Source organism: Lactuca virosa, chromosome 7, assembly GCF_052849685.1.
Source record: "Lactuca virosa cultivar CGN04683 chromosome 7, Lactuca_virosa_CGN04683_v6, whole genome shotgun sequence".
NCBI classification, from domain to species: domain Eukaryota; kingdom Viridiplantae; phylum Streptophyta; class Magnoliopsida; order Asterales; family Asteraceae; genus Lactuca; species Lactuca virosa.
Window position 1 is genome coordinate 167,236,460 of NC_136432.1, and position 72,089 is coordinate 167,308,548.

Here is a 72,089-nt window from a genome sequence, read left to right on the forward strand (position 1 = left end):
AATTTCAAAGAGAAATATTCACTAAATGTAGCTTACAAGATTATAAGGTCGGTTAATCTAAACATTTTAGTATCCATCCTCGCATAAATTAATAGGAGAAAAAAATAAAATCTTAAAGAGGAATTGACTATTAACAAAACCACTCAACATAGAACAATTAGAAGACAACTGTGGATCACACGACGAAGAAGAAAGCTTTAGACGACTTAAATATGTTTGGATGTAGGCCGAACCCAAACTCTATTTATACTCAAGGCCCTACAAACTCCGTTATATTTATGGGTTATTGACATAAAAGCCTCTAGTATTTAACAAAATGTTCGTTTATGCCCAAAATCGGATTTTTGTATGTTAATGTCTCAAATGCCAGAAAATATGATTAGTTTTGCCTCTTAGCCAAATTTTACCTACTAGGGACGGTCACCTAGTAGGTATATATATATATATATATATATATATATATATATATATATATATATATAACGTTTTTATACATGCAAATAAAGTTGACAAAACTGAAAAATTGGTCCTTGTGGTATTCAAAAAACTTATGATAGGGTCCAAAAAGTTTCCAACTTGCATGGATGGTCCAAAATCAAGGTTTTTCTTTAGTTTTGGTCCTGAAAATATTGAAATGTCCATTTTACCCTTATTATTTCTTTTTTCCATTTTTTTATTGTGTTATAATTTAAAAAATTATAAAAAAATAAAAAATAAAATATATCACCCTACCCCTCTGACTCCACCCACCGTACCCCCTTCTCTCTCTCTCTCTCTCTCTCTCTCTCTCTCTCTCTCTCTCTCTCTCTCTCTCTCTCTCTCTCTCTCGTCAGCAACCAATAACACTCACATTTATTGCTTTGTTCTTCAACATTCAAGAACACCATTGTATCTTCTTCGCTCACATCCTCTCTCGACTCCGGCTCAGGCAAGTATTTGTTTTGTAATTGGTTGTAAGATACCTTCCTCTCTTTCGATCCACACCTTTGCCATGTCGTCCTCGCGTTCATTTATTTCGCACTGGGAAACAAAGATGAAGCAGAAAAACCATAACTATTTCACCATCGCTGGAAACCCTAGCTCTGAAATTCCGGAGATAACCTCCATGGCAGGCGGCGCTGCGAAGTCTATATCTCAACAAAACCCTAAAAACGAAATGAAAATTGAAGGTAAGATATCGATTTCTCAACAAAACTTTGTCTCTGTCTACCTCCACCTCGATTTAGGAACATCAATGGCCAAATATACAACAGTATCATCTTCTTGAAATCTCCAATCTATTTTTTTAATCAATTTTTGATCTGGAAGGGTTGAACGTCTGAAATCGAGTTTTGAACCAAATTCTATTCGTCGGGGCAGCTCTATGGGAGAAGATGAAATCTAAAGTTGAGTTACAGAGCACAATCGGAGGCCCAATAACGCGCAGATCTAACATCGGAGGTCTAAAAAAAGGGAATTTTTTTGGAAGTTTCCCAGAGTCGACGCTGAGGAATCTCTTTGTGCAATTTCGCAAAACTCCACCGTCGCTTTGGCTGTTTATGCTCTGAACGTGAAGGTGGGTGGCGGGGGCTTTGGTGGTCCTGAATCCGAGGAGTGATTTGAAGAATTTCGAGTTCTTTCCCATTTTGAAATGTGGTCAACGGTGGTGTATTGAGAGTAGCTCCGACAAGTAGTTTGTTGAGGAATGCATCTTACTGAGAGAGAAACCGATCTGTGTTTTTGTGAGAGAGAGAGAGAGGGAGAGAGATTATTTTTTATTTTTTATTTTTAATTATTTAAATACCAAAGTAAATAAAGAAAAAAGAAAAAAGAAACGAAAAGGGCAAAATCAACTTTTCAAGTGTCTCAGGGACCAAAAACCCAGAAAAACTTTGATTTTGGACCTTCCATGCAAATTGGAAACTTTTTGGACCCTATCCAAAGTTTTTTTAATACCACAGGGACCAATCTTACAGTTTTGTCAAATAAAGATCTTATATATATATATATATATATATATATATATATATATATATATATATATATATATATATATATATATATATATATTAACATATAGAAATATTTTTATGCATATATAACGTTTATATATATATATATATATATATATATATATATATATATATATATATATATATTAACCTTTAAAAACACATATAAAAATGTTGTGCATGTATTTGTACCATTGTACGTATAAAAATGTTATATATCTATTTTTAGATATAAAAACGTATAAAAATCCTATTAATATATTTATACGTGTAAAATGTTATATACATATTTATAGATATAAATAAGTATAAAATTGCATTTATATATACATATATACATATAAATATGTATAAATACATAAAAAAGCATACAAATATTTGTACAGAATTTTAAAATAAAAAAATGCATATACCTATATTTATATACCTTTACAAACTTATTTATATGGTATAAAGTATCTTTAATTATTTTTAAAGGTATAAATATAATTTTAAATAAATAAATACGTTTTTTTACATATAAAAATACGTTTATAAATTCATGAAATAATAATAATAATAATAATAATAATAATAATAATAATAATAATAATAATAATAATAAAACATGCATGTTAGATATTAAGTATAATCTTTTAGGAAAGTTTTCAAACAAACTCTTTTAGTCTAGCAGTAAAGGTGTTGGCTTTCTGGGGTGGATATATGGGTTCGAACGCCCCTCCTCCATTTCTCGTCGATTACTTGTGTTTTTTCCCTTTAATAAAGCATATTTCCGACCTAACAACTTCATCCCATCAACTAAGGTGTGGCCTACCTTTAAAGGTAAACTCCTAATATGGGGTAAAAATGAACAAATTTGTTGAGTGTGTCAGCTAAGGTGTGACCGTCCTTTAAATGTAAAATCCGGCTACGGGGTAAAAATGAACAAATTTGTTGAGTGTAAAGGCTGAGTTGCTTATTGGAGTCATCATAAGCATGGCTACTTATTGGCAGTTCGCTTAAGCAGGTTACATTTGGTAGTTAGTTAGCAGGCAGGGGGGGGGGGGGGGGGAGGCGGGATGGACACTTTAATCGGAAGGCTCGAAACCAATAGTCATTGTTTTACCATCTAGACGCAGACTATGATTTATTAATAGTTAACAAAGTAGTAAAATATAATAACAATAATTATATTTCGGTACAACTAATTATTTTAACTTTACAAAAATTATTTTACAAAATTACTAATTATACATTGACAATTAGCCGATCAAATTATTTTCATTAATGTTAATTTTTCTTTAAACTTTATAATATTCTTTTATTTATATAAATATGAGTTTAGGACTAACAAACATTAAATAATAGACAAAATTGCAAAAATGGTCCCTGTGGTATGCTTTTTTTTTGGGGGGTTTAGTCCAAACCCTGACTTTTTTTTGGCTTCGTGGTCTTTTTGAGCTAGTTTTATTGCCTATTTTGTCCCTCGGTAAACTGAAATGACTTTAATACGCTTGAGGTATTTATTTTTCATTTTTCTTTCATTTTTTTTAAATCTAATAGTTATTATTTATTTTAATAATTTTTTTAATAATATAAAAAGAGGGGCCCACCTCTCTCTATATATATATATATATATATATATATATATATATATATATATATATATATATATATATATATATATACATACTCAAGAACATATATTTATATTCATGAACACACACTCAAGAACACATACACTCTCCACCTACCGTCCCCCACTACCACCGTGTCCTTCACCTCATTTTTTCTTTAAATTGATTTTTCTGGTAACCTCCACCATCTACTTCTTCTCCACACACGGAATCAAATCTGATGAATGGTTTTCGGATGAACACCTTCAAGAAGAAAAAATCAAATCGAGTGCATGGGTCTCCGATCTCCTCCTCAGATGACGAGCTCCTCCTCCTCCTCCTCCTCCTGTTAAAGCAAGCCCTAACGTCGCCGCCGTAGGTCTTCTCTTTTAGCGGAGACGAGCTCAAGGAGATGATAACTTTCATATCTGGGGACCTCGTTTTCAAATCCGAGTATCTTGTTTGCAGATCTGGTAACGGTGACGAGCTCAAGGTTTTTTCATTTTTTAATTACTAAAATGAATAAATATTTATTAAAACTTAAAAAAAAATGAATTTAGAAATCGAAAATAAATATCCAAGGGTATTAAAGTCATTTCAGTTTACCGAGGGACCAAATCCACAATGAAACTAGTTCAAAATGACCACGAAGCCCAAAAAGTCGGGGTTTGGATTAAAACCCCATAAAAATGCATACGACAGAACCATTTTTACAATTTTGTCTAAATAATATTAAAAATACTTAAGGCTCATAATAGACTAGCTAAATAGTTAATTCTCTATAAAAGTGGTGCAGGTTTATAACGAGTACTCTTTAAAACGTAGATATTGTAACATGCTAGTGAAAGAAATGGAAAGAAAGATAGAGATAAAAGAGCAACTTACAGATCAAGGTCAATAGAAAGCAATGTCAACGGAGGTCGTTGCCTCACTGGTCCGAGATGCAGTGTGGCATTCGGTGGAGAAAGCCCTCCGACAAAGGACTAGCAGAGGTCGATGTCGAAGTTTCAGGCTACTCAATGGCTGAGAGGAGAGACATGGACCGATAGAGGCGGACACAAGAGAGATGGTGGTGAGCACTCCGGCGGCGGCGATATATTCTAGTTGGAAGTCCGGCGGTGGTTATGTTTCCGGTGAAAAATCATTTTTTTCCGGCAGCGGTGAGTTTTAGTCTAGGGTTGTGTATCTTCTCAAATCTCAAGGTATGTGTTAATAGATTGGATGGTTTTTTTTATAGAATTCTCGTTTCCTAATTTATCAAAATCCTAAGTTTACTCATAATTCCTTTTGATGTTTTTAGTATTTAGTGGAATCTGTTAATTATTTATTTACCTTCCAAGTTTGTTAGCTTGCTATTTCTATAAGATTATCAAATATCAAATATCAAATAAGATTGTGTTTCTAGTTTACAATTAGTTATTTATGCATATATAGAATAATAGAAATGCATATATCATGAACATGGGGCCAAATGGTTAGTTAACACTCCACCTCCATGGATTGTGTTTCTATTTTACAATAAGATTGTGTTGCTATTTTACTCCTAAAATACTCCTTAATTTCATCTAAGTCCACGACGAGACTTGAACACTCAACCTCAAGGAGGAAGGACAACACTGGATACCGCTGAGATAGAAGCCTTTTAGTAATTTAATTTACAAGAATACAGGTAGCAAAATTACAATTATTTCCACAATACTTTAGAAATCATTAGGGCCAACAGCCCGTAGAATCAAGAAGACAAAAAGACATTATTATAAATAAATGCAGCATAATTTTATTACCTTTCGACTGTTGACAATGAACAACTTTAGCCTCATTGGTCTAAGGTAGTTCCCAACAAAATAAACGTCCTCATTTAGTAGTTGAGACTCGATAGATTGTTCACCTGGTTCAACCTCGCACATAGGGGGTAATCATCGCATGCACCATGTGTCCGCTTTGCAATGCTTTCATGGACTTCTATATTGAACGACTCATTTAATGCCTTCCTAGGGATAAACTCTACTTATGGTGTGAAAACAGGTCTCAATATATTTTTGAAGCGATTTCAAGGGTGCTATTATTGACCATATAGACGTACAGGCACGGTATGATTTTCAATAGCAAAGTGAAGATATTGTCTACTCTAACTTATGAGGTCAAGACTTTGAGCATTCTATGGCTTAAAAATAAAGCTAAATGGTGTAGGGATTTGATATGGAACTCATGGGCCAACAACCTTGTATATTGTACAATGTAATTCCTGCTTCTTGAAGTTCAATTTATATAAAGTCTAGCCGTTAAAACAGCCTCAATAAGATCTCATTTTATTGGCAAAGAAGTGGGAAATTACATATTCGGTTTTTTATTAATAGAATGAAGGAATCAGTAACATCAACTCTTTTGTATCAATGATAAAGACTAAAATGGTAATCAAAATGCGTCAAAAACCCAAATGTTGTAAAAAATTTCCTCATAGTTGAGTTGTTTCGCAAGCAGCCTCCCCCATGTCTAACAAATGAAGTGTTTCGACACACTCCCAAAAGTCTATTAAACTAGAAGAAGCATTGAATCCAAGTACTTCTGATCGCAACCCTGTCTTGGGATTATAAATTTGGAACCCTTCCCCATAAGTAGTGAGCAACAAATTACACTCGTTGGTCGTTTGCGGTTGTGGTTGGAATTGAAAAGCTCCATCAACTGGAAGTTTACCTGTTCCCAATTTAAAAACCACAGACCAAGAAGCATCTCTCCATACCAGAATCCAACTATCATCAATATTCATGCGATAACAAATCAAAGCTAGAGAATCTTGGATGGTTGTTAGTCTTGTCGTCAACCAGTCCGGAGCCAATCCAGGAAATGGAATCATACCAAAAACATGAGTGCTCAAATCGAATGTCAGTATACAAGAAAAGTCCAAGTCAAAATGATTTACCTCCCAATGCAATACTCCTTTAAATAAAAACGCCTCACGTCGCACATAAGTAAACTCAGGTTTAGGGGAAGCAATCTCACACCAAGTGCCCGTCTTCACCGCATAAACAAATGAAGTGTCTTTTTCATATGATATCCAAACAATTTTGTAATCATCACTGATTGGGTCAAATCCAAACCCAATACCTCCCAAAGCGAGTTCAGAACTCCGAGGACATTCAGGCACTCTTACTTTGCGTCTGATTGAAGGGTTCCATAGAGTCAAACCATTTTTAGTCTTCAAACAGAAAGTTCCATTACATGAACCAACAGTTCTGAACCTATTGCTACAAGGAAACGGAATTGTTGTTGTTATACCAATATATCCGCGTTTGGGACACAAACACAATGGCAATTCGTCTTCTCCGTGTAATGTATAAACGACTTCTGCTATTTTATTATTGTCAATATTTTCATGCGTGAAGCGGATTTTTTGTGGGGAGCGGAATGTGTGCAAGCGTATGAACTGGGGACTAGAAATACAAGTATATAACGATTTAGAGAGTGATCTAAATCGGAGGAGGGATTTGGGTGGTAGTCTTGTAAATATTTCAACAATCAACTCTTCGCATAGATAATCTGTCATCTGCATTTTTCCAACAATATAAAAGTCAGTTGTAATAGGGTGCAATTAAAATTCTTCTCTGTTTGAATAAGTTTAGAATTCTTGTCAATATATATATATATATATATATATATATATATATATATATATATATATATATATATATATATATATATTCATGTTTTTGTAAATGGATGCACCAGATGTTCATCAACTAAGATTGACGGTGTTACTAATGAGCAAGAATAACTCCAACACAAGTAATTAATATATTTACAATAAAAAAATTAATAATAATAGAGTTATGTTACATGATCTAGGTCCAATTGTCATGCATCTATATTAACAAACTAACTCAAAACTGAGAAAAAATGGAAAAAGTAATTGGTTGTGAAGGAAAGCCACATGGCAATTATATATATATATATATATATATATATATATATATATATATATATATATATATATATATATATATATATATATTGGATTTAATTTGATTTGTCGTATTTGCAACCGAGATACAATTCGATTTAATTTTGTTCGTCATATTTGCAATCGATAAATTTATTAAAATGCAATGAACCGATTGCTCATGTCCTATGTATACAAAACAGATTCAAATTACCAAAGTTTGATCGTCGTTATGATTAACTACATTATCTAATAAACTTTCAAAAGAAATATCTTCCATACGTGATTATAATGTCGGTAAATCTGAATATCTTTACAGCCATCAATACATAAACTTGAAAGCAAAAAAAAAAATAAGATCTTAATGGGGAATTAACAAAACCACTCACCAGAGAAGAGGAAGAAGAGGAACACCGGATCACGACGAAGAAGGAAAAAGATTTAGCAAGAAAAGATAGGTTTTATGTTGGGATGTAAGACCAATTCCTCAAGGGCCCTATAACTCGTATCTATTTCATATTTCCTTCGTATATATTTTTGGTTTTATGTTGGGATGTAAGACCAATTCCTCAAGGGCCCTATAACTCGTATCTATTTCATATTTACTTCGTATATATTTTTGTTTCGTTTGTTATTTAAAATTAGTTATATAACAGATGTTTTTGCTTTAAATGCAAATGATATATATATATATATATATATATATATATATATATATATATATATATATATATATATATATATATATATATATATATACTAGCAGGACACCCACACCGGCGGACGACCATTAGTTTTCTTTCATTCATTTTTTTTTTCGAAAACATGTCATATTCGGAAAATATAAACACGTAATAAAATGAAGCGAATGTGGAGATTTTAAGGCTGAACGGTATTTTTTTTTTTTTTGACATATTTGGATTGTAGACGTATATGTTGGGGTAGGTGAGTTGGTTGAAATATTTTAGCTTTTACTATTGAGATTAATTTATTTATGTTAAGATGTTATCTTTATTTTATAAGAAAAATGTTTTTATGGTATAAACGGAAAGCAAATTAGAACGACTGAATAAATTGTTAAGATCCCCACTTTTTTATATAACTTAATAAAAAATTGTTAGGTCGCATAAATACATAACTAAAGCCTAAATTTTATTGTTATGTAACTTCTTTTTCATCTTAAACGAAATGGTCACTAATTTTTTTTTCGCATATTGAGCTTCCTTTATTATAAAGATGTAAAATTGTCGTTAATTTTAAAAATTACAAAAATGTCTTTGATTTTGTTAACTATATAAAAACATCATATTGTCTAAAAATAAAGGAATAATTCAAGTATTTTAAAATTTCTAAAAAATAGTAAAAAGCAAAAAAAATAAAAAAATAAAAAATAAAAAATGGTTAGGTAACAAAGTTAAACTACCATCCATATTTACGCAATTCTACACAATTCTAATGAATCGTACGTACCTTTTTAGGTTGTGTAAAAAACATTGGTTGAATTTTCTAAAAATCATGGGTTAAATACAAGAAATGTCAAATTCCATTTGATGTCATCATTTGCCAATAATTTTTCGATTTTGTGTTATGCTAGGTTAGAAGTATCCAACCCTAACACTAACATGAAAACAAAAAATAAAAATAAAAATAAAAATCCATAATTGCAACTGCATGCATCATATATGCATATGGACATATATGGCTTAATTATATGTAAATGCTATGACCATATACATATTGTCTTAAAATTAATGGGAGTGAGAAAATTAATTTAACTATGTTCAGATGCCTAGACATAGTTACATATGCTAAACATTAGGTTGACATAAACCAGTTGAGATCTCTTGAGCCCTGTTTGCGACAATTGAGATATTATGATCAACCAAACATATGCTAAGATTCTAATATAAAAGTCTCATGAAGTAATTTTTTAAATTGTTCCATTTTGTCACATAGGATCAACATCATAAACTTAACATTTTTCAAGAAAGTTAACAAAAATCAACTGATTTTGCAGTGAAAGTGAAGGATCATGCTAACTCTACCCATCTTTACTTGACTACACATATCTTGATGAAAAATGCAACGCCAATCAAGTGAAGGGCTACCATTAAATTTGAGGATGGTTCAATGTTGTTTCCTAGCTTTAAAAGTCACTTGAACTTTTTTTTGTAGCTCGTTGATACAGTCTCTAAATCTCCTTTATTTATGTAATTTGTGGTTATGGTCATCCAATGACCTTCCTTAAGTTGAAAGGATATCTCGTCTTTTTTAAAATCAACTTTAAATATCATACCTTGAAGCCGAAAAACAATGCATTAGTTCCTCAATTAAAAGTAAAATATGTTGACCTTGAAGCCGAAAAACAATGCATTAGTTCCTCAATTAAAAGTAAAATATGTTGACTTTTGAAGCAAATAGGATACTGATAACAACATAAAATAGTTTAGTCGTTTAAATGCAAAAAGAGGCACAAAAAGCTTATTGTGCAATCTAGAGAAAATAAAGAAAATGGTAAAATAAACATTTTGAAGTTCATCCTAAAAGAATCGTTGGATCCTTTCCCAAAAAAACATTTCAACTTATAATAATGTTTTCAACAGTAAATTACAAACATTAAATATTAGTTCCTATTGGGCAAATTGTGAGAAATAAAAACATGATTTACTCCTTTTACCAATATAGACAATCTACTTTACTCTTTACTCATAATAAAAAGATCTTTATATTCATTTACTGATAATGGAAACGTACTTACACTTCAAGCAGCATGTCGTTCATTCAAAATATCACCTCTTAACAAGCTTATGTTGAAAATCAGCATATGCAGATCACCGATAGTCATTGCTAGCCCATTTTCACAAAATTCCACCTCCTACCACAGCAGTTGCAGACTGAAAAAAAAATGAGATTCAAAATGTGTGACCTTGAACCATTCTTGAAGGGTAAAACAATAATTACATCAATATTCGAATCATGTTTATTTGTCTATTTTAATTTTTTTGAAATGAAAACAAACAAAAACTAAATAAAAATAAACGAATTTTAAGAGTAACAACATAAATGATGATATACATAACCACTATTTTTTAGGATGACACTTTTTTATATAAGGCTTTTGACCTTTCAGCCCACAAATGATGTCCATAGTAAAGCAAGATGGTGGGGTTACCCTACTCCCTAAAATGTCATGCGTCAAATCCTTTTTCTTTTTTAAAATACCTAGCATATGTAACCATAGGCTTCAATAAACATGTCATGTTTCTTATGCCTGAAACACTTAAATCTAATATTAAAATGGATTAAAAGGATACTTTGATCAAAATTACAAATAGAATACACACCTTTAATTACAATGAAGATTCCACGAAAATGGATAAAAAAGAAAATTTAATCAAAATTACAAATAAATTACACCCCTTTCTTTTTATTTATATGTGACACAATCAGTTCACTGCAAAAATGGGGAATTCCAATTAGAAACTGAGAGCAATAGGGATAATAACAATAAAGCATACAATTTCATTTCATTATACACAAATTTAGATTTAACAGTCAGTTGCATGCTACTAAAACCAAAATTAACATTTTTCAAATTACAATTATGCCCTTGACTTTCAAAAACATCATATGGCCCGAATTTGAAATTTGAAAAGATTCTTGAAAAAAAATATAACGTAAGCTTACTATTTTTTGTGTCTGATTATTGAGGCGTCTCTGGGCCAAAATTACGTTGGTGTATAGATCTACAAAATCGACATACACACACAAATAAGTATAAGTTTTAAAACCATACAATGACACAAAGTTAGCAAATTGTTATAAAACTTGTAGAGGCAAACACCAACCATAAACATCAAATTGAACTGCAACAAAAGAAAACAATAAACCATAAAGCCCATAAAACCCGACCTAAGAAGAGAAATAGATAGGGAAAAGCGACTGCACAGAGAAATCTTAAGGAGACGTACAAAGATTTAATGGAAAAGGAATTAAAAATCATTTTGAAAACCGAATCGTATGCGGTACTAAACCAAGATTTAGGTTTTCAAATCGTTTCGTAAACTGAATCGATATAATTTGGTTCTATCCCATATACGATCATGAATAAGAGACATACCTGTTTACGACCCTGAAGCAGAAAATAGTTGAATTTCTCTTTCTCATTTTTATTAGTCTTTGATGTTCGAAGTTCGGTGTTGATTGGCAGCTACTTTATAGTTTCTTATCGGGGGTGGAAGAGATGGAGATAAGGAAGATGGAAAACGGTGGTGGCTAGGGTTTAGAGAGATTGAGAAGAAAGGATGATGAATTTGGAGAGAGGTTTATCTATAAGCGGAGAAAAAATCCAAAAAAACCAAATTAATCCTTTATAGGTGAAGAATTTTAGAAACCATACATACAACAAAAAACCAATTAGAAACAATATAACCAAAATTATTGTACAAAAACAAAATTAGAGGTTGTATCGATAATTGAAAATGAGAAAAACTACCAGGAACCAAGTTTGGATTTGACAGAACCCATAACTTTCCATTCTTGTTTTCAACATTTTGGAGCTTTTCTTGAATGGCGAGAAAGGAATGCAGCAAACGGTAGATGGTTCGATAGAGGTGGTGACGATGGATTGTTACAACGATGATGATGGATAGTTGTAAGGGTTACCAAGTGGTGGTTAGCAGTTTGACCGCCAGGAGTGGTGGTTGTTGGTGGCGAGAATGAGCAGGGGTGATGGTTGGTGATGACGACAATGAGCAGGATTGGGGCTAGGGTTTTTATAAGGGATATAGAAACCCTAGATCAAGAAAGCCTATGAATAGCGAAGATGATGAAGTAGAAACGTATATCTTGAATTTATCAGAGATGAAGACGAAAGGGACGAGTGAGAATCGGAGTTTTCAAATTTGGGATTCATTTCCGAAGATAAAGGCGGAGGACAAGGTAAAATAAAATAGAGAAGGTAAAATAAAATAAAATAGAGATAGTAAAGATAAAGAGCCCCATCAAAAATGAAATAACATCTTTAATGACTGGATTGGATACTTGTAATTATGTATTATTTTTTTGTACAATTTAATCTAAATAGAATTGAGTTTAAAATTTAATATTATTTTATTGATGGTTACTTGTACTTTTAGCTTAATGGTTTGAACGTCTTAAAAAAATATTATTATTATATTCAATCTATTTTTAGAAAATAGTAAGATTTCTTTTATAAGATAGTATATATATATATATATATATATATATATATATATATATATATATATTAGCTGTGAGACCCGTATATTATACGGATTGATTAAAACAAAATGTTAAGTATGAACGATTAAAAAGTTTATTTGAATTTGAAATTTGAAATAAATGAAAATTATGAGAAAAAAAATGCAAAAATTAAAATTATATATTTATTTATCAGACCTGTGTACTAAACGGATTAATTATAACAAAATGTTAAACACAAATGTTTAAACTGTAAATTTAATTTAAATTTAAAATTTAAAATTTAAAATTTAAAATTAATAGTCATTATGGTAGGTTTAATTTATGGAAACTAAATTAATGATATATTTGGAAATGAAAATTGAAGTAATTGACAAGTAGAAAATAAATATATTTCAAAATTATGAAAAAATGACATGTGGCTAATTGCATGAGAGGACATTTGGTAAAATCATTCTCATTTATTAGGGTAGAGATAGAGTTAGGTTCAAATATTTTCAACAAATATTGTGTGCATATATGAACCAATCAGAATTTAGCACAAATTAAATTTTTAAATAAATCAATAAGGGTAAATTAGTATTATTGTATGTATATTAAATAAATTCCAAAATTAAAATCAAATCAAATCCCTATAAAATTGCAATCAGGTTTTTTTACCCTACAAGATTCACCAGAACACAAAAGGAATCGACATTTTTATTTCACGTTCAATCACCGATCGCCGCCACCTACTCCTTCCCCTTCGTTGCCACCTACTCTGTCGCCGGCTGCCTTCCTCCTTGTATCCACCGCCTACCTCCGGTCCTCCTAATAGCGATCATGGGGCTTCTAGGTCTTCTCCATCCTTTCCATAGTTTTATCGGAAAATACATGATGGCCGATCTCAAGTATCCGATGAAGCCTAGCACCATCCCATTTTGATTTGTTCCAGTAAGTTAATCTTCTCCATCTTCCACATACAAACGCAATTCCAGTGTTGATTTCTCTTATTTCATGTCCCTTCAAGTAGCTATATTCAGTTTTAATGCCAATTAGTATCTTCCTGGCATTCTATCTTCGTTGAATAGATGTTTATGATCTTTACCATGTAGTGTTGGGTGATCAAATCTTTCAACTTCATTCTCATTATCCTCTATGTATTGAATTAGATTAATTTTATGTTCATGTGTTGATTAATTACCACATGGCTGTTGTTCTCTGTTTTTATCGTTGGAGTTATAACTGAAGCTTTAAAAGGTGCAATTGGTCGATTTTTGGGATATTAATCTGAGATGATTTTCACATGAGAAGCTTTAAAAGGTGCAAACGAGCATAAACAAGTAGTTAAATGTTATCAAAAGGTAAAAAAACCTTTTTTCTCTAACTGTAGATAATAACTCCAAGATGAAGTAATGATTGTATTCCGTTTTGCAGTTAAATATAGGTGTGGGTTGAGAGTTTAATCATATATTCTTTTATTCCTTTTTACAGGTTTGCACCATAATTTGAAGTTTTGAATCTTACTATTATCATTGGCTTTATTTTTTGTATCTATTAAATTTTTTCCAAGAGGTATAATTCATGCGTTTCTTTGAACAATCATGACTAATTTTCTAACATATCTGCTCAATTTATTATTGCTGATTAAGATTGGTTTAATTGGTTTTAGGTGTGAGAAGAAGTGCACGACAAATGCTTGTGGAAATGCCTGAAAGAGAGTCTGACCATGTGGCATGCATTACAACAGAATTACTAAAGTTTTTTTTATTTAGGTATCATAATTTTCGACATGCCTAACTAAAGGAATGGTCATGAAATAAATTTATGTTACTTGCTAATTTACTATGTTGTATGTATTATGTCAACATTTACTAAGTTGTATGTATTCTGCCTAATTATTCTGTCACAATTACAACTTACTAATTTAATGATTCTTTTAGAATCTTTTTTTGCCTATTAAAATGTCATATATATATATATATATATATATATATATATATATATATATATATATATAGGGAGTGGTTCAAATGAGAACCAAAAAAAGTTAAGAACCCTAAAAACCTTCATTTTATTAGTAAACATGTATAGTGAGTATCAGTAAATATGTTGAAATCCTGATTTTTGTCTTTTTCGTAAGAAAATGGCAAAATCGCGACCATCTTCTTTCCAAAACAGATCTATACATCAAGTCATACATTGACAGCTTAAATAATACATTAACAATTTAACAAACCTATTTCACTCATTTTAAATTTAATGTAAAACAATTATAAAAACTAATGCATTCTTACATACTTATACACATAAAAAATAAATATATTTACAAGAAAACTAATACAAAAATTCATACATGAATCATTCATATTTTAACACAAATTTATAATAAAAATCACAACAAATGCAATTAGTTCACAACTTAATACAATCAATTATCATTTAATACATAAAATCCATACCTTAATATACTAATTAATAGTTTAATGCAAATAATTACATACTCTTAACTTAAAACATACATTTTTACTTTTAGATCCAGAGGGTATCGCTTATTCAAAGTTTAATTTAATAATACTCATAGTTTAAATTGTTTGTAATTTATTTAAAATTAAAGAATATCATATATATATTTATTCTTTCTTCTTATAGAATCAAAAACAAATTCCATAAAAAAATTCACAGATTAATACAATCAATTCAAATTTTAATACAAAAAATTCACAGTTTAATACGATAAATTTACAGTTTAATACAAATAAAAATATATATTCACAACTATATTCTCAACTTAAAACTTACATGTATACGTTCATATCTGAAGGCATTATGTGTATTACATTATGAATTTATTATATTAAGTTGTAAATAAAAATTCACAGCTTAATACACAAAATTTAAAGTTTCATACAATACATTCAAAACTCATTTACAGGTATAATATCATATTTCAGTGTACTAAACAACCCATTCATAGTTTAATACATGCATAAATATCTCATATTTTAGAAGCCAACATAAAAAAATATGTATACATGAATCATAAAAGATTATAACTTATCTGAAATGAACAAAGAAAATGAGTGAGAAATAGAAATATCCTTACTCTACCACCACCACCAGCATCAACACCACCAACAATTTGTGCCAACACCGCCAACATCCTTCCCTCAAAAACCAGATCTGGATAAAAAAAAATAGAATTCAAAATTTAATACACCATTTCAGACACTAAATCACATATTAATTCAATATCCCAGACACTAATTCACACCTTAGTGTATAAAAAACACACATTCACAACTTAATAACTTAAATATTCACAAATTCATACATTAAAAACATATATTCACAGTTTAATAGCTTACTGAATTTGGTTGAGACATTCCATCAAACACTTTGTGTGCACCACATACATCATATCCATAATCACCATAAAACATCATATCTGATCAGATCTATAAGAGTCACAATTTAATACACCATTTCAGACACTAAATCACATAAACTCTCTTCTGATCCATCTTCACATATCCCAATTTCCTCTTATACATATATAATTTCATTTCATAATTCTTAATTAAAAAACCACAAGTTTTACTAATTTTAATTAAAAAGAGAAGGAAATTATACCAGTTCACCATGACAGATCAAATAAAGCTGCTCAACCGCATTACCTTGTTCCATAATGACTTCCCCTGGAAGAAAAAACTCTTCATGCACTTTAGTTACAACTTGATTTATGAATTCCAAAGAGCATCCTTTGAAAAGTGAAACTTTTTCAATGTATGACTTGTATAGCGTTTGAGATATATGTAAAGAATCACATTTACAATATCATTAAACATATAATTCTAATGATTGCAGAGCATAAAATGTCTTAATAAGAAAAAGATTGAAAGTCTACCTTTGCACGAATGGAAATTGGAAGATCGCGAAGAACAGAGGAATCGGTGTAGTTGCTCAATTATATTGCAGGTCCTATATTGTCCTATATTGCAGTAATAGAAAGCAAAAGGCAAACATGTATGAAGCTATAACATGTCTAGTATCTATAGATGATAACACTCACAGAAAATTAAAAGAAAGCACTGAAATATTACATGAATCTATCTCTCTAGCATAAATGCCTCCTTCTCCTGAAGCACATGAAGCTGCTTCTTCTCTGGCGAATAGTGGGCGGCGAGCAGCGCTAGTGGTGGTCGGAGATAAACAATGTAGTTGTATGTAATCAGAGACGAACCAGGACTAAAAGGAGACGATAGCAGTGGACCACCGTCACTCGCCAGAGGAGGCAGAGTTTTCGCTCACCGGAGCTCGTAGATTTGGCATCGCCACTCACCGGAGCTCTGAAATCTGGCCTCACCACTCACCGACACTTATAGATCTATCTACAGCGCTCGTAGGAGCTCGTGATCAAGCCTAGCATATCATCGGTGGTCTTATGGTCATCGTTGGTGGTGGCGATTAGCGACATAAGTCCACAGATCTCGAGATGCAAAAGGATGATGCTAGCGGTTGATTTGGTGCATACAGAGTAAAACTAACATATCTGGATGGGTACACTGGTGCCAACTTAGATTCCGACGATCCGGTGATGAGGCGGACATTAGTGGCGGCAACAATTGCAGGAGGATGCCGGCGATAGAAGGAGAGAGAAGGAAGGAAGAGATTGAGTTTTTGAAAATTGTAAGAATCAGATCTGGTTTTCAAGATATTATTAGTGTTTATGAAACTAGGATAAGAGTTGTTATTTACAACCATGCCATTGCTTCTTTTAACTGTTGGTCGATGAAAATGATAATTTTAATATCTATAAATATGTACTATATCACTAAAAAAATTGGTTTTATGTGTTTCTAACATTTTTTTGTTCTCATTTGATCTTTTATTTATATATATATATATATATATATATATATATATATATATATATATATATATATATAGAAAAGTTCAATAGAGAACCATAATTATTGGTTCTCCAAGGAACCATTTTTTTTCAAGTTCTAGAGCTTATTCTTTATCGGAAAAAAAAACTAAAAATATCTAAATTCATAACTTATCATTGTGAATGTTAAATATATTTTTCGGATTCATCGTGTGAAATTAGATTCACATTGTGTACTTGACGAAAAAAAATATTTATCGAATTTGATATAATTGGAAAAATGATAAAAAGTTATAAATTTCTATATTTTTAGTTTTTTTTTTATAAAAATTAAGTTCTAAAAATTGAAAAAAAGATTGGTTCCTTGGTTCCTTGGTTAATTATGGTTTTCTATTGAACCTCACCCTATATATATATATATATATATATATATATATATATATATATATATATATATATATATATATATATATATAGCATGGTTGTAGAAATCGGGATTAATCGTGGATTAATCGTTTGCCGTTCTCCAACCGTCGAGGATAAGCACATTAATCGGAAATTTAAGATTAATTGAGTTTAGCGGGATTAATCGGCCTTGGCGGGATTAATCGGTCAACAAAAGTCAAAAAAGTAAAAAAAAAAAAAAAAGTCAAAAGAATTTAAAAAAAATCAAAAACCCAACTTTTCTTTTTACTCCGAAATTTTCAAATTTTCAAAATTTCAAATATTATACTTAAATGTTCATATTTTTGTATTTCTAAATTTTCAAATTATAATTTTTCTTATTTTCTAATTTTGAAGTACTTGTTTTTCTTAAGATATATTAATATTTAATTAATTTTAATATTTTATTAATAATCTATGGTCTCCGATTAATACTCGATTAATCCTTGCCAATACCGATTAATCCATTCACACTAGTCGACCGTCGAGCAACCGTCAAGCGATTTTTACAACTTTGATATATATATATATATATATATATATATATATATATATATATATATATATATATTGAAAGAACCTCTTTCATACACTACACGTTATTACTCCAAAATATGTTACATGCATATTTATAAACAATATTTTACATTGATAATGCGATTACAAACTTCTGGATACAAACCGACTATTAAAAAGTGTTATATATATATATATATATATATATATATATATATATATATATATATTACATAAGTACACAGGATACTATAGTTTTATATATGCATGAGTACTAAATATAATAGTTTCAAACTATTCAAAATCTTTTATCAGTATATAATTATACTAGTTATTTATCGCCTGCAATTATTAAACAATTAGATGGGTAAACGATGACGTTTAGTGAGTTCAATAATCGATACAAAATAATATTATGTCATATATATACATCAATATGGAAGAAGCAAGGAGGAACAACAAAGGCATATGTGAAATCAATGACTTGGTTCAAAGATATACAATCGATATGACATAACAATTTCAATAAAGCTTCGGCCCAAATGGCACAGAAGACATACAATTTCTGATTAAACATTTTTGTAGATTTCAGGCTTGCAGCCTTGTCTAACCTTCTGCCAGTGCCATAGAATAGAAGTCATTCTCTTACGGAAACATGCTCTTCATGGCCAGGGGATACATACCAATACCAACGTGAATCTAAGTCTTTTCACTGATCACATGGTCAAATGTATAACTTTGCTATCAAAATAGCACGAAATAATAACATGGGAAAATAACCTGAAATAATAATACTGAAAAACACATAGCACATATAACACATAACATACAATTGTTCCTATATATTGAACTCACCGTGAATTAACCGGGGGTTAAAATAGTAATTTGGGCAGCACTTCGTTCCTATAAATAAGTTTCTTCGATGAAAACCAAGAGATAGATTGAAAACCGGGTCTTGCAAGGTTTGAGATTCAAACCGAAAAGATAAATTTCTCAGGCTCTTTGGGCACATCGGAACGTATTTCGGGTGTTGGATATGATCTTAGGGCTGCGAGGGAAGTTGAAATGAAAGAAATATTAATTTAGGGGTGAAATGGGCAAAATTCCAACAAAAACCGGGAGGGTTCGCACCCTCCCTTATATAGTGTGAGGCTCGGATCCGGAGGAAAAGGGAGAAGGGCACGTGTCGGCCTCAGATTGGTCCAACGCTTCGGATGATTCACCTGCTTCGGACACGGGGCGGCTCGCAAGGGAAGGGCGACGTGGCTCGCTTCGGACGCCTCCACGGATGCGACACACGTCGGATTTCGGCTGGACCACGCATCGGATGAATCATCGGGTCGGACACGAGGCGAGCAGAGAGCGAGGGTGACATGGCTGAACCTGAGCCGTGCGAAATTTCTCGGATTTCGGGATTTTCTCGAATTTTGTGTCCCAAACTTCTAAAATCCATAATTTTCGCATACGAGCTCTGTTTTTGACGTTCTTTATATGTACGCGTAGGCGAGAATATACTCTACAACTTTCGTTTAGACTTCATCAGCTAATTTTGAATTTATTTTTTAATATTATTATTTTTAACAGACCGGGACAGGAAAATCCGTTAAAAATTCATAACTTCTTCATTCGATGTCCGTTTTTGTCTGTCTTTTTACCGTTGTACTAATATTGACGACACCTTCGATTCTCATTTAGGTTGTTTCGGCTAAATATCGGTCGATTTTTATTTCGAGTTTTTAGCTGTCTACTAGTATTCCGAAACTTAGAAAAATCATAACTTCCTCATACGAAGTCAGATTTGGACATTCTTTTTATGGAAATTCTCTGTTTAACGAATACTACGACTTTCATTTTGATCACTAAGGCCCTGTTTGTTTACCACTTAATACCTCTTAATAAGAGTTAGATCTGAATCTGTAAGATTAAGAGCGTTTGTTTACCACTTAATATAGCATCTTAATCTGAAAAACACCACTTACCGAATCAGATCTAAAACCTCATCTGAAAAAAAAGAGACGCTTCTATCCCTAACCAAAACCCACACATCCTTTTCTTTCTCGCTTTTTTTTCTGCTCGCTCTCTACCTTCGTTATCTACAAGAGACCGCTCCTCCCCATTGTATCTCTCCGGCCGTCACCACCCTGCCTCACCTCCGGCGCTACCGTCCTTCAGCGATAAAGCAGGTTCGTGCTTCATTCTTCAGGAATCGCTATTTCTCCTCTTTCTTCTCTTGTTTATTATTTTTTTTTGCTGAAATCTATATTAATGAAGAGCATTGTGTTTTTTCTTTTGTTTTTTTTCTGATATCTTGTTGATTTGTTGCTGTAAGTGAAGCGTTTTAATTGTTTGGTAAAAAATATGTTGAAAAATATTAGAAAAAATGTGTTGATTTCTTGCTGGAAAAGAAAATAGGTGCTGATTTATGAAATATACCTGTTGATTTGTTGATTTCTGCAGATATGTGTTGATTTGCTGAAATAATACTCTAAAAAATGTGATGATTTCTTGGTGGAAAAGCTAATAGGTGCTGATTTCTGAAATAGATGTGCTGATTTATGCAATATGTGTGTTGATTTGTTGAAAGTACTCTATAAAACAGGTGTTGATTTCGGCATTTACTAGAAATGTGCTGTTTTTGCTTAATTTTGTGCTGATTTATGCAATATATGTGTTGATTTGTTGAAAGTACTCTATAAAACAAGTGTTGATTTCTGCATTTACTAGAAATGTGCTATTTTTGCTTAATTTTGTGTTGTTTTGCTGCTTTTTGTGTTGTTTTGCTGAATTTAGTGTTGTGTTGCTCAAAAAATAGCGTTTTAATTGTTTGGTAAAAAATATGTTGAAAAATATTAGAAAAAATGTGTTGATTTCTTGCTGGAAAAGAAAATAGGTGCTGATTTATGAAATATACCTGTTGATTTGTTGATTTCTGCAGATATGTGTTGATTTGCTGAAATAATACTCTAAAAAATGTGATGATTTCTTGGTGGAAAAGCTAATAGGTGCTGATTTCTGAAATAGATGTGCTGATTTATGCAATATGTGTGTTGATTTGTTGAAAGTACTCTATAAAACAGGTGTTGATTTCGGCATTTACTAGAAATGTGCTGTTTTTGCTTAATTTTGTGCTGATTTATGCAATATATGTGTTGATTTGTTGAAAGTACTCTATAAAACAAGTGTTGATTTCTGCATTTACTAGAAATGTGCTATTTTTGCTTAATTTTGTGTTGTTTTGCTGCTTTTTGTGTTGTTTTGCTGAATTTAGTGTTGTGTTGCTCAAAAAATGCTATTATTTACTGAAAATGTGCTATGTAATATGTTTAACTGAAAATATGTGCTGAATTTTGTTGGAGAGATGCATTTGATGAATTATTGGACTTCTTAAGTTGCAAAGATGAGATATTTGGCAGAGAAAACAAAAGAAATTGGATGAACTTAAGATGGAAAAGAAGTTAAAAGATAAGAAGGTATGTGTATGCAAAAAAAAGTTTGTTGAATATAATAAAAATATTCTATAGAATGATTTCATGGATTTGAAAATATTTATGTTTGACTTGTATTTGTGTTTAATTTTGATTTATGGTTAACCTAGATTTTATTTTTTTTATAATTATTCAAGAAGTTTATTCGGTTATTTTATAAATAAAAACGTTGAATTCAGCAAAAAATAACATAGAAGGGTAAAATGGTCATTTTTATCATTCAACACTGCAATTCAGATGCTCCAACCAAACAACATTTAAAATTTCAGATCTTAAAAATTCAGACCCTCTTAGAAATTCAAACCTCTTAAAAATTCAGATCTTAAAAATTCAGATACTGCCAAACAACCCCTAAGGCTAAAAAGTGGTTTATTGAAAACTCACTTTTTTACGCTGAATAGTGTTTGCCGGTTTTGTCGCGAATCTTCGATTGGTCATAACTTCTTCGTTATAACTCGGATTTCGATGAGGTTTTTGCCTAAATGTTTCTAATGAAATTATCTACAATTTTCAATAATAAAATTTTACTTATTTCAAATTTTATGTTTTCGTTAAATTTCAATATTTAACCTTTGATTGGAATCTCATAAGACTTCCAATATTTTCCGAGTGATTCTAAACATAGTTTTACTTCAAATATAGTGAAAACTATCCGTTAGAACTCAACATTCATAATTATATAATATTATTCACTTTTAAAATTACAAAACACGATTTCAAAACGTGTTTGTTATAAATACCTCCTCCTTTTGAGGATTTCGTCCCCGAAATTACATCGATTAAAATAAATAGGGATATTTTGCTCTTATCTCATTATTATTTTCCAAAGTATAATTTGGGCCTCGATGGTGCTTCCACTTGACAAGCACCAACTCCACTTCTTTATTACGCAATTCAGTCGTTCTTTCCTTACAATCTTTTCAGGTTCTTCTACATATCTTAACTTATTATCCAATTTCACCTCGGATAACGGGACCGTTTCGTCATAAATTCTCAAGCATTTGCACAGATAACTCACATGAAACACATCATGAATACCTGCCAAATCTCCAGGAAATTCCAAGCGGTATGCTTGTTTACCAATTCTCTGGATGATTTTGAAATGACCAACAAATCTAGGACTTAATTTTTCTTTCTTTCCAAATCGCATAAGCCATTTCCATAGGGATACCTTCAGCATTACGAAATCAACCACCTGAAATTCTATTAGTCATCTCCTCTTTTTTGCATATGACTTTTGTCGATCCTGGGCCGCTTTCATTCTTTCTCTTACAATTTGAATCTTATCAGTAGTGTCTTGAATCATTTCAGGGCCTCCAAGGATTTTTTGTCTTAAATCACGCCAACATAATGGAGTACAACATTTACATCCATATAATGCTTCATATGGTGGCATTTTGATTGAAGTGTGGTAATTGTTATTATACGAAAATTCGAAAAGAGGTAAGTACTTGTCCCGGTTACCACCGAACTCCAAGATACATGCGCGAAGCATATCTTCTACTGTTTGGATTGTTCTCTCCGCCTGACCGTCTGTCTAGGGATGATAAGTTGTGCTGAGAGCAACTCGAGATCCCAATTCACGTTGCATACTCGCCCAAAAGTGCGAAGTGAAGTGAGTGTCACGATCGGAAATAATCTTTAGTGACACACCATGTCTCGCAACGATTTCATCCAAGTATACTTGTGCGTACTTCTCCATTAGATCCGTTTCACGCATGGCAAGAGAATGCGAGCTTTTAGTCAGGCGGTCAACAATTACCCAAATGCGATCATGCTGTCTAGCAGTCTTTGGCAATTTGGTAATAAAATCCATAGACAGTTCTTCCCATTTCCGTACGGGAACACTAAGACTTTCTGGAATTCCGTAAGGCTTTTGGTGTTCTGTTTTGACTTGTAAGCATATCAAACATTCCTGTACGTATTTTCCAATGTCTCTCTTTAATCCAGGCCACCAATAGTCAGCCTGTACATCATAATACATTTTACTTGTACCGGGATGTATTGACAGCTTAGACTTTTGAGCTTCATCTAAAATCTTCTGTCTTAACCCGCCAATCTTTGGAATCCACAGTCGATTCTTAAATACTTTTAATCCTCGGGGATCATCAAGTAAAGCATCAGTATAATATACCATCTCTTCTTTCTTCACATTTTCTGGCTTTAAAGCCTCTACTTGCCATTTCTTTAGTTTATCAAGAATAGTGAACTTCACTGTAGTGTGAATAATAGTATAACACATACTATTACGATAAACTTTTCAGCTAAGAGCATCAGCAACTACATTGGCTTTTCCAGGATGATACAAGATTTCACAGTCGTAGTCTTTGATCGGCTCCATGGCTTGTTGTTGTCTCATATTCAAAGTTTGTTGACTAAATATATACTTGAGACTTTTGTGGTCAGTAAACAATTAGCATTTCGTACCAAATAGATAATGTCTCCATAGTTTTAGGGCGAATACTACTACAGTGAGTTCAAGGTCATGAGTGGGATAATTCTTTTCATAATCTTTCAGTTGTCTTAAGGCATAGGCTATCACTTTACCACGTTGCATCAACACACAACCGAGTCCCAACCTAAAAGCATCACTATATACGAAGAAATCATTATCACCTTCGGGAAGTGATAAGATCGGAGCACGAGTCAAGAGATCTTTTAAAGTTGATAAAGCTTTTTCTTGGGATTCACCCCATTCGAACTTTGCTTCCTTTCGTGTAAGAGGTACAACTATACGTGAGAAATCTTTAATGAATCTCCGGTAATACCCCGCGAGACCCAAGAAACTGCGAATTTCAGAAGCATTACGAGGCACTCCCCAATTCTGAATGGCTTCGATTTTGATAGGATCTACGGATATACCGTCACAAGAAATCACATGTCCGGCAAATTGAACTTGGCGAAGCCAAAATTCAGATTTCGAGAACATAGCGTATAATTTCTCCTTTCGAAGAAATTCTAATATTTCACGAATATGAACGGCATGTTCAGATTCAGACTTCGAGTAGATTAGAATATCATCAATGAATACGATGACAGATTTATCGAGCATTGGACGACATACTCGATTCATCATATCCATGAATACAGCAGGAGCATTTGTCAGAACGAACGGCATGACAAGGAATTCAAAGTTCCCATAACGAGTACGGAAAGCAGTCTTCGGTACATCCTATTCTTGTACCTTCAACTGATGATAACCAGATCTCAAATCAATCTTCAAGAAATAGCTAACACCCTAAAGTTGATCAAACAGATCGTCAATGCGAGGTAGTGGATACTTGTTCTTGATGGTCACCTTATTCAGCTCACGATCTCACGGTAATCAATACACATTCGCATTGATCCGTCCTTCTTCTTGACAAACAATACTGGAGTACCCCAAGGAGAGGTACTTGGTCGAATAAAGCCTTTGTCAAGTAATTCCTGCAGTTGGATCATCATTTCCTTCATCTCAGCTGGTGCAAGACGATAAGGAGTCTTTGCAATCAGAGCAACACCAGGCACAAGGTCGATTCGGAATTCTACTTGCCTGTCCGGAGGAAGTCCAGGCAAATCATCGGGGAAAACATCAGGATATTCGTTAACAACGGGAACATCATTTACAGTTTTCTTCTCTTATTTTGAGATATCAACTGTGTAGGCTAGATAGATAGGACATCCCTTCGATATAAATTTACGAGCTTTCAGGAAATAGATTATTTTTAAGATTTTGAGTCTTTCTTCTCCGTAGACATAAACAGGATCTTCCCCTTTGATGGGAATGCGTGCCATCTTTTCGTAGCACAAGAGTTCTGCGTGGTTCTTTGACAACCAATCCATGCCGAGAATAATATCAAAGTTGGGCAAGGAAATAGGGATCAGATTGGCAAGAAAATTATAGCCTTCAATTTCTATGACACAATCCCTATAGATTTTATCAGCAAGTAATGATATATTTCCCGCAGTATCTATGTGAAATGGTTGCGCGAGTGCATAGCAAGAAATTTGAAAAAATGCGCAAATTCATGAGATACAAAAGAATCTGAGGCACCAGAATCAAATAAGATGTGAGCAGGTCTAGAGTTGACAAGAAATGTACCTGTCACAACGTTCAGGTCCTCACGTTCCTCCTCTGTTGTAATCTGGAATGCACGACCTTTAGCTTTTGGCACCTCCTCCTTTTTAGTTGGAGTACCCTTTGGTTGTTGTACAGAAGCTTGACTTCCCGCCATTTGACTAGAAAGAGTAGGGCAGTAACACTTCTTGTGGACAGTAATACCACATGCATAGCAAGTAACATCTTTTATTGGGCAAGCTGGCTTTATGTGGCCCATTTCTCCACATCCATAATAGACAATTGATTCTTTGTCTATTTTGCATTGACCCAGATGATTCCTTCCACAAACGCGACATGTTGGCGATTACATAGAAAAAGATTACGATCGACCGCGACCTCAAAAAGCACATTGAGATTGCACCCTTGAATTTGAGTCTGGTCGAATAGATCGAGTTGATGGAATAGAGGAAACAGGAGTAGTTCAACCAATACATGGATGCTTTGAAACAGAAAGAGTGGCACCACATATCTCCAAGTCATGCTCGCACTTTCGAGCATACTCAACAGCTTTATCAAATGATAGAATATCCCGATTGATCACAAAATCGCGGATTTCATATCGTAATCCTTCCATGAATAACTGAATTTTATCGTCTTCAGTTGGAATATATTTTGTAGCAAACTGTGCTCTTTGATTGAACTGAGTTTCATACTCATTCACCGTCATTCCTTCTTGTTTGATCTCGAGTATTCTTTCTCCAATCTTCTCGTCATATCTAGAGGAAAATACTTTCCTAACAAACGAGTTTTAAACATTTCCCAGGATAAATTCTCCTGGTCATACTCGTTGAGAGCTTCATACGTTGCTTCCCACCAGACTAATGTTTCTCCGATGAGCATTCCAGAAGTACAATTTGCCTTGTCTTCATTATCCACATGAGAGATACGAAATACATTCTCTGTGTTCTGAATCCAAGTAAGAACAACTATAGGAATAAGGACACCAGCAAACTCTGTAGCACCACTGCTCTTAAAAGTTTTGAAAGAGGGATGTCTCTCCTTCTCTCCCGAAGATTCTCCAACGTCTTTCTCTTTGCCTTTATTATTATCCTTCTTGTGTTCTTCGAGAGTCTGTCAAATAACACCCGTGAGTTTACCCAGGAGTCGCTCCTCTCGAAGGGATACTGGAGTATCTCCTTCATTAGGATGAGGATCTCCACCAACTTCTGGTGTATGACTACTTACTTGTTCAACCATTGCTCTGAAAATTTGGAGTAATATAACCTAATACTTCACTTAAGTCTTTCCTATGGTTTGTATCCCTATACTTATAAAGAATCAGTTCATATATTGAACTTCCAATAGTTTACGTCTAAATACCAATCTGTGATATTTAGTTCACTTAAACTACTGCTCTGATACCATGATTGAAAGAACCCCTTTCATACACTACACATTATTACTCCAAAACATGCTACATGCATATTTATAAACAATATTTTACATTGATAATGCGATTACAAACTTCTGGATACAAACCGACTATTACAAAGTGTTATATATATTACATAACTAACCAGGATACTATAGTTTTATATACACATGAGCACTAAATATAATAGTTTCAAACTATTCAAAATCTTCTATCAGTATATAAGTATACTGGTTATTTATCGCCTGCAATTATTAAACATTGAGAGGGGTAAGCGATGATGCTTAGTGAGTTCGATAATAGATACAATATAACGTTATGCCATATATATACATCAATATGGCAGAAGCAAGGAGGAACAAAAAAGGCATATGTGAAATCATGTGACAAGTTTTCCATAACAATCAATGACTTGGTTCAAAGATATACAATCGATAAGACATAACAATTTCAATACTTGATATACATCAATAAAGCTTCGGCCCAAATGACACAGAAGACATACAGTTTCTGATTAAACATTTTGGTAGATTTCAGGCTTTCAGACCTGTCTAACCTTCTGCCAATGCCATAGAATAGAAGTCATTCTCTTACGGAGACATGCTCTACATGGCTAGAGGCTACACACCAATACCAACGTGAATCTAAGTCATTTCACTGATCACATGGTCAAAGGTATAACTTTTCGATCAAAATAGCACGAAATAATAACACAGGAAAATAACCCGGAATAATAATACTGAAAAACACATAGCACATATAACACATAACATACAATTGTTCCTATATATTGAACTCACTGTGAATTAATCGGGGGTTAAAATAGTAATTTAGGCAGCACTTCGTTCCTATAAATAAGTTTCTTCGATGAAGATTTATTGAAAACCGGGTCTTGCAAGGGTTGCACTTCAAACCGAAAAGATAAATTTCTCAGGCTCTTCGGGCACTTCAGAACGTATTTCGGGTGTTGGATACGATTCTGGGGCTTCGGGGGAAGTTGAAATGAAAGTAATATTAATTCAGAGGTGAAAATGGGCAAAATTCCAACAAAAACCGGGAGGGTTCGCACCCTCCCTTATATAGTGCGAGGCTCGGATCCGGAGGAAAAGGGAGAAGGGCACGCGTCGGCCTCGGATTGGTCCAGCTCTTCGGATGACTCACCTGCTTCGGATATACTCTACAACTTTCGTTTAGACTTCGTCGGCTAATTTTGATTTATTTTTTTAATAGACCGGGACAGGAAAATCCATTAAAAATTCATAACTTCTTCATCCGATGTTCGTTTTTGTCTGTCTTTTTACCGTTGTACTACTATTGACGAGACCTTCGATTCTCGTTTAGGTTGTTTCGGCTAAATAACGCTCGATTTTTATTTAGAGTTTTTAGCTGTCTACTGCTATTCCGAAACTTAGAAAAATCATAACTTTCCTCATATGAAGTCAGATTTGGACGTTCTTTTTATGGAAATTCTCGGTTCAAAGAATACTACGACTTTAGTTTAGATCACTAAGGCTAAAAAGTAGTTTATTGAAAACTCACTTTTTACCCTGAATAGTGTTTGCCGGTTTTGTCGCGAATCTTCGATTGGTCATAACTTTTTCGTTATAACTCGGATTTCGATGAGGTTTTCGCCTAAATTCTTCTAATGAAATTATCTACAACTCTCAATAATAAAATTTTACTTATTTCAAATTTTATGTTTTCGTTAAATTTCAATATTTAACCTTTGATTTGAATCTCATAAGACTTCCAATATTTTCCAAGTGATTCTAAACATAGTTTTACTTCAAATCTATTAAAAACTATCCGTTAGAACTCAACATTCAAAATTATATAATATTTCATAATATTATTCACTTTTAAAATTACAAACACGATTTTAAAACGTGTATGTTATATATATATATATATATATATATATATATATATATATATATATATATATATATATGTTAGATCTGGTGAAATTCCACCACTACCGCACTTCTTCGCCAGTCACAACCTCCACTGCCGGCGCTCCTCTTATTCACCGCAGTTTCCTTCCTCTAAAGTTCGGATCTAGACTAAAGATTATAGTGGATTTTATTTGCAATCAAGAGTAACTGTTAAATATTGCCATCTGATACTTTTACTAGGACTTAGAAAGTCAAACCTCATACATTCGAATTCTGAAATTTACATGAATCTCTTTTTGTTTTGAACAGGGAACAATTCCAAATGTGGTACTTACTGTATTGCTTTAATGTAGTTGAATTTATTTTGTCAATTCACAAACTTGATTTTTTTTTGTTTTCGTTTGGCCTTGTAGAAGTCTGAATTGGACTGTTTGCAACCATAGTTTATCTATCTATAATCAGTTAAGAGTTATTTCCCTGACCCAAGTACTTAAGTGTAACATTTTTTTTCATGATTTAGTTTCAGGCATCTTCTGATTTTAAACAACCCCGCTACCATCACATGTCCCTGAGTAGTCCCTAGAACTTGTATCTTGTGGTGGCTGGAGGCTGTTTCTGGTGGTGAATTTGGCCGGAGAAATTGTTAGATCTTGCAATCAAGAGTAACTGTTAGATCTTGCCACCTGATACTTTTACTACGACTTAGAAAGAGAAAAGGCGACCAATGTTTAAGGTATTCATATGAACTTTTTAACCAGTAATGTAACTGATAGATTTTAGACTTCAATCGTTTATTAAATAAAAAACCTCGATCCAATTCTTTACAGTGACGCAATGGAAGAAAAACATATCAACTGTCCATATTAGGAGCACAAGTTGCATTGAATATAAGGTAATACTTTAACTTAATTTATTATTAATTTAATGGTCTTGATTTTGCAATCATGATAGGCTCATAGTTGTGCTTACAAATACTTTATTTTTTATTGGTTGGAATTGAGCATAGGTAATAGATCAATGATTATTTTAATTTTAATGGACTTAGTCTATGATTATTTTAGTTTTAATGGAGTTATGCAATTGTGCTTCCATGTGCTAGTTTACTTTACACTACAAAAAAAATGCTACTACAAAAAAAATGCTAATTAGTGACGAAAACAAAATGGTCACTGACAATAGGAGCTGTCAGTAAATGATTTAGTAACCAAACTTTTGGTCGTCACTTTTCGTCACTATAGGTCCGTCACAAAAATTGATTAGTGACCAAAATAAAAAGCGGTCACTAAATAGTGACCAAAATATACAATCACTAAATCTGTGACGATCCGATTCGTCACTAAATGTTGTCACTAATCAATGAAAGTCGTCACTATTTTATCTAATTAGTGACCATAAAAAGTGGTAACTGTTTTGTCAAATTAGTGACCATAAAAAGTGGTCACTGATTTACCCAATTAGTGACCATAAAAAATGGTCACTATTTTCTCCAATTTATGACCATAAAAAGTCGTCACTAATTTTGTTTGCTATTTATTTGTATTTAACTCAATTAAGTAACAAGAATGGAACTTAATTCATTTATCAAAATATATATTGTCAAATGATAAACATAAAATGTTCTCAAATTTAAACAAACTCACATAGTTTATTTTGATTGCAAAAACACATCATATTGAACATCTGTCAAATTAGTAGTTTCAAGTAAGAACCTGAATATGTGAAACCAATCACATTATCTATACAAGATTTATAAATATTTTTGCAGACTGTCTCCTCTTTAGTATCTTCAGTAAGACAACAGTTAAATCTTCCAGCAACTTGATTACCGAAAGCATTTAGCTATATGAGATTAAAAAAAATCAACTGTCATTTAAGCAAATATGATATATTCCATCAAGTGGCTACTTCAAAGATAAATTACCTATGATTCTTGGAGTTGGTGCTTTTGGATCTGCTGGTGGCCTTCTTCTCATTACTATGTTCAAACCTATAATGTTGTAAATAGAAAAGAATGAAAGTAGGATGTTATAATAATCAAGTAATGGAAGTGCATTGCTATTTATAGGATTTACAATGTTTTAACAGAATTGGTAAATTGAAATAGAAGTGAAAATAATTATTAACCAAAAAGTAAATAAATGTCTGACTAACCTGTGATTGAAGCATCTCTTATAAACTGGGAAAATATGCAGCTATCCCACAGTCTGCAAGAATGATATTAGAAATGGTTAATTGAAAGAAATAACGGTGATTTGTTTATTATAGCATATCCTATTTTAATGAAATATACTCATTTATAGCAATACAAAGCAAGTTTATGTAGTAATTTCAAGGTATAAGGTGTTGATAAGATAAAAACTGAAAGTACAATGCTATAATTGTATCAGGGGTGGTTTAGTAAATTGAACAGTTGATGTTACCTCGAGATATAAAAGAATATTTGAAATATTTAAGCCTATTCTTTCCATTCCGGTATCACCCTGCAAATAGTTTAAAGGTGTATGAAATGCCATAGTTGAGAAAATGATGGAATGGAACGACAACAAGGGAATGGAATGAGTGATTACATCCGGTTATCATATTTGGCATGGTTAAAGGAATGAAATCATTCAGTTATCATGTACAACATTAACAACACCACTCTCTAGTTAAGAGCTTGCAACTTCTTTCTGTGAAGAGACAGTTAAAACCATAATATTACAGTAAAAAGAAAAAGAAAGAGAAAGAACATAAACTGCTTAAAAAGAACAAATATATACCAAAATTATTTGAAGGGCAATAACTTGTAGCATAACAAGAGAGTTTTTTCAGTTGAAAAATATGTGAACAATGTAGTAAAAATGACATAACTTCCCCTGATTAAAGCCCAACAGAAAGTAAACAAATTCATAAAACAAAAAAGTCGTTTTATTACCAAATTTTGCAACAAATTATAGCTTTGAGTCAATACCATAGGTCTGCAACATATTATATATTGGTTTAAAGCAAGAAAATTCAAAACCAATATAAAAAAAAATCCACCAAATTTATTTAATGCACTTTAAGTAATGAGAACTTAGCAAAGTTTTTTAAATCTATTGCAACTTTTTTTCTACTCGATTGGATCTTTAATGTTAACGCCCCGATTGTTAGGTATTAATATTATAGTTTAGACCTTCAAGTTTTAAGGTCTACTCGACGAGTAGATGCCCTGACTCGTCGAGTAGCAGCGCGTTTGGGCCACATCATTAAATGACCGACTCGTCGAGTCAGAGAAGTGACTCGACGAGTAGGAGCTGGAAGAGGAGAACCTAATTTTCGAGGTTTTGCACCCTATTTAATGGATCATTAGCCCCCTCTGTCCCTTACCATCCATTGAGAGCTAGAAAACCCTATTTTCGTGTGTGAGTTTGTCACACCCCCAAACCAAGGATGGCGGAAACGTCCGGGGGTGGAGGACTTCATGTATAGCATCATAACAACAATTGCAATAGTGATTTAAGCAAACACAACCAACATATATATAATTGAAAAAGTTACATCATTGTATGAATTACATGTTTCCAAATCAATTACAATATGTTGACAAAATGTGAAATGTTTGACGCCTTAACGCCCATCCTCAAAAGCACTTGGTTACCTGTTTAGTGATTTCCTGAGAATACAAGTTGTTTGAAAAAGTGTCAACACAAAGGTTGGTGAGTTCATAAGCATTTGTAGACGGTTTATGAAAAGCTTTTTCTTGTAAAAGTAGTGTTTGTTCCAGAAAAATCCAATATTTTCCTTAAAATGTAAAAGTAGTCTTAAAACCCAAAGACCGAGGTGTACAAGTAATTTGTTATACTTATGATAAAATGATGCAAGTTTAAATCACTACTAGAAAAACAGCCTTTTACAACGCTCATTGCGCGTCGTAAAAGGCTCAGACGACGCGCAAATGCACGTCAAGGAAGGCCATGTCATAAAGAGAAACGACGCGCATTTACGACGCTCATTTACGACGCGCAATTACGACGCGCGTTTACGACACGCAATGCGTATCAAGGAAGCCCCTGTCATAATGGAAGACGACACGCATTCGCGTGTCGTAACCTTACGACGCGCGTGTTAATGACACGCAATGCGTATCAAGAAAGCCCCTGTCAAGAAAGGCCATGTCATAAATTAAGATGACACATATTTGCGTATCATAATTTTAAATGTTTAAAAAAAATATTATTTATAGATTTACTAATTTTCAAATTAAATTTGTATTAATGTCTCATAATAGAAAATTAAATATCATATACAAAAAATACAATCCATTATATAAAATTTAATGTCATACAAATAATCGTTCCATGGAAAGATAAAACAAATCAATAGTTGTAACAAAAATTTAATGTCATACATTGTTATTAAGGGGTTTTCCCTAACTATATAACCTGATACTACATCCCTAACTATATAACCTGATCCTTCATGTCATTGGTTTGCCACCTGGTGTACTACGTAAAAATGTTGAACTTGGTGTCATGGGCGGCTGCCCACCGGGCGTGGCTGGAAAGTAATTACTTGCTGATAAGATAACAATGCTTTAATCCAAGACGAGTCAAGAATGCCTAAGAAAAAGAATCAACTAAACAAGCAAAATCTTGATTGGATTTTTGTTAGTGTAAGAAGAAGGTACAACCCTTTAAAAGGCAGCTGGTATCCCAAGTGTGAGGAATGGAGGCCTGTGATCCATTGTCACCTAAAACAAAAAAATTCTTGTTAGAAAAAAACTTCACCTTTATTTATTAGTTTTCCATCCACCACTGTAGGCATGCTTCAAATTCGTTAGATCAATGTTGTCTAAACTGTTAGACAACAATGAGTTTCCAAGTAATCCTAAAAATCAAAGTAATGCTTCAAACTCTTCTCAGTTTTGTTAGAAACAAACTTTCTGTGGAAGATCTTTATGCCAAATACATTGAATTCATGGGGGAGGGAAATATTTAAGCCCAAGTGTTAGAAGGAAAAAATGACACCCTGTCAACAAGAAAGAAAATATGTCTAAGTTGATTTCAATCTATCCCAATTTTCATTGATCAAACATTCAACTTTCATAGATTCAATTCAAATCAGAAATACACCTCAACAGCCAGATAACAAATAGATCCACCAGTGAAGCTAGTCCATCAGCAAAGCAAAATCCTGGAGATAATTTGAAGAAATTCTGGTCTAATATGTTTAAAATTTCATAAAACCCAAATTCACTAATGAAAATGCAGATCTATATTGGTAAGTTATTATGCATTCCAACCTTGAGAAAAAGGTTAGGCAATATGTTGAAGATGCAGTTGCAAAACCATATTCCAGCAGAATGAGAACTGTAGGGAATATAACACCATTTCCAATAAACTGTTCTGAGCCTACAAAGATAGAACAATGTTAAACATAGTTCATTAAAGATGTAAAATACTTCCAATAAACTGTTCTAGGCCTACAAAAAAAGGCTTCTACATACAGATACTACTGATGTAAATACTTACAATATACCTTGGAAAATGCATGTAAAATGTGAGTTTGGAGACTTACCAAAGATGTAAAAGAGAATGATTGCAAATAAGGAAGGGACTAAGAAGCTTATGATGTCCCATATATGTGTTGACACCCAATATGACAATATAGATACCTGAGTATTAGTAATGATAACCAGTTAATGGTCAAACTGTGAAGCACTTATTGGTTATACATTGTTGTGTTAACAAAAGAAAAGCGTAAAGAAAACAAACAAGTTTGCTTACCCCACTAATCAGTTGTTGATGTTTCACTTTTACTTCATGCTCCTGCATAAGACATGCATTACGTTAAAATACAAGAAAAATATTCCCATTAACTAATTGTTTACAGGAAACCCAAATTAGTTTACCCAAAATGACCACTAAGTTATAAATCCTTGATCAAGAAATTCTTGCGTATTGCATAAAATGTTTATTGTTGGATTAACTGAGGGGCGTTAAAATAATTGGGTCAATGATGTGAAAAAGACAACTAGAGAGTGGCATACCTTCACAATAGGAACAACAAATGAAGCACGAATGAAATCACTATTTAAATACACAACAATAGTTACAGAGAATGCATCCAGGTCCTACAAGATCATACAAATCACTATTTAAATACACACTACATATAAAGGTGTCAATATTTTGATTGTATGTTATCCTAGAAAAATTTATAAGATATGAGTATAAATAGAAGAATAATTGGAAGTATATGTATACTTGATGTTGCAGGTGTTGACTTTCTGTCATTGGCATTGGATGATTACGTATTTGTATGGTCATATTCTCATTATGTGTAGCAAGCCTAAGAATTACAGCATTCATTAAATTGACAAAGGTTGGAGCAGCATGCTGACAAGTGTTGTTGGGAAGAACCGAATACCCTATACTACCATCATCATTCTGAGGATCCATCACAATGGCCCCATATCTTGAGTCATAAGATTCATTGAAGCTGGACATCAATAGCATCTTACAATACCTTACTAGGATCAGGAAATGTGTATGTGCTTTCTTTAAACTTTTGAATCCAACACCCTTCTATATATTGTTAAACCTGTTTAGCAATAGGCAACGAAAGATCAAAAGGAATAGGACCACCACCACCTTCACCGCTAAGTAGTGGATTAAAGTTGGAAGTTGTGAAGGTTATGGAGGGTTGATCAGGATGTGCCAACCTGAAGCAACAGATCAAAAGAGCCCAATTAAGCAACCTTACAAGCTCATGTTGTAAAATTTAAGTAAAATCTGAGAAATTACTTTGCTCACGCATGTTGCTGATGAAATATGTCTGTAGATATACATAATTAACTTTACATTCCTATTTATTTCAATATATATATATATATATATATATATATATATATATATATATCCTAGAAGGGGTAATTCAGTAAAAGACAAGTAATCAGTTTGTTTTTCTGTTGAGGGCAAATCTGGTATTTACGTTTTTGTGCATACATTATGTTTTTTTAGTACATATACACACAAACAAAAAATTTAAACCAAAGAAACAAAAATCAAAACGTATGTATATTATTAAACAAGAAACAAAAGCAAAAAAAATGAAAAAAATTTGACAATTATGCATATATATGGACGTGTATGTGTGTGTATTGACAATTATGCATATATATGGACTTGCCATATTCCTTTAGAGATGTTGTGTGTAGAACAGATAGACAAAATAAGCACATACCTGCTTTTCTTTTTAAAGGCAAGCTAAACCCCAAGCCAATACCTTTCTACAACCACCTCTTGCTGAAAAAATTCAAAAACAAGGAAACAAATGACAAAAAAACACCCTCAGAAAACCCCCAAGTATAACATTAAGCATATCATTTCCTTACGAGTCAAAACCATTTTTTGTGTCATTGTGTGAAGAGCTTTTTCTTCAAATTCAACTATTTTTGTTGCATGCACTATTCAGGAAAAAGTGGCAGCCTAGCAACACTTGTATCTGCAACACCACCCGTAGGTGCAATGAAGCCTGAACTAGGTTTGGAGTTTTTCCCTGATTTCTTGTTTAACTTTTGTGGAAGAATCTGTAGCCTTGGATTGAGGTCAGTGCCCGAGTTTTCTACAGCCAATTAATTGGCTGTAGAAACTAATGCCAATTAATTGGAGCAAACATTTCAATTCAATGCTCTAACAATTTACCAAACAAGAATATAACAAAACTAATGCTAAGATAAGATACGATCTATTATATATGAGAACATCAAAATTTTGTAGCACCACAAGGAGACAAATGGTAATTGGTATATCTTATTTCAGATACAGGCCATACAATTGTTGTCTCTGTTGTAAGAAAATTTTGGTTGTCCTTCTGCAATTCAATGGACATTCAAGAAGATTATGGATGTCAAATACTAAAGAATAATAAGAGATTCCTAACTAAAAAAAAATAGAAATTACCTGTTCATTATTCTGAAAAATAGAATCAAGTTCACGAGTTGGAGCTAAAACTAACATAATTGGTCCATCTCCAGGAGCTGAAAAAGAATTATATATTAGCTGAAAAACTTGAATTTAAAAGGTTGAAAAGAAAAGAGGGTGTTAGCCCAACCTCCTCCCCCTGTCCCACCATCAGTAGGACTTTGAATACAATTCCTCTGTTTTCAATTTTATATCTTTTTGACTTCAATTTTATATCTTTTCATTCAAGAACAAGCTCATTAACACATCACCTACATATACAATTGAAGTCATTAAAATAAAATTAGAAATCATATTAATTACACATGTTTTACACACTTCTTAATGATGAAAAATAATAGTTTATGTTCTAAAGGCAATCATATCTTCCTCTGAGGAATTTAATAGATTCCAAATAATTTTACAAAATCAAAATAATTAAAGAGAAAATTAACCTTCAGCCTCCATGTCAAAAACTTCACCAAATAACATAGTCCGCTTTTTATGTACACACATAGAGAAACCAGCACGAGGTCCAGGTGGCATTCCACCTTTCTTTACCTAAAACCAGATAAAGTTTAAATAAAATATAAGTTATTCACCTCCTGACAATGACATAGGACTGAATTAACCAGACTGAATTCACCAGCACGAGGTCCAGGTGGCACACAGTCTGCTTTTTATTTAAAAGACCAAAATACCCTCGATATTCACCTCCAGACAATGACATAGGACTGAATTTTCCATCACTTGATATGGCAGAATATAAAGAAGATGAAGACTGATATTGATTGAAAAAGAGATTTAATGACTATGTGGTACCCGCCTTTGGCATTTGATCTTTTAAGAACCGCAGCTTTCGTGCCATTTCTCCACATCTTTTGATCTTCACAACAGAGGCAAAATAAATAAAGCAATAATCAATACATTACTTACAATCTCTTTTTCAATCAATATCAGTTTTAAAGATTATAATGCAAAAATCAACTTCCAAAAGTCAATTGTATCTCTTATTTGGGAATCACAAAGTAACAATAACTTGTTTTTGAAGCTTGAAGCAGATTTAAACGGGTATAGCTGAAGAAGATAAGTGACAAATACTTTTGAGCTAATTGATGATATAAAACCATTTGCAAAATAATCATCAGGGGATCCATAAGATAGACAACATGTGCCACTAGACAAGCTTTCCATTACACCATTAACTTTGTAAGAAGCTGAAGGGGCTTTATGGAACTATGATAGAAAAACTCATCGACCAATCAAATTGCAAAATAATGATCAGGGAATCCATAAGCTAGCTTTCACCCATGTTAATTAAAAAAAAGTCTTTTTTGAACGGATAAAATGTCATACAGAAGCAAACAAATCGATCCAACAAAAATTATCGAACGAAATGAAGAAGCCACATCACTCAGGGCTTAAAAGTAAACTAGAAATTTGCAAAAGTTTGAAACTTGCCTGATAAGTTCACGAAGGAAGATCTCTTTGTTGCTGTATAATCGTGTATGAAATTGTTGTGAATAAAAGGTTAAAGGATCTGGCTTACCAGAGGACCATCGGGGGGAGCTTGAGGGATGAATTTGCAGTCATCGGGCCCACCTTGACCTAATAATGAAGCGATGCAGGCAACAATGTGAACCAGTGGCCCTTCTTTCCCTAAATCCAGACCTACAGCCACAACTCCTATGCTTCCAACGATCTATAAAAAAACGTGAGGCTGTAAACAACATGAATGAAGGGGAGACGGAAGCGGTCGGAGGAGGAGGCTTCGTCGGTGTCGTCGACTAGAGACCGGAGGCGGAGGCGTCGTCGGCCGTATCAATGACTTTGTGTCGAATGAACATTCGATTCAATTTTGACATTATGGTCAAATGAACACTCGAGATTTAAAGTATTAGAATAGTGAGGCTGTTGGTGAATGGTGACCTAAAATAGTGATGGGGTTTTGTTATCAGTGTAGTTATGTCTCAATGAAATAGAAAACTCACCAATAGTTATTAATAAGGAAGAAAATGAATCTGGTTACACTTTTGATGCTTTAATTAATAAAAATAATATTAATAAAAACGCTATAAGAAAATCAAATTTATCAATGACTTTGTGTCGAATGAACATTCGATTCAATTTTGACATTATAGTCAAATGAACACTCGATTTAAAGTATTAGAATAGTGAGGCTGTTGGTGAATGGTGACCTAAAATAGTGATGAGGTTTTGTTATCGGTGTAGTGCGACAGGAAAGAATGGTTGGAGAGGATGGTCGGAGACACTTGGCGGTGCGAGATCGGAAGTTGGGTGGTGGTGCGATGCAGCTATGAAGACGAAGGCCTAGGGTTTTTTCTTGCTAATTGGAAGGGGGGGGGGGGTGTGTTTAATTTTTGGGATTCAATAGGCGGGTGAAATCCTGCTTAAAAACGCGTGTTTCATTAAAATGTTATAAAGCGACACTTTTAGACGACGCAAATTTATGAAAGGCGCCCTCCGCATTTCTTTTTTTTTTCTTTTCTGACATTAGTTTTAGGGCACGCACAAATGCGTGTTCTCTGTCCTTCAAATTTTGCAAAACTGACATTGTTTTTTAGGGCACGCACAAATGCACGTCCTTTATCAGCGAGTGTCATTGTTTGCGCGTCATTAAATGGCTTTTTTCTAGTAGTGAATCTACGTAAACTCGTTTGATCTACATGAATTCCCCGTAAATTCTATGTTTGTTAATACTTAATGTGAGCTATTATAACCATACTATGACCTAGTTGGCCTGAGACGACGTTCTTCAGGCGTCGGAACTGTTATGACATTTGTCACCACAGACCTGCCGGTCTAGCTGTTGCAAGCAGCTCAGGTGTGTGTTTGTCAATCCCAATATAGATCTATATACAACTATCACGCTCTCCCTCCAGGACACTCTGGTTACAATACAGGACTTATTGGTAAAGTGAAGCGAATGTCTCACAAAAGCCATTAACGAATTCACGTGTAATGTAATGGAAAAATTCCTTTTTGTATGAATGTACCCTTTTTGTATGAGTGTGTTATGTGATGTATCATAAACTATACCTATTATAGTTTATCAAAACAAGGGTAAAAGTGGTAATGTACATAAACTATACTTAACATAGTTTATTCAAACGTTTGTATGTAATAGATGTACTTTGATTATAACAAATTGTTATTTCTATGCTTTGTCTAGAAAACTTCATTTGTTAACTGGTGTATGTCTACATACTAAGACAATAATGTCATATATTGCAATAACATATAATCACATAAAGATATACACCTTGCTCAACATATTACAAGGTGAAATGAAATTGATAGTATTTTTCTGTTGATAACATTTTCTATCCCTGTTCTATAAAATTTGTAGAAAAATCATCAAAGGTCCAAATCAGAATCCAAAAATTCTAAGAGTTTGGAAAATGAGTCTAGTTTCTCCATAATTTTTCTCATGATTTTTAATGACCTCTAACTTGTGTGAACAAGTCCATAATCACAGACTGGTCCGTATTGATGTTTGAAATGATAGACAGTTTTGTAAAAATCACCATAAATTGTAGAAAAATCGTATGGAGATGTGCAAGTAGTCATTTTAAAGATAAGAACTTGAACTATTTGAACCTAATACAGTTTTGAAAACTAAAATGTTTAAGTTGTCCAAAACAGTCCGTGAATGGAGTCCAACTTTTCTGATGAAGGCTGTTAGAAAAGTTTAGTTATGTTCTTGGTGTTTTAACTTGTATTCCCCCCCCCCCCCTTAAAACTTAAGAAAACCTGAAAATACAGGGACCGTCATTGAATTATACAAGCATAAAGTTCCAGCTTTAGTCGAGATTAAGGTTCCCTTGGTCCATGAACACCCATTAAAAGCTTGGTTTTGACATTAAGAGCTTGTAAAGCAATGCATGCACGTAAAGTTTGCAACTTTACGTGATAAGCAGGCTTAAGGAAGTTAGATATGCAATTTGGGACCTTGCCATGGCATAAAGACGTCTGCATGTTAAAATGACTAAAGGGACTCGGCGAGTCATATGAAGATGTGCATTAAACCCGACGAGTTGGATGAACAACTCGGCGAGTCAGACGAAGGAAGCCGTGAACTCGACGAGTTGGTTGAACAACTCGGCGAGTTAGATGAAGATGGTCAAGAAACTCGACGAGTTGAAGAACAACTCGGCGAGTCGTATGAGTTTTAGCCAAGGATATGTTTGTGTGTATACCCGTCGAGTTGCAAGGAGGAAACTCAACGGGTGGCCTTAAGGTTTGATCGGGATTCGAAGGAACTTGACGAGTCACCCCGATGACTCGGCGAGTTGGAATGTGCTTCAAGGACTCGGCGAGTAGCCGAGTGTACTCGGCGAGTTGAGGTCAACATGGACTGTTGACCTTGACCGAGGACTTTGACCTTGATCAGGATTTGACTAGTGGGTTATGGAGTGCCTTATAGGGCTAAGGAATTATGAGTATATTGTGCTATGGTTATAGGTAGTGGAGCCTGTGACAAGTGATCCGATAGTTGGAGCTTACCTTCCGAGTCGACATCTGCGAGGTGAGTTATCCTCACTATATCGATAGGGTCTACGGCACCAAGGCCGAACCTTTAGTTGTTATTGTTATGGTATGCTACATGTGATATGATCTGTTTGATCGGAATTAGGGGAGACAGTATGTTATGCTCTTATGATCCGTAGGGATTGGTATGTTAGTGACCTGCTAGGTCGGTCCTCTAGTTACGAGAGAATTCTATGATTGATGATCAGTGAGATAGATATACTTGATGTTGTATATGCCTGTATAAGATAGTATGCGCACATGGTTATTTGCCTGTGGGTTGGGTTGAGGCGGTCCTGCTTTGTGCTGAAGGCCAACATACCCTATGAGCGGTCCGGGGAGACTGTAGGCCCACGTGGCGGACCAGTCATGCCGAAGGCTCGGGATAGATTCAGATAGACTATAGGCCCAGTAGGGCGGACCAGTCAGGACGATGGCCCAGTATGCATCTTGATTGATTGATTGTTATTGACATGGTTTCTGTCAGTTTGGTATTGGTATTTTGGGGGTAGCTCACTAAGCCCTCGGGCTTACAGTTTTCAATTTATTGTTTCAGGTACTTGAGGAGATCGAGGGAAGGCGAAGGCATGACCGTACCGCTCCTCATCCTTATGATCTATTTTGGGACACTCTGATGATAAATGATTTGGAAATGTTTTGTAAAAACAAATTACTATTTGTTTCTTTTGTTAAAATTAAAAGTTTAAATTTGGCGTAAATTTGATGGATGTTACAGCATCAAATCAATAGCCTTGGCAGCCCTCTTCGTGGCTAACATGCTAATAAAACTCACATCTCTACTAGCAGCTCCCCCAAGAAGCTGCACCCCCACTGACGGTCGCCTAATGTCAGCAGGGAATAAACCTGAACAAAGATTCCTAGCATCGCATGAAGGCCGAAATAGCTCAGTTTTCTTGATATTCAGCTCAAGCCCCAATCCTTGGCCTACCACCCTAATGATGTCCAATACTCTGGCCACCTCCTCTGAATCTCCAATGACTGTCCCATCATCAAGGTACCAAGCATCAAGAAGAAGCTTACAGTTTTCTCTAATTTGATGTATACGTGGTTGCAGTACCAGAGCAAACAAAAGTGGTCCCAAAAGGTCGCCTTGTTGGACCCTAGTAGTGGACCAAATATGCTTATCTCCCAAATACAACCTTACTGCATGGCCATATAAGAATTCGACCCATAAGGAAATGGAAGGGCACCTCATCCTGACCTCGCGAAGTAAGGCAGATCTATCGACTAAATTGAAGGCATTTGAGAAATCCACAGTAAGCATTGTAAGAGATCCATCATCATGACGTGCACTCAACACCCTATTGACACTATGAAGTACAGCTTCAGCACCACCCGACACACCTACTCCGAATTGAAAGTCAATAAGGTATTGTGCCATTTTTTTACCAACTCCTTTCAAAGCAACATTTGAGACCAAACGCATCCATATAGTGCCCACAACAATAGGACGAATTCCATTGTCAGGTTTTAGGAGCGGAGTAAGAGGTGCAGATGCCACAAGCTCTGCCAGACATGACAGACATCTTCCCCCTAGCCACAGTTTAACCACTGCGGTGATGGCTTGTAGGAGATCTATGGCTATAGCAGACCCTTCCCCGCATAGAGCATCCAAAATATGTTGAGCTCTCAAGCCATCTCTCCCACACGAAGTTCCTTTAGGAAACGATTTAATACAACCGAGGACATTGTCAATAGCTACTATAAGGTGAGGCTCATAATAAATGGTGCTCGGCATGGATGGGGGTGGCTTGTATGGATGCTTAGCCTCTAATGCTTTGATAGTATCCATGTCATGTGAAGCGACACCCGAGGAGCACACCACTTTCACTGTAGCTGTAAAATTCCTATCAACAACCTTACATAGATATTGTCTGATGTTGGTGTTGCCCTTCGTTCTGCCATCCCGAAAGTGATCAGCGCTTTGGCCCGAATCTAACAAAAATGAAAATCTTTTTGGTATTTTTAATTTTTCGAAAAGGAAACCAAATTAACAAAAATATTTTTGTGTTTTACAATATTTTTCGAAAATAAATGACAAACAAAGAAAATTTCGAAAATAGAAATGTACCAAACTAATGAATATTTTCATCTCCAGAAATCGAAAACGAAGCGTATCGAAGTGTTGAACATGAACAGTAACCCCTGAATGATTAATACTATCAGCCTCTGAATAAATCATCATCGCCTCTGAATCGACACTTTTCATTAACGCCAACTTATCTGTAACGCCCCGATTCTCAGGTATGGAATTAAATAAAAGGTTCTTTGGTTTTAAATCCTACTCGACGAGTTGGTTGCCCTACTCATCGAGTAGCAGCGGGGTGAGATCGCGTGTTAAGTGACCTACTCACCGAGTCCAGGGAGGGACTCGACGAGTAAGAGCTGGCAGAAGAAACCCTAAATCTTGGGGTTTTGCACCCTATTTAAGGAAGCCTTAGCCTCCTTTGGCCTCCTTACAGTCTTTGAGAGCTCAGTGAAACCCTAATTTTTGTGGTACTCCTTTTGGTGTGTGTTAGACCTTTGAAAGAAGATTGGCTTGGAGGGAAGAGCTTGAAGATCAATGGAGTTGAGGCAAGGAAGGTGTGGGAATCAGAACTTACCTCATCAAGCATCTTTTGGAGGTATCAAGTTGCAATCTTTACTCCCCTTTTCTTCTAGATCTCTTTGTGGTTGAGTTCTAGGGTTTTATGGATTTTTGGGAGTCACATTGGTGAGCTATGGGCTAGATCTGAAGTTGTAACTTCAGATCTGGACCCTTCTCAAGTTCCAGAATCATAAATTTCCTGTTTTGGTCGTGGTTGAGGCCCTCCTTGTGCATGAAACCCTATTAAGAGATTAGAGTTGGCATTACGAGCCTTGTTAGTCATGCATGCTCATAAAGTTTGCAACTTTACGTGAAAAGCATGTCCTAGAAGCTTGGATCTAAAATTTGGAGCCATTACATGGCTTAAATAAGTCTGTATGGCTTAAGGACTGAAGGAACTCGACGAGTCGCAAGGTTTACTCGGCGAGTCATATGAAGACCGCCGATGAACTCGACGAGTTGATGAACAACTCGGTGAGTCCGATGAAGATTGCCTTAGACTCAACGAGTTTTATGAACAACTCGGCGAGTCTGATGATTTTTCCCGAGTTATGAATGCATGTGTAGCCGACGTGTTTCAAAAAGGAAACTCGACGGGTGGCCTTAGGGTTTCAATCGAAAATCATAGTGTAACACCCGGATTTCCAGGTATGAGATATTGTTCCATTATTTTTGGGTTTTGTGGGGGAACTCGGCGAGTTGGCGTCTAGACTCGCCGAGTATGGTCGCGGATTTTGGACGCGGGTTCGCAGCTGGACTCGGCGAGTTCATGAGTGGACTCGGCGAGTCCATGCTGTTTAATGAAACCCTAATTTCCAGGGTTTGAGACCTATTTAAAGGCCCTTATGGCCGTCCATTGCGGCTACCACACCCCAGAGAGAGTCCTAGATCGCTTGTGAGGAGAAGAGAGGCCATTGTTGATCTTTTGTTGGTGAAACTTGAAGGAGAAGGTGACCAAGGCAAGGGAAGGCTGAAGGAAGTGCAAATCTAGCATCTTCTGAGATCAAAGGCTTCACATTGAGGTATTCCTTCGGACCTTCTCCAGTTTTGGGTGTTGTTTCATAGAGTTAGGGTTTTTAAAACCCTTTAGAAGAAGAATATGTAGGGTATTTATTCCCCTTTCGAGTTTGTGCTTTGGATCTGGACTCATTGAGGTCCAGAGACTTTAACCCATGGAACTTTATGAGCCATTTCGGGGCTATTGGACTTAGGTTGCCATTTTTAGGACTAAATCACCATTTGATGCCATTATGTTGATATATATGCATCAAGCTTCGAGCTTTACGTGACTTTCATGCTTAAGAAGGCCAGATCTATGCATTAGGGGCACAGATCTGACCTCAGGAGGTCATTAGAGCAAGTGCATGGCATGAACTCGCCGAGTTGTTCTTGGGACTCGGCGAGTAGGGTTAGGGTTTCACGTGAAAAGCTCTGTGAGTAGACTTGCCGAGTTGGGGGATGACTCAGTGAGTCAGAAGGGGATCAGAGGACTGGGGGTTCAAGGCGGTACTCGCCGAGTTGTTCTTGAGACTCGGCGAGTTGAGTCGGGGTGGCCCCACAATTCATACAAGGTGTGACTCGTCGAGTAAGGAGAAGGACTCGACGTGCCAAGAGAGGGACTAAGAGAGTCAGTGGACACGTGTGTACTCGCCGAGTCGCCCAGGTGCACTCGGCGAGTCGGGTCAAAGTTTGACCGTTGACTTTTGTTGACGTTAGGGTTTGGTCAGCAGTGAGGCCTTTGAGCCAGGCTAGGTCACATTTCTATCGAGGCAGGGACTTACCGAGATACCTGAGGTGAGTCTTCTCACTATACTGTACCTGGAAAGGTACCTATGTGTGACCGGAAGGTCTTGTATGTTATGAGATGCATGTTTTGTATGATATGCGTTGCATGTTCTGTATGCGTTATGTATGTGATATGTATGCTATGTATGATATGGGCCGGAAGGCATTATGATGTGGACCAGAAGGTCAGGGAGTTATGGACCGGAAGGTCGACACGGGTAAGGCCGGAAGGTTTACCGGGTTGGGACGGAAGTCCCCTGAGACACATGGACCGGAAGGTCGTGGCCTGGAAGGGCGAATGTGTGTAAGTGGTATTTTGGGGAACTCACTAAGAATTTATGCTTACAATTGTTGTGTTATGTGTTTCAGGTACTAGCGAGGACCGTGGAAAGGCGCCGGCGTGACTCGTACACACTAGAGAAAGGACTTGATTTTTGTGATCTTGGGATACGATGTGTTTGTTAACTATTACCGGATATTTTTATTACATTTTATGTGAAAATGGTTGTGACAAAAAAATGAAATTTTTGTTTTGAAATTTACGTTGTTACACATAGGAACTCGACGAGTCACCTAATGACTCGACGAGGGGGAAAGAACTTCAAGGAACTCGACGAGTAGCCGAGGGTACTCGACGAGTTAAGGTCAACAGGGACTGTTGACCTTGACTGAGGACTTTGACTTTGACTTTGACCTGGGGTTGACTGGTTGGTTTATGGAGTACTTGTGAGGTTGAGGATTTATGAGTATGCTCGTACTATGGTAATAGGTGGATGAGTCTTTGGCGAGTGATCCGAGAGTTGGGATTTATCTACCGAGTCGACATCTGTGAGGTGAGTTATCCTCACTGTATCAAAAGGGTCTAAGGCTCCAAGGCCGGCCCGTTATGGTTTGCATCCTGGTTTAGGATGTTTACTATGTTATTGATATGCTAGAGATATCCTGGTTTAGGATGGTTACTATGCGATTGTTATGCTAGATACATCCTGGTTTAGGATGGTTGCTATGTTAGTGATATGCTAGATTTCATCCTGGTTTAGGATGGTTGCTATGTTATTGATATGCTAGATACATCTTGGTTTAGGATGGTTGCTATGTTATTGATATGCTAGATTTCATCCTAGTTTAGGATGGTTGCTATGTTAGATTTTGGTTAGATCAGTATCCCGATTATAGAATGTTGTTATGATATTTGATCTGTTAGATCGGTTTGACTGTTATGAATGCTAGCGTATGATATTTATGTACACATGTGTGTTGATTGGGGGTTAGGTTGAGGCGGTCCTGCTTTGTGCTGAAGGCCAACATACCCTATGAGCGGTCCGGGAAGACTGTAGGCCCACGAGGCGGTCCAGTCATGCCGAAGGCTCGGTATAGATTCAGTTAGACTGTAGGCCCTGTAGGGCGGTCAAGTCGGGCCAATGGTCCGGTATGTATATTGATTGATTGATTATTACTGATATGATATTATCAGTGTGGTGGTGGTATTTTAGGGGTAGCTCACTAAGCGCTTGGGCTTACAGTTTTCAGTTATTGTTTTAGGTACTTCAGGAGATCGTGGCAAGGCGAAAGCGTGACCGTACCGCTCCTCATCCTTACGATCTGTTTTTGGGACACTCTGATGAATAATTATTTGAAATCAATTTGTAAACAAACACTATTTGGGTTTAAGTTGTGATTGGAAAAGTTTAAATTTGGTGTAAAATTTGTGGATTTTACAAATTGGTATCAGAGCCTTGGTTTGAGTGAATTGGAGGAGCACTCGTGTGAATCCAGTCTCAAATCAAGGAGATTTTCAGAAAGTAACATTTTAAAATGGGTTTAAAAATAAAGGATGGAGGATGTAAGGGTACGATCAGCCGGAGCCTGTAAGTAAACCCCAAAATACCATACAGTTATTTGATATTATGATATGTTAGAGCAGCATGCTAGTGCTAGGCTAGGGATCTTCAGGAATCGCATGATAAACTTGCATGATTATATGATGCCTACTAGCCTAGGGTTTCTCGTATATGGAATTGACATCATTACTGTAGTTGTTAGTGTATGCATCACGGTTGTGCGTAATCAAGACCTTATAGCCTGAGAATGTTGGATTCAGTCTTCGGATAAGATTAGATGTTCATAAGTCTATTGGGTCCAGTGTTATGTGCGACTAGCATGCACAAGCGCTACAGGGGTTGACGGAAGTTTCATGGATGTGTGAGTTGTGGGAGCAGTGAGGTCAGTTGCGAGGTAGGAAATGCTCCCCTATGAGCGAGGGTTGAGCGCATATTATGTTGAAGATAGTAATAGGGTGTTGTGGTGATACTTGAGACAAATATGGGTAGGTGTGGAAGGTAGTATGGGCCCGTACTACTGAAAGCATAGGACCCATACGTGTAGCAAGGAAGTCATAACCCCTAGGGTATGTGGGTTTTGGTCTCCCGGTATTATGTTGCTTATCTGATGTCTTGAGTGTATCTTTCAGTATGGTGGTGACGAGACGTTTTGCTGCTGGGTCCGGATCAGGATCGGGATCCGGATCAGGGTCAGGGTCGGGAGACGGAGGGTAAGAGGTGTCGGTAGCACCTGAGCCCGTGGTTCAGATAGGGATAAAGTAGTTGGATGCCAAGATCCAGGAGATTCTGCACGATGAGGTCGTTGCAGCCTTTCGAGTGTAGTTGCCGGAGATGTTTGGGTCGATTAAGACCGTGATGGTCGAGTATTTTGATGAGCGATATGCAGCTCTAGCTGAGACAGCGGTCGCTGCAGCCACTTGGGCTGTAACCACGGAAGGGGTTGGAGGAGGAGCTGACAAGGCTTTCCAGTACCGGGACTTCGATAACACGAAGCCCCCTACGTTTGATGGTACACAGGAGGCGATTAGGTCTATGAGGTGGTTCTATGACGTGGAGGGTTGTATCTTCACGTGCTCGTGCCCGGCTAACCAGAAGGTCAGGTGTGCCCTGAACCTGCTAAAGCTCGGGGTAAAGAACTGGCGGAGACTGACGACAGGGTCGTATACTGATGATTAGCGAGCTGCTATTACTTGGGAGCAGTTCTAGGATATGTTCCGCACCCGCTACGTTCCACGTGTTGAGCGGGAGCGGGTTGCTCAGGAGTTCTTGACTTTGAGGCAGGATGGGGAGTCTATGAAGGAGATTACCCATATGTTCACGGAGAGGGTGATGTTTTGCCTGGAGTTTGTTTCAGAGCAGTCTCAGATAACTCGTTATCTAAGTATGCTCAAGACTGATATTCGTCAATTCGTGTCTACACAGCGTTGTGATACCCTCTTGGATCTTCAGGAAGCCGCGAGGCGGCGTGAGTTGGAGTTTGAGCTGCAGCTGAGGGAGCAACGTCAGGCACTAGCACAGTCTCAGCCGGCGCCTAAGCAGTCTAAGACCGCTGATACTCGGGTTGGGAGTCATCAGAGGCGCACGTGTGGAAAGTGTGGCTAGGGTCATTCTGGGGTTTGTCGAGCAGGAGGTGGGTGCCACAAATGTGGAAAGGAGGGGCATTATGCCAGGGACTGTCATCAGTCCGCCCCTCCAGCAGATATGAGGATTTGTTATCATTGTCATCAGGTTGGTCATGTGAAGACCAACTGTCCACAAGTCGCCGCCAAGCCGGCACAGGGATCCGCACCAGCTGCAGTGAGGATTGGGGATGGGAGGCCAGTCAAGGTGGAGTTTCCAAAGGCTCAGGGTCGCGCTTTCCAGCTCACGGCCGAGGAGGCCAAGGCAGCACCGGATGTGGTTGCTGGTATGTTTCTATTTTTGTTTCAGTATTTTATCTGTGTATGCTTATTGGTTGTACCTATGTTTAGGTGCGTTTTTGGTAAACTATTTGCCTGCTTTGGTTTTATTCGACTCGGGGGCGAGTCGGTCGTTTGTATCTTAGACTTTCAGTAAAGGGTTTAGTGTACCGGTAGATGAGCTTAAGTGTCCGTTGCGGGTTTCGATCGCCAACGAGCACGGGGTCTCTGCTTCTTCGATCTGCCGGGGATGTGAGTTGGAGATCTTCGGGGTGTCCTTTCCGATAGATTTGATTCCTATTCCCATGGGGGAAGTGTGTGTGATCGTAGGGATGGATTGGCTCAGTCGATTTGGCGCCATGATCGACTGTGAAGGAAAGCGAGTGGTTGTTCGAATCCCAAGTGGGGGAGAACTGGTGGTATATGGCGAGGGCACCAGGATGGGATCATGGTTTTGTTCGGCGGCCAGGGCTCGACAGTATATTCAGCATGGGTGCACCGGTTATTTAGCGTACGTGGTGGATACGCGGGTTAGGGATCAGCCCTCGGTTTCGGAGGTCCCAGTAGTTAGAGAGTTTGCTGACGTGTTTCCGGAGGAGTTACCCGCAGTGCCTCCGGAGAGGCAGATTGAGTTCTGGATTGACCTAGTGTCGGGTGCGGCCCCTATCGCTAGGGCACCATACCGTTTGGCACCGCCTGAGATGCAGGAGTTTTCATCTCAGCTGCAGGAGCTGCTGGGTAAGAAATTTATTCTTCCGAGTAGTTCACCCTGGGGAGCACCGATCCTTTTCGTCAGGAAGAAGGACAGTTCGCACAGTATGTGCATTGACTATAGGGAGTTAAATAAGTTAACGGTGAAGAACCGTTATCCACTCCCGAGGTTAGATGATCTATTCGATCAGCTGCAGGGTGCATCTTGGTTTTCCAAGATCGATTTGAGATCCGGATATCACCAGGTCAGGGTGAGGGAGGAAGACGTGGAGAAGACTGTGTTTTGGACTCGTTATGGTCATTACGAGTTCGTGGTGATGCCGTTTGGTCTCACCAATGCTCCGACAGTATTTATGGATTTGATGAATCGAGTCTGCAGACCGATGCTCGATCGCTCGGTCATTGTGTTTATAGACGATATCTTGGTATACTCCAAGACCCGAGAGCAGCATGAGGAGCATCTCATGGAGCTGCTGGAGGTTCTGTGGGGAGAGCGGCTGTATGCCACGCTCTCGAAGTGTGAGTTTTGGTTACGAGAGGTCCAGTTCCTCAAACATCTCATTAATCAGGAGGGGATTTTAGTCGATACGGCCAAGGTGGAGGCGGTTATGCAGTGGGAGACTCCGAAATCTCCCTCAGACTTCAGGAGTTTCTTGGGTTTGGCAGGGTACTACCGGAGATTTATTCGAGATTTCTCCAAGATTGCAGTACCCCTCACTCGTCTTACGAGGAAGGGGTGGATTTCTGGTGGGGCCTTGAGCAGCAGAGGGCGTTTGAGACCCTCCGACAGTGTTTATGTGAGGCGCCGGTGTTGACACTCCCCGAGGGAGTCGAGGATTTTGTAGTATATTGTGATGCATCCATCTCGGGTTTGAGGGCAGTCCTCATGCAGAGCGGATGGGTGATAGCTTATTCATCGCGGCAGCTGAAGCCACATGAGACGAGATACCCTACGCACGATCTTGAGTTGGGAGCGGTGGTTTTCACTCTCAAGATTTGGAGGCATTATCTGTACGGTGTCCGTTCCACTATATATACAGATCACAAGAGTTTGAGACACATCATGGATCAGCCAAACCTGAACATGAGGCAGCGCAGGTGGCTGGATGTGGTTAAGGACTACGATTGTGAGATCCTTTACCATCCTGGTAAAGCGAATGTGGTTGCGGATGCTTTGAGCCGCAAGTCAGCTAGGTCTTTTACCCCAACAAGGTGTATGAGGATATCGGTGGATTCCCCGCTTGTGAGTTTGATTAGGGATGCTCAGATTGAGGGTATGAGACCGGAGAACTGGAAGTTGGAGAGATTTAAGGGCGAGAGTGCCCGGTTTGTTCAGGATAGTCGCGGGTTGTTGACCCGGTACGGTCGGATTTGGGTTCCAGTGTCCGGAGGAGTTCGGCAGACAGTGATGGAGGAGGCTCATAAGTCTCACTTTTCTATTCATCCGGGGTCCTCCAAGATGTATCGTGATTTGAGTTTGAGTTATTGGTGGCCCGGAATGAAGCGATAAATCGTTGGGTATGTTGAGAGGTGCCTGACCTGTAGAATGGTCAAGGCCAAGCATCAGAGGCCGCATGATAAGCTGCAGCCTCTGGAAATTCCCATGTGGAAATGGGAGCAAATCACGATGGATTTTATTATGAAGTTGCCGAGAACGGCGAAGGGGTTTGATGCTATATGAGTCATCGTGGATCGGTTGACCAAGAGTGCCCATTTCTCGGCCATACGGGAAAGTTCGTCGGCTGAGAAATTGGCCGACATGTATGTCAGCGAGATTGTCTCTCGCCATGGGGTTCCAGTTTCTATCATTTCCGATCGGGATGTCAGGTTTACTTCCCGTTTTTGGCAAAAGTTCCATGAGGAACTAGGTACGTGACTGCACTTTAGTACAACATTCCATCCGCAGACCGATGTTCAGAGTGAGCGGACCATCCAGACCCTCGAGGATATGTTGAGGGCGTACGTCATTGACTTTGGTGGGAGTTGGGATTCCCACCTACCGCTGGCAGAGTTTGCCTACAACAACAGCTATCATTCTAGTATTGGCGCCCCGCTTTTCGAGCTGTTGCATGGGTGGAAGTGTAGAACCCTAGTCTACTGGGGTGAGATTGGGCACATGGTGATGGGGCGGACAAAGGTAGTTATGCAAACTACCGAAAAGATACAGCAGATTAGACAACGTTTGCGGACCGCTTAGAGTCGGCAGAAGAGTTATGCCGACAGACGCCGATCTGAGTTGGAATTTCAGGTGGGTGACATGGTACTTCTGAAAGTCTCACCTTGGAAGAGTGTGATTCGCTTCAGGAATAGGGGAAAATTGGGTCCCCGTTATATTGGGCCATTCAGGATCATTGCCAGGGTTGGCAAGGTGGCTTATAGGCTCGAGCTCCCGGAGGAGCTTAGCCGGATCCACAGCACGTTCCATGTTTCGTAGTTGCGAAAGTACATTACGGATCATGAGGCAGTAGTATCATTGGACGACATTCAGGTCGATGAGCGCCTGAATTATGTGGAGAGGCCGGTGGCCATTTTGGAAAGGAAGAAGAAGATTCTTCGGAACAAGGAAATACCTTTGGTGAAGCTGCAGTGGGAACACCGGAGGGGATCCGAGTGGACATGGGAGCCGGAGGCGGAGATGCGCGAGCATTACCCGACATTGTTTATTTCAAAGGACTTCGAGGGCGAAGTCTACTTCAAGTGGGGGAAAAATGTAACGCCTCGATTCTCAGGTATGGATTTAAATAAAAGGTTATTTGGTTTTAAGTCCTACTCGACGAGTTGGTTGCCCTACTCGTTGAGTAGCAGAGGGGTGAGATCGCGTGTTAAGTGACCTACTCGCCGAGTCCAGGGAGGGACTATACGAGTAAGAGCTGGCAGAGGAAACCCTAAATCTCGGGGTTTTGCACCCTATTTAAGGAAGCCTCAGCCTCCTTTTGCCTCCTTACAGTATTTGAGAGCTTAGTGAAACCCTAATTCGTGTGGTACTCCTTGTGGTGTGTGTTAGACCTTGGAAAGAAGATGGGCTTGGAGGGAAGAGCTTGAAGGGCAAAGGAGTTGAGGCAAGGAAGGTGTGGGAATCAGAACTTACCTCATCTAGCATCTTTTGGAGGTATCAAGTTGCAATCTTTACTCCCCTTTTCTTCTAGATCTCTTTGTGGTTGAGTTATAGGGTTTTATGGATTTTTGGGAGTCACATTGGTGAGCTATGGGCTAGATCTGAAGTTGTAACTTCAGATCTAGACCCTTCTCAAGTTTTAGAATCATAAATTTCCTGTTTTGGTCGTGGTTGAGGCCCTCCTTGTGCATGAAACCCCATTAAGAGCTTAGATTTGGCATTAAGAGCCTTGTTAGTCATGCATGCACGTAAAGTTTGCAACTTTACGTGAAAAGCATGTCCTAGAAGCTTGGATCTGTGTTGAGATTAATAGATTGCGTCATGGGCTCGGTCCTTAGCCCAGTTTTGATTGCCGGTATTGGGCCTGTCCAACCGTGCATGTTTTTGTACTAGGGTTTAGTATATAAGCTGCATGCATGCGGTCTTAGAAGTTATCGCTTTTATTGTTTATCTTCTCTGAGTTTTGTAACCCTAGCTCACCTCTATAGCAGAAGTTCTTCATTGAGCTCTGCTGAGGCGTGACTTTGTTTTGAATCATAAGCATACATTTGATTCTGTTTTGTGTTCATTCTTTTACTGCTTTTGACTTGTTTGATTTCCATAATCATTCCTGTGAAAGATCTAATCGATCTAGAGTTCAATTCTCATCAATTGGTATCAGAGCGGGAGACTGTGTAATTCATACACATCTCTTCTGTCGAAGAAGTTTTTAGGGTTTTATATTCCGCATTGATTAATATTAATTGAGCCGTCACTCTAGATTGACGTATCTCATTAATTGTTGATCTAACCCTAACAATATATTACAAGTCTGATCTTTTACAGGTTATCGATCTTAAGTCAGTACAATGTCCATGTATGATTAACAAATCAATCTGATCAACATCTCCAATAGCATTGGTTCTACGAAAAGGATACCAATCTTATATACACAAGAATATGAAGTTTGGACGCATCACTTTGAAGATTACGTGATTGGATCGGAGGATAATGGATACCTGATCTGGGAAGCGATTACTACAGGCCCATTCGCTCACTCAAGCACCTCTAAGATTGTCAAAACTCAGAAAGAGTACAATCAGCTTGTCAACGATGTCAAAGATACTCCTCGGGATGAGAAGGAAAAGTTTCAATGCAACATCAAAGCCCTGACGATGATAAGGTTTGCGCTGCAGTCGGATACGTTCCGTTTGGTAAGTTCTTGTGCTACAGCTAAAGATATCTGGGATAGATTAAAAGAATTGTATTCCACTGACAAAGATTTGGAACATTCAATCCAAACTCTATTGCTGTCTGAATTTGGTGACTTTAAGCAGAAGCCTGTAGAGAAACTTATTCAAACTTTTGATCGCTTCAATCATCTTTTAAGTAAAATGATAAAGCATGGGATCGAAAGGAAAGTTATCGAACAAAAAGTTACTTTCATGAATGGCCTCAGACCCGAATGGATGGCTGTTGTATCAATAGTTAAAGCTCATGAACAGTTCAAGTCATATTCTCTGGCAAAACTTGTGGGTATTTTGAAATCCCATGAGAGTGCACTGTCTAAGGAAACGAATGTGGTTTCCAGTCTGGGTTCTTTAGCTCTTGTCTCTAAAGGAAAGAGTTCGGTTGAAGAAGAAGAGGAATTGGATCTTGCCGATTATGATCTAACTGGTGATGAATATGCCATGATGGTTTCTAACCCCAGAAAATTCATTAAGAAGAAATTCCCAGCCAACAGGAACCGAAACTGGCAGGGTAGTTACAGTGCCGAAAAGATCAAGGAGGAACCGAAGATGGTGTCAAAATCTGAAGAGTCAAAGAAGGAAGCGAAAGTTGGAGGAGACTCAGGATTCAATTGCCATTACTGTGGAGGCAAGAATCATTTTGCAAAAGACTGCATGTTGAGAAAGAAAGAAGAGAAGACAAATGAAGAAGATGAGGAAGCGAGCCTCCTGAGAAGATTGGAGGAAATCAAGAAAAGAAAGTCTGTTGCTAACAATTCCACCATGAATGCTTTAATTGTGCAAGATACAAACAACTGTGACGAATTTGGTGGTGTGGAAGTTTGGTCCTCAGATTGCAAGGATGATGAAGTCCTAAAGCCCACTCATGGGAAGGCTATGTTGGCAAAAGAAGAATGTTCAACAGGAAGGTGCTTTGTGGTAACCGAAGGTGTGTCTCAAATGAGGGGATACACAACCGACGGGGGAGTTGAAGACGAAAGGGAGCGAGAGGACAGGTGTTTCGCCGCCAAACCTGTCAGTACTCAGATCAACGAATGTGATGAGTTGATCAAAAAGGTACAAAATATTCTTGCTTCTCTAAAAATACCTGTTACTAATTATGAAAAGGAATTAAATAACTTAAAATCTAAATTCTCGAGCATATGTAGCAGTCTCACCCAAACCCGTGTCACAAATTCTAACCTAACTGATGAAATCAGCAGGATTTCATCAAAGAGTGAGGAAAGGAGGATGTGGATCGAGCAAAAGGAGAAGGAGTTGATTAGGTCTAAGGATAAATTAATTTATTTGCAAAGAGACAATCTTAAACTTCTTAAACAGTGAAATGTGTTTTGTTTAATTGCTAAAAGACTCTCTTTTAATATCACTCAGTTGCATCTTGATTGTGAAATAGGAAAGAAGATACATCGCATGATTTTGCCCTTCCTTGAATTAAAGGAGGACGAAATCGATGTTGAAGCCTACAACTGTGAAAGCGTTGTATCTTCTGACGAAGTTTCTCCAGCATATAAAATAGGTCTGGACAAAATTGAATCTTACATAAAGTCCAAAGACCACAAGGACAAGCTCAGAAATCTATTAGACGAAAATGATAGATTGAAATTGAGAACCGAAACTGTACAAAAATTTGACTCTTTGAATGCCAAATTAAGTTCTAAAAATAAAATTGATGTTGAAAATGCATCTGAACTTAATGAGGATGATGATCTGAGTGAAATCTCTGTAGAGGATTTGGTGGACTGTTCTGAATTTGTCAAAAGCGAACCTAAGTCACGCAAAAACCTTATTTCTGAAAACTCTATTGAGTTCGCTCGCTCATCTACCGACAAAACCAAAGTTCTCAAAGTTAAAGCAGTTGTGTACCAAAAGGTACAAACCACTCCAAATCAAGTCTACACAGTACCGGGAGTCACTCCACAACAAACTGCAGAGTTAACAGCTATGGTAGACAAAGACAATGCTGGCGGATGTGACGAGTTTTTCTGGTCGGCCCCAATAGACAACGCTGATGAGACGAAGGGTCTATCTCAGAAAACTTCGTGGAGAGTGAAAGGTATATATATACCCGAACCACTAAATGAGCCAACAAGATATGATGTGCCGAGCACAAGTGGATCCAAAACACCATTGAGCGAACCTGTGTAAACCTCTAGTGAGACATCATCAACAAAAAGTGAATGCTGTGCTCACACTTCAAAAGGAAAGGCCAATATTCACAGAAATCCAAAACAGGTATCTGAAAGAAAGCATCAAAGAAATCTGAGATACAAGAAGAATCTCTCAGAAAGAAAACAATTTTGGAAATTTCAAAATCCTCACTTTATAAGGACAGAAAGAAAGCACAAATCGCAAGAGGAATCTAGGAGCCGAAAGGGTGGTTTCGGTCCTTCTACCGATAGGAGCCGAAAGGGTGGTTTCGGTCCCTCAACCGAAAGGAACCGAAAGGAGAGTTTCGGTCCCCCATCCAATAACAACCGAAAGAACAGTTTCGGTCCTTCACCCATCAACAACCAAAAGAACGGTTTCGGTCCTTCACCCATCAACAACCGAAAGAAATGTTTCGATCCTTCACCCAATAGCAACCGAAATAGCGGTTTCGGTCCCCATCGATACAACTCCAATCAGAAACATAGGGGATCCAAAGTCACTTCTGAATCCAACTCTTACCATTCAAATTTTCTTCCTTCAAATGATTTAAAGGGAAAAGGAAAACTCTTTCCTGAAGATAACAATCTTCCAAAAGAGATTCAAAAGAATGCTGACATCAATACCACTAATTCCAATAAATCAACCAAAGTTAAAGTTTTCACCATAAAAAGAAAAGATGAAACAACTTTAGTTAAACGCACATACATGGTTGATATTTCTCTCACTATTCCCTGTCCTGTAAAAGGCTCACAAGGACCCAAGAAACTTTGGGTTCCTAAATCTGCTTAATGTTTTGCAGGTTATTCGTGACGAGCAGTTTGACGAAGAATGGTACATTGACAGTGGCTGCTCGTGTCACATGACATGAAGGAAGGAAGAACTGAGGGACTTTCATTCTCTCAAGGATGGTGGCATTGTAAAGTACGACAACAACTCATTTGATACTATCAAAGGCTATGGAATGATCACTAATGGCGAGTTCTGTATAAGGAAAGTGGCTTATGTTGAAGGACTCCAACACAATCTTATCAGTGTATCACAGCTGGTGGTTGGCACTGGATTGAAAGTATCATTTGACGATGAAGGCTCAGAGATTGTCGAAAAGAAAACAAACAACGTTCTGCTGAAGTCAAAGCGAAAGGGGGAAATGTATCCTTTGAACCTCAACCCAATTCGAGGTAAACCAGCAGTGTGCTTACTTACAGAGGCTCACTCTGATGAAAGCTGGTTATGGCATAGAAGATTATCTCATCTGAATTTCAAGGATATCAACAAGTTGGTCTTGGGTGATCATGTTCGAGGTCTTCCAGTTCTAAAATTTGATAAAGAACATCTTTGTGCAGCATGTGAAATGGGAAAGCAGAGTAGGCAGAGTTATCCTTCTATTATCAATACCAAGGTGATAGAACCATTGGAGCTACTGCATATTGACCTGTGTGGTCCATCGTCCATTGAAAGCATTGGGGGGAACAAATACATTCTGGTAATTGTGGACGATTTTTCAAGATTTACATGGGTATTCTTCCTCAAGCAAAAGTTTGAAGCCACTCCAAAGCTTAAGCTCTTTATTAAACAGATAGAGACGCAACTGAGAAAGGTAGTTCGTAATGTAAGGAGCGACAATGGCTTGGAATTCAAGAACAAAGATTTTGAAGACTTTCTTGTTGAAAAGGGGACAACTCATAATTTCTCAGCCCCTTACACTCCACAGCAGAATGACATTGTTGAAAGGCGAAACCGATCTCTGTGTGAAGCAGCTCGAACTATGCTGTGCTTCGCGTCCTTACCTTTGTATTTCTGGGCTGATGCAATTGCTGCTGCATGGTATACTCAAAATAGACCATATTTGAATAAGCGGTTCTCCATTACCCCTTATGAGATCTTGAATAATCGAAAACCAAATGTGAAATTCTTTCATGTGTTCGGTTCAAGATGTTTCATTTTCAACTCCAAAGAGAATCGAAACAAGTTCGATGCTAAGGCAGATGAAGGAATTTTCTTAAGATACTCCCTGAACTCTAAGGCGTATAGAGTTCACAATAACCGCTCAAAGAAAATTGAAGAAACATACTATGTCACCTTTGACGATAGTTATGTTAAGAAGATAAAATCAACAGAAGGTGCATCGCAAGAGATCTTTCCAAAGAATGGTCAAGTCACTATCTCTATCTCGAATCTTTTCAACCAATTCATGCTTCTGTTGGATGAGCCTCAAAAGGCGATCAACTCTGAATCAAATGCAAAAGACATCAAAGTTGATAATCTAAAACAAGTTGTCGACGACGCTGCTCAAAAGATGGCTGATGATCAATCCGAAGAAACCGAAAGGCCAGAAGTAAGCGAACCTTCATGTGACCGTCCTAATGTCGAGGGGGAGGGTCCATCTCCTCATCACGATCAAGGTTCTTCGTTCCAGGGGGAGAACTCATCGCCACATTCTTCAAGCTCTACTGAAATTCCAACCAAAGAAGAGGATACCAATACTGGTCCTGAATAGGAGTCATTCTTCGAGGGGGAGAACACCAATGTCGGTGATGATGATATTCTGTCTGAGCTAGAGGAAGAAAAAAAATGCCGAATTAGATCCTATCTATGATCCAAAATTTCCACCACTTATCAAATGGACCAAAGATCACCCTCAAAGTCAAATTATCGGGGAATCCTCAGAAAAAGTGTTAGCTCGTTCTCAAATCAAAGCAAAACAGGCTGCACTCTTTTCTAAAGTCGAGTTTTGCATGTTCAAATCCTTTGTTTCCAAAGTGGAACCGAAGACTGTTAACTCAGCACTTGATCATTCAGACTGGGTTCAAGCCATGCAAGATGAATTAAATGAGTTTGAAAGAAACAAAGTATGGCGTCTTATTCCAACTCCACAAGATGCTTCGGTTGTCGGTCTCAAATGGGTTTTCAGGAACAAGATGGACAAGGAAGGGAAAGTCATTCGTAACAAAGCGAGGCTGGTGGTTAAAGGATATTGTCAGGAAGAGGGAATCGATTATGAAGAGACCTTCGATCCAGTTGCAAGATTAGAGTCTGTTCGCATCTTTCTTGCATATGCAGCTCACAAGAACTTTGAAGTCTATCAAATGCACGTCAAATGTGCCTTCCTCAACGGTGAACTTGAAGAAACCGTATATGTTGAGCAACCGCCAGGCTTTGTGAACGAAAAGTATCCAGATCATTGTTATATCCTTGACAAAGCTGTATATGGCCTCAAACAGGCTCCCAGAGCATGGTATGAAACTCTCACTCGTTTCTTAAAAATGTCTAAATTCAAACAAGGTTCGGTTGACCCAACCTTCTTTCGTAAGCGAGAAGGTAACCACCTTATGATTGTCCAAATTTATGTTGATGACATCATCTTTGGCTCCACGAATCCTAGCTTAACAGCTGAATTCAGAAAGTTGATGGAAACTAAATTTGAGATGAGCTCAATGGGTCCAATTAACTTTATTCTTGGATTGAACATTAGACAGGGACCCGAAGGATTTTTATTAATCAGGAGGCATACACCAAGACTTTATTAGCTAAATTTGGGATGATGGGAGACTCCAAAGTGAAAGTGCCTATGGCCTTTGGAACTAAGCTTACACCCTCATTGGAGAAACCAGCAGCTGATATGACACTCTATCGACAAATGATTGGTTCTCTGTTGTATCTTACAGCCAGTAGACCTGACATCATGTTTTCAGTCTGTTACTGTGCAAGATTTCAAGACAACCCACGCGAACCTCATTTACAAGCCGTGAAAAACATCTTTCGCTATCTGAAGCGAACCTCCTCTCTCGGTCTGTGGTATCCAGCCAACCCAGGATTCTTTGTTCAAGCATTCTCAGATGCTGACTTAGGTGGCTGTGGATTAGATCGTAAAAGCACAACTGGAGGATGTCAATTTCTAGATGGTAAATTGGTTAGTTGGCAATCAAAGAAACAAACTTGCGTTTCTCTATCCACTGCAGAAGCTGAATACATTGCTGCAGCATCCTGCACATCTCAAGTCGTATGGATCCAAAGTCAACTCAGGGATTACGGGCTAAACATGAAGAAAATCCCACTATATTGCGACTCTGAAAACGCAATTAGGATTTGTCACAACCCAGTGCAACATTCGAAGACTAAGCATATAGCACTGAGGTATCATTTCATCAAGGATCACGTCGAAGATGGTAACGTAGAAATTTACTTCGTCAGAACGACTGATCAACTGGCAGACATATTCACAAAGGCCTTACCTGAAGCGAGCTTCAATAAGATTCTACAAGGCCTAGGAATGATGCAAGCCGAATCTGTACCAAAATCGCCTTCACTTTCATAAAGGTAACAAGCGAAATAGAGCGAACCAAAATGAACCGAACGTTCGATCTATTTCGGGTTCGGTCTATTTCGGTTGAGGTTCGACCATGAACCGAACGTTCGGTCTATTTCGGGTTCGGTCCTTCTGAACTCGATCGCTTCTCTTTCTTAACAAGGCATTTTAACTGTATTCTTTGTAAACTCTTTCATTACTTCTTTTCCACTTATAAAATCCAAAAATATTTTTCTCTTTTATTCTCATAAAAATACTTATAAAATCCAAAAATATTTTTCTGTTTTGTTCAATTGGTCAATTCTCACAAAATACAAAAATATTTTTTTTTCTAACGTTTTTAATTTTGTCTACGTGTGTTTCTCGATGGCAAAGCTAAGGCAGATAAGTGGTTTATTAGTTAAGAGTCCCTAGAAGCATGCTGCTGTATGTTGTCTAACGCCTCGAAAGATTTTTGAGTGAAGCCTTAATAACATGATATATACCAATCATGTTTTCCCAATCCAGGCTGTCAAATTCACTCTAATCATGAGCTACCTTACTCTACTCACATTGAGTTTAGAGTTTTCTGCTTGGTCCTTCTTTTCTTTAAAGCAGAGGTACATTCGCTTCTTATACCATCTCCATCATTTTTCTCCATTATACTTCGTTTCACCAATATAACCCCTAAGACTCTCAGCATTAACCACTGAGGTTTATGGTTATACACAATCTGCGTTCATGATCTTAGTTTCATGCTACTATGTACTAAGTGAAACCCAAAATTCAACACCACTAATGAATTGACGGTGAATTCTAATATTCAAGATCTTACTTGTTACCAAATGAAATCTCTTTTTTTCTTTTGAGTGATCTTTATGAGTTTGCCTTAAACCAAGGCTTCCCTTACCTAAAAGATCCAATTTAATTTTTTTTTAGATTTCCTTACTTCCTTTCGTCTCTATAAAGTTTATCTTACCTACTTGTTCAACAGATCACAATGATCTCACAAGTACTTCATTCAGTTTCGGTCTTATGTCAAGTATCGAAATTATGAATTGAAGCGAAAGCCACCCATTATAACCTTCAAAAGATGCCTTTCAATACTTCTCAACAAGTTATTGATCGTTATTTAATGGGAAACCAAGCAAGCACTTTAATGTCTCTCTTGACTTTGAAGGAAGTGATTTCTGCCCAGAATCCATTGTTTTATGTCTACTTAAGGCATCACAGATTATCCCATAAATTTTGCTTTATTTCTTTATCTTTTACACCCTATGCACGAAATTTTCCACACTCTAGTTATTTTTTATGGCTGTGCAATAAAGCATTACAGGCGACGGAGATTAGAACGTATTTTGGAACGACGATTGGGATAAAGTGAAAGCTGACTCAGCAGTTATCCGAACGGTTTGGCGATTTGAAAAAGTGAATTTTATGGAATGGCGTGTAAAAAAGAAACGTCCTTTCTCTTTCCTGCGTCATCTTCGGCATGCCAACTGTCCTTCCATCAAATCAGGCGCTATTTTTTAGATAATCCAAAATCTCAGCCGGATTTTTCTCTCTCTTCCTTGTACGTATAAAAGGAATTGGACTGGTACTCTCTCAACCTTTACCACTTACCATTATCTATCGAAAGAACACAGGCGATTTTCTGCAACTGTTCATCATCTTCTCCAAGCTACTACAATGGCAGACTCTTCATCCGTTCACGATACTTCCGTTCGTCAACCACTTCTCACCATCAAACCCCAACCGAATCTGATCATAGATCTCACCCCGTTTATCTACGAGCCATACATGTTATACGTGGTTGAATGTATCAAATATTCACCTCTTTTCGAAGCGTTGTCTACAGTCGCAGTTGTGATGATGTCTTGCCTTTCCCTTGTCTACTCAACTGCCTACTACGATAAGGTTAATGAAAGGATTCACTTCGAACTCCACGATGAGAAGACCTCCATCTCTAAGCATCGATTTTGTGCCCTAATTGGTCTTCCTCAAGATCAATCTCTGGTAAACCCCGACTCCATTACCACTGGTCAATTGTTTTCTATGTTCTATCAGATGGGGTATACTGAAACCCTAACCACCATCACAAAGTTCAAGAAGTCATGCCTTCCTCCTCAATGGAATGGCCTTTTCACGCTGCTGTTCAAGGGACTTTCTGAGCGAAGCGCTGGCTCAGATGGTGTGCTGTATGGGTTGTACCATGGGATTGAGCTAGATTACGGGTCTATAATCTGGCAGCAGTTGGTTCAAAGTTTGGTCTCTTCGTCAAGGCATTCTGAGATTTCATGTGGACGATTTTGGACGATCATTACGAATTGGGCAATGGACCGCCTTCGTGTCCCAATAATGGCGGATTCTCTTCTCTCATCCATTGCTACCTTTCATACAACCAAAATAATAGTCACCGATCCAACCAAGTTCTCATTTATTGGATCCATTCCTGAAGCAATGCTCGGTCGTATCTCTGCGTCGAGTAACGTTCTCCAACAGTATAGGAAGTGTCCATCGTCAGGCCCAAGGGAGCTCACGCCAGCAATGATTCGCTCTATCGAAGAGGCTGACAAGCCTGCCAAAAGGGGGAAGAAGCCTGATACTCAGAAGGATGGACCTGTCTCTAAAGCAACCAAGGGGCAGACCCCCAAGAAACGAAAGTCTGACAAGGCTGCTACGTCATAGGCTCCACCGAAGAAACAAAAGAAGCCCGCTAGGAGACTTATTCTGCAATCCTCAAGCGATTCCGATTCAGAATATGTCCCTCCCAAGCACAAGAACGCTCCTCCTTCGGAATCTGAGAGCGAAAGCTCAGACGATGAGGCTTCGGGCCAAGGTGACACTCCGCCTCGCTCCCCTACCCCAGAAATTCCAGTTCGCTCTCACCCACCTTCACCTCCACCAGTATCCATCCCTCCTATATCTCCCATTCCAACCACTCAACCATTCACTACAATTCCTATCCCCACTCCCATTTTCACAGATACCACTACTACCACTACTACCACAGAACCTCCCTTTACTGTTCCCAATCCACCAGTAACTGAACCACCTGTCACAACCGAACCTCCACCTACTTCAAAACCCTTATCTCCCACACAATCCACTGAAACAACCCCTATTCTAGGTGGTGAGGACTTGGAATTTGATTCCACGTACTTCAGTCCTTACCGAGTGCAGAGCGATGATGATGATGATGAGCCTGTTACGAAGCATCATCTCAAGGCAATAAATGAGAAGCTTGATCAACTACTCTCATCCTCTACCTCTGGAGCTTATTCTGAAGCTGCATTGAAGGCCTTGTTCTCCTCCGTTGTTACTGAACACAGTGCCGCATTATCTTCTGCAGCCAAAGCTATCGAAGCCTCTACTTCCCAATGTCAACAAGCCTCAATCGCTGTTGATGCTTCGACTAAAGAATGCAAGGATGCGACCGCAAAAGTCGATAAACTAGTCTCTGAAGCTCACTTGTTTTTAGATTCCTTGCGGGCTGCTGCTGCTAAGAACGCTCAAACTGTCAACGCTTTAGTAGAGAACCTTCAAAGGTCTCTTCACTCTGAACGCTCAAATCTTGAAGCTGCACGGTAAGCCATTGAAGCAGCCAACGCGACTCTACATGCTAACGTCAATGACCGTTTGACTCTGTTCGAAGCCGAATTAGTTGTAGAGAATCGCATTATGGCTGAGCTAGACAGACGCACCTCACAGCTCAAAATGCAAAACCTCAAGCTGCATTCTGCTACTAATGAGGTTAATGACCTAAAATCAGAAAGGGAGGTCATTAGGAGTTCTGCTGCTGATGTTCACTCCATCCTACTCCATCTTATTGAAGCTCACGATCCTATCATTACCATAACCATCAGGCGCCATCTGGCAGACAAGCTCCGACTAGCATTAGACATCCTTAGTCGCATCGAGGGTGTTCCGGTGAATGGGGTCCAACCGAAACAAGGGGGAGAGAAGGTGACAACTCAACCTCCTTCTGGACCGAAACCATCTACTGAACCGAAGGGTAATGAAGCTTCGGTCAGTAACAAGGAGAAAAAGAAGAAGAAAATTGGCGAGGACGACACAGACAATGAGGATGATGTTTATGCCGAGAATCCCAAGAATCCCTTCCAGAAGGTAAAGTCCTCTGAAAAAGAATTGGGAGAAAGCTACAAGAAACAAAAAGCCGAGCTTGAGCAGAAGCAAAAGGAGGCGGAGCTCCTAGAGAAGAAAAAGTCCATGTTTCTTGTCTGGACTATAGATTCGCTCCAAAGATGCGCAATCGATGAGCCGAGTATTCTCTGGCTGGAGCCAATATTGTCTTTCGGGCTCGAAAACTCCAAGGATGCACAGTTCGATATGCCAATCACTAGAAAGGCATTTATCTTCCATTGCTTCAATTCGACTGCTGCTATTCCATCCCCAGACCCGAAGGTAGACAGGGATCTTCTAGAGTTTTACTTGGAGTTTGCTCAACCCCAGTACCTGACTTGGAGCTCAAAGAAAATTACTACCGTCAAGTATCTGAAGCCCTATTCAGCGGGGAAGTTTATTAATGTCAAGTTCAAGGTGACTCGAGGAACCGAAGGCTCAGTCCACAACTTCACCCTCGCTGATCTGCCGAACCTGCATCCCCATGACTGGATACTCCTCAACAACATTCTTCTGTCAAATCCTAAGGAGTACCAGCCAATAATTGATCATGTCAAGCGTATGCTTGTTTGCTACATACATGAAGTGGCGAAGATGGACCAGGAGATTGCCTCTGCCATACATAAGCGAACAACGATCAAGACTATGGGCAGAGCTGGCAATGTCAATACTATGATCAAGGGGAAAATAGATTCAAAGTACCACACCGTTATGTTCATCAGAGGCGAAGGTCAAAAATGCCTGTTCGCTCTTGTTGACAAACACCTCTTCTCAACGCCTTGCCTGAAGCATATCTTGGAGATCATTCAAAGGTATGATCAGAACAGTGCTGCTGATAAGAAATTATTCACTGACGTGCTGAGGTGGTACTTACAGTTTCGACAGACTCTTCTCGCAATAATTCCTCGTCTGTTTAAAGTTGTAAAGACGGTGAAGCCAACACAGAAGAGATGATCTCTCGCCTCATTTGACGTAAAGGGGGAGATTGTTGAGATTAAGAGATTGCGTCATGGGCTCGGTCCTTAGCCCAATTTTGATTGCCGGTATTGGGCCTGTCCAACCGTGCATGTTTTTGTACTAGGCTTTAGTATATAAGCTGCATGCATGCAGTCTTAGAAGTTATCGCTTTTATTGTTTATCTTCTCTGAGTTTTGTAACCCTAGCTCGCCTCTACAACGGAAGTTCTTAATCGAGCTCTGCTGAGGCGTGACTTTGTTTTGAATCATAAGCATACATTTGATTCTGTTTTGTGTTCATTCTTTTACTGCTTTTGACTTGTTTGATTTCCATAATCATTCCTGTGAAAGATCTAATCGATCTAGAGTTCAATTCTCATCAATTGGTATCAGAGCGGGAGACTGTGTAATTCATACACATCTCTTCTGTCGAAGAAGTTTTTAGGGTTTTATATTCCACATTGATTAATATTAATTGAGCAGTTACTCTAGATTGACGTATCTCATTAATTGTTGATCTAACCCTAACGATATATTACAAGTCTGATCTTTTACAGGTTATCGATCTTAAGTCAGTACGATGTCCATTTTAGGAACTGTTACAATTAAAGGGGGAAATTGATGCAGAATTACTTTTCCAACCCTTGTCTTTCAGCAAGTGACAGTTTCTGCCCAATATTCAGAAAAGTTTGCAATTTTGAGGGCCGGTTAACAGTTTTGGATTTTTTTATCGCACATATTTTTTCGTGAACAGAAAAATAAAGATTCCATCAAGTCTTGGCATTTCGAAAAGTCGTTTTTCGTGATAACGTCAAATTTTCACGACTTTTCGGATTTTTTACTTCATTGTATATATCATTTTGTCGCGGGGGAGTACAATATTTTTTTATCCATTCAAGATCATTCTCATGAACATTTGAAGGGTTTATGACTTAAATAAGTCTATATGGCTTAAGGACTGAAGGAATTCGGCGAGTCGCAAGGTTGACTCGGCGAGTCATATGAAGATGGCCGATGAACTCGATGAGTTGATGAACAACTCGGCGAGTCCGATGAAGATTGCCTTAGACTCGACTAGTTGTATGAACAACTCGGCGAGTCGGATGAGTTTTCCCCGAGTTATGAATGTGTGTGTAGCCGACGTGTTGTAAGAAGGAAACTCGACGGGTGGCCTTAGGGTTTCGATCGAAAATCATAGGAACTCGACGAGTCACCCGATGACTCGGCGAGGGGGAAAGAACTTCAAGGAACTCGGTGAGTAGCCGAGGGTACTCGGCGAGTTAAGGTCAATAGGGACTGTTGACCTTGACTGAGGACTTTGACTTTGACTTTGACCTGGGGTTGACTGGTTGGTATATGAAGTACTTGTGAGGTTGAGGATTTATGAGTATGCTCGTACTATGGTAATAGACGGAGGAGTCTTTGGCGAGTGATCCGAGAGTTGGGATTTATCTACCGAGTCGACATCTACGAGGTGAGTTATCCTCACTGTATCAAAAGGGTCTAAGGCACCAAGGTCGGCCCTTTATGGCCTGCATCCAGGTTTAGGATGGTTACTATGTTATTGATATGCTAGATACATCCTAGTTTAGGATGGTTACTATGAGATTGATATGCTAGATACATCCTGGTTTAGGATGGTTGCTATGTTACTGATATGCTAGATTTCATTCTGGTTTAGGATGGTTGCTATGTTATTGATATACTAGATACATCCTGGTTTAGGATGGTTGCTATGTTACTGATATGCTAGATTTCATCCTGGTTTAGGATGGTTGATATGTTAGATTTCGGTTAGATCGGTATCCCGATTATAGATTGTTGTTATGCTATTTGATCTGTTAGATTGGTTTGACTATTATGAATGCTAGCGTATGATATTTATGTGCACATGTGTGTTGATTGGGGGTTGGGTTGAGGCGGTCCTGCTTTGTGTTGAAGGCCAACATACCCTATGATCGGTCCGGGGAGATTGTAGGCCCACGAGGTGGTCCAGTTATGCCGAAGGCTCAGTATATATTCAGTTAGACTGTAGGCCCTGTAGGGCGGTCCAGTCGGGCCGATGGCCCGGTATTGATGGGTTTTAAACATAAGAACAATCCTATGTGCTCATACAAACCCTAATGCTTGGATCTAGGTTTCTCTATTGTACATGCAATGTATCCAAGACTTACAATCTTAGATCTAACATATTATAAACTGAAATTAGGGTTTAGAGAATTACCTTTGATTGTTATGTAGCAATAACAATCTCAATTCCTCCTTACAATGACTTTAGAAAGCTTAGAGTCACAATTGTCACTCCTCTAATGGCTCACAAACACCAAGAGCAAGAGGATGAAGAATAAGGAGAGAGGAGGCTACCCAAGAATGTCCAAAACCCTATAGAAACTCTTAGCCACGTTTTTGGGGCTTAAGAGTACTATATATACATGTAGGCTATTAGGGTTTTCAACTAGGAAACCCTAATTTGACTGCTTAAGCCCTAAGCAGCCCATGGACCCTTTTAGAATAACCCTTGGACGATTTCTAATGGGTTTCCCCATAGAATTCGTCCAACCTATTATTCCAAGGTGATCCATAGCCCAAATGCAATTATCTTATAATTACAGTTCCATTCCCTTAAGTTTAATTAATCTCTTTTAGCCACAAAATTAATTATCAATTAATTCTTGACTAATATTAATTAAACAATATGATTTCTCCTTTAATATATTATTCTCATAATATATTAATAAATCATAATTAATCCTTTCTCTCCATAATTCATCCTATCAAGTTGCTTTGGTGAAGGCAATCCAAAAGGACCATGCACCATCGGGTCAAGTACATACCAAAATAGTTATGGACTTAGACACTAATCCAACAGTCTCCCACTTGGATAAGTCTAATAACTATTCTGCGTATGACTTCAGATCCTGATCTGCAATCGTAGCTTTCCAAAGTCGATGTCAACTCTGATCTTATCAGATACGCGTGTCCTTTAGATAAGGGATCATATATTCCTCCATTCTAGATATCGTATAGATATGAGACATGAACTTAATCATTCCCTCTATACTATTTCCCGACTTCCGATTTATGACGACTGACAATAGACTACAATTGAACCATCAATTTAGTCCCGGCTTGGCCAAGCGCTTAGGTGCCATCACTAAATCATCGAGGGGCCCAAAGATATCGCTTTTATCCTACTTTGGATAAAAGGAACGGACAAAATTTGATTCAATGCTTGCTTGCACTTACTTACCGAATCACACACAACAATATGTTTTATAACACCAAGTTACTGGTGTGTTTACATATTATCAATGTGCAACCGATTCGCAAGATACAACTCACACATCTCGGTTTCAAGAATATAAGATGTTATCGTCTCACCAATCACTCGTGATAAAATCCATGAAGTGATCCAAGTGAGCGTGGGTTTAATCCAATGCTCAAATCATATTCATAAGCACTCATGAACGTTGCAGCAAACATTTGCTTATGTCTAATACACTTTAGACAATCCACACACCAATTCACGACAGTCTTCATTCGTACCTACTTCCAACATACGAACGACTGTGGCCCGTTCGAATAATTTGACTGTTCTGAACCAATTAAATTATTCAGGAAGTCAAAACATGCAAAGTGAAACACAAGAATAATACTAATCCCATATGGCCTCAAACCTTTGAGTATAAATAAAACACCTTTTTATTTATCACCATATCGATTACTCATTATTTGTAGTTTCGGGTAATCAACTTCTTACTTGAATTATAACTATACTTGTCCCATGCTCTTAGCATGCACACAATGTTTACCAACGGTCCTTACTTTGTGAAATAGGTCAAATAAACACATTTCCAATCATACTCATTTCACAACTCCCAATCCCTAGCACAAGTGTAAGAATATCAAATTCTTGCTACTTATAGAATATGCTAGATTCTAACATTTTATGCAATGATCCTTTCGTAATGTCATAGCACAAAAATCACAATGACTATTGCAAATGAAATTACAAAGTTCTCTATTTGAGATTGTTACAATACAATTCCATGATGTCTCTCACTCAAAGTACATTCCTTTGAACATCCTTTTGCATAAAATCTTCTAATCTAGACATAGACTCTCAATATCCAACTCCCAATATGGAAACATTTCCATATTTTCCATATGACAACTCATTCTTCATAAAATCTTATCTATTCATAATAATGTCGATATGGTCCATCCAATATCATACTTCCAACTACTCACAAGCGACCAATCCTCAGCGAGCTTTGGATTGTCCTTTGATAGTTGTTTAATTATCTTAGTCAAAACCAATTCTTGTCCTTTTTCCCTTTAAATGCGCTAGACATTTGGAAAATTTTAGAATGGTCAAATATTATAGCATTTGCAATCAATCCTATACCCGAAGCGTATGGGACACGATGCATAATGTCTTACTTATAGATACGATACTTTATCAATCTTTTGCCATAATATTTTATATGTCACGTTCTCACAATTCGAACTATGAAGAGGGATGCCATAATCATAATCAAAATTTGAGAATGCACTATGTATCCTTGACTAAATTTATTAAAATTCCACAACCTAAGCCTTTAGATTTGAAATGAAGAATAATATTCTCTCCCTTAATTATAGCAAAACAACTTTTCAACCCTTACGACTTTGCAAAGTATAACTCTTGTTTTCTATAATTAATATTGCTAACTTGCAATACTTGACATAATAATCATAGAAGCACAAAATTTATGCTCCCACTATGATGATTATTATCACATAAGCATAACTCTTATGCTCCCACTAGCTTTGACATGTATTCAGAAACAGCTTAACTTCCAGAAAACAATTCCTATTGAATTTCTTAAGTTCATATTTCTAATGCTTTGATAATCTTTTATCTAAGCTTCTCAAACTTATACACCTTTGCCTTAGATAGTTCAGATGTGTGTCTAAACAATTCAGACTAATTTCCAAATCTCACAATTTGAATCATGGAAAGGGATACCGTAACCATAATCGGATTTGAGAATACAATTTTCACAATCACTATCTTCTTAAAATCTCTCTTAGTGAAAGCATTTCCTCACAGTCATTTTCATGAAGTAGGGAATCTTATGACACTTAGATTTTAATGGTGTATGTGTTCCTATCCATGCGAATTTGTCAAAACCAATGTTTGCGACAAATCCAAACTCATATGGACCGAACCTTCTCAATCTTGATTTCTTGCCTTATGGCAACACGGCTGCCCACCATGTCATCCAAGTAGTTAAGCAGCTCATCCTTTCCTATCAATGTACTTTTCATTGATCAAGGTGCTTGCCTTTTATGCGTTCAAATGAGAACTCATAGAACTCACATGCATAATTCACTCAATTGGAACGGCACAGAAACAAGATAGTGTCAACACGATAGGTTGTAAACCTCAAGTCGTGTGCTAGTGATGATCGATAAGGTTTAT

The 72,089-nt window shown here is 37.2% G+C and overlaps 3 protein-coding genes and 2 long non-coding RNA genes across 15 annotated transcripts; 2 read left to right on the forward strand and 3 right to left on the reverse strand.

Annotated features, from left to right (window-relative positions):
• Positions 1-5,916: 5,916 nt before the first annotated feature.
• LOC145125933 (putative F-box protein At3g16210) lies at positions 5,917-8,015 on the reverse strand. Its single transcript, XM_079061338.1, has 2 exons — positions 7,913-8,015; positions 5,917-7,130 (listed from the first exon to the last, which is right to left on the reverse strand). The coding sequence occupies exon 2, from the start codon at positions 7,128-7,130 to the stop codon at positions 6,042-6,044; it is 1,089 nt and encodes a 362-aa protein (XP_078917464.1). The 5' UTR covers positions 7,913-8,015; the 3' UTR covers positions 5,917-6,041.
• A 7,638-nt stretch (positions 8,016-15,653) lies between these two features.
• Positions 15,654-17,442, reverse strand: LOC145126144 (uncharacterized). 3 transcript variants are annotated; one of them, XR_013716353.1, is made up of 5 exons: positions 16,829-17,442; positions 16,633-16,716; positions 16,359-16,486; positions 16,094-16,183; positions 15,654-15,908 (listed from the first exon to the last, which is right to left on the reverse strand). It is a non-coding gene; the product is annotated as an uncharacterized LOC145126144 (long non-coding RNA). The 3 variants fall into 3 exon arrangements; XR_013716352.1 differs by having other exon boundaries at positions 16,359-16,517; XR_013716354.1 differs by having other exon boundaries at positions 16,359-16,423; positions 16,829-17,441.
• Positions 17,443-20,568: 3,126 nt separating this feature from the next.
• Positions 20,569-21,770, forward strand: LOC145125454 (uncharacterized). The gene is made up of 2 exons (XR_013716001.1): positions 20,569-20,759; positions 21,034-21,770. It is a non-coding gene; the product is annotated as an uncharacterized LOC145125454 (long non-coding RNA).
• Positions 21,771-33,755: 11,985 nt separating this feature from the next.
• On the reverse strand, positions 33,756-39,262 carry LOC145124456 (ABC transporter A family member 1-like). Of its 9 annotated transcripts, XM_079059786.1 has the most exons (14): positions 38,902-39,262; positions 38,067-38,238; positions 37,808-37,913; positions 37,504-37,624; positions 37,353-37,429; positions 36,785-37,263; positions 36,634-36,695; positions 35,655-36,112; positions 35,438-35,521; positions 35,175-35,216; positions 34,966-35,062; positions 34,691-34,799; positions 34,521-34,581; positions 33,756-34,416 (listed from the first exon to the last, which is right to left on the reverse strand). In XM_079059786.1, the coding sequence occupies exons 8-13, from the start codon at positions 35,904-35,906 to the stop codon at positions 34,566-34,568; spliced, it is 600 nt and encodes a 199-aa protein (XP_078915912.1). In that variant the 5' UTR covers positions 35,907-36,112; positions 36,634-36,695; positions 36,785-37,263; positions 37,353-37,429; positions 37,504-37,624; positions 37,808-37,913; positions 38,067-38,238; positions 38,902-39,262; the 3' UTR covers positions 33,756-34,416; positions 34,521-34,565. The 9 variants fall into 9 exon arrangements, with proteins under 9 accessions (XP_078915912.1, XP_078915915.1, XP_078915918.1 ...); XM_079059789.1 differs by having other exon boundaries at positions 36,634-37,263; positions 38,179-38,238; XM_079059792.1 differs by having other exon boundaries at positions 36,634-37,263; positions 38,175-38,238.
• A 15,753-nt stretch (positions 39,263-55,015) lies between these two features.
• On the forward strand, positions 55,016-59,735 carry LOC145127295 (uncharacterized). Its single transcript, XM_079062515.1, has 5 exons — positions 55,016-56,355; positions 56,851-57,143; positions 58,192-58,416; positions 58,582-58,961; positions 59,262-59,735. Exons 1-5 carry the CDS (start codon positions 55,016-55,018, stop codon positions 59,733-59,735), a joined length of 2,712 nt encoding a protein of 903 aa, XP_078918641.1.
• Positions 59,736-72,089: the final 12,354 nt, after the last annotated feature.

What these genes read in the sequence shown, in the direction of transcription:
- LOC145125933 (XM_079061338.1), bottom strand. Translation starts at nt 7,130, where the DNA reads ATGACAGATTATCTATGCGAAGAGTTGATTGTTGAAATATTTACAAGA.
- LOC145124456 (XM_079059789.1), bottom strand. Translation starts at nt 35,906, where the DNA reads ATGCTATTGATGTCCAGCTTCAATGAATCTTATGACTCAAGATATGGG. An exon ending in GTCAACACCTGCAACATCAA is followed by an intron (nt 35,522 to 35,654) that starts GTATACATATAC and finishes ATGATCTTGTAG; the next exon opens with GACCTGGATGCATTCTCTGT. An exon ending in CATTCTCTTTTACATCTTTG is followed by an intron (nt 34,800 to 34,965) that starts GTAAGTCTCCAA and finishes CTATCTTTGTAG; the next exon opens with GCTCAGAACAGTTTATTGGA.
- LOC145127295 (XM_079062515.1), top strand. Translation starts at nt 55,016, where the DNA reads ATGATAAGGTTTGCGCTGCAGTCGGATACGTTCCGTTTGGTAAGTTCT. An exon ending in AAGGAGAAGGAGTTGATTAG is followed by an intron (nt 56,356 to 56,850) that starts GTCTAAGGATAA and finishes ATTTGTCAAAAG; the next exon opens with CGAACCTAAGTCACGCAAAA. An exon ending in AACTTCGTGGAGAGTGAAAG is followed by an intron (nt 57,144 to 58,191) that starts GTATATATATAC and finishes ATACTATCAAAG; the next exon opens with GCTATGGAATGATCACTAAT.